A 72,089-nucleotide genomic window follows, 5' to 3' on the forward strand; every position below is an offset into this window, starting at 1 on the left:
TTCACTTCAATATGTTTAGTCCTAGAGTGCAAAACTGGGTTTTTAGAAATATTAATGGCACTCATATTATCACACAACAAAGGAATATTTTTAGCATTTAACTTGTAATCAGCAAGCTGTGTTTTTAACCACATAAGTTGAGAACAACAAGAAGAAGCAGCTATATACTCAGCCTCTGCAGTGGATAAAGCCACTGTTGGCTGCTTCTTACTTGACCAAACATTCAAGGACTTTCTAAGGAAGCAACATAAGCCTGAAGTGCTCCTTCTATCAACTCTATCACAGGCAAAATCTACATCACAATAACCAACTGCAGAAAAATCATCAATCTTAAGATACCAAAGACCAAAATTGGATGTGTCATGGACATATCTAATGATCCTCTTAACTACAGAAAGATGAGACTCTTTCGGATATGATTGGAATCTAGAACACATTCCAATACTTTGCATAATATCGGGTCTAGAGAAAGTTAAGTACATAAGAGAGCCAATCATTCCTCTATACATAGTCTCATCCACATCTTTCTCAGTTTCTCCCTTGTCTAATTTTGAATTAGGGTGCATGGGAGTTTCCATAGGTTTGGCATTTTCCATACCAAATTTCTTAACTAATTCCTTGGCATACTTCTCTTGATGAATGAAAATACCTTTTTCAGTTTGTTTAATTTGTAGCCCAAGGAAGAAATTAAGTTCACCCATCATACTCATGTCAAATTCACTTGTCATGAGTTTTCCAAATTCAGTACAAAGGGATTCATTGGCTGATCCAAAAATAATGTCATCAACATATATTTGGACTAGAATGAAAGAATCATCAGAATTTTTGATAAAGAGGGTAGTGTCTGTGGTGCCTCTTTGAAAACTATTTTTTTAAAAAAAGTGCTAAGTCTCTCATACCAAGCTCTAGGAGCTTGTCTCAAACCATAGAGAGCTTTAGATAATTTGAAAATATGGTTGGAAAACTCTTTATTTTCAAACCCTGGTGGCTGTTCCACATACACTTCCCTATCTATCACACCATTTAAAAATGCACATTTCACATCCATTTGATATAATTTAAAACCACAAAATGTAACATAAGCTAAAAGAAGTCTTATGGCTTCCATTTGGGCAACATGGGTAAAGGATTCATCAAAGTCTATTCCTTCTTCTTGGTCATATCCTTGTGCCACTAGCCTTGCCTTGTTTCTTGCAATACTACATCCTCTCCTAGCTTGTTCTGAAAAATCCACTTGGTTCCGGTCACTTTCTTTCCATTTGGCCTAGGAACCAATGTCCAAACTTGGTTCTTCTCAAACTCTTGGAGCTCATCTTCCATTGCCTTTACCCAAGAAGGGTCACCAAAGGGCTTCCTTGACATTTTGAGGCTCCATTTGAGAGAGAAGGGCGATGTTTGTTCCTTCATTTGCCTTTCTAGTTGAAGACTGAGTTCTAACCACATGAGAGACATCCCCAATGACAAATTCCTCAGGATAATTCTTCAAGAATCTCCATTCACGGGGTCTGTTGGACTTGGAGGCAGATTCAGATACCAAGGGATTCTGGGTGCTGCTGGCTTCAGGATTTCCTTCAGATTTATGAGACAAAATGGAATTGTCTCTTGAATTTTCAGCAATTGCAGTTTCTGGTTCAGCTTGAACAGAATTTCCATTTTCATATTTTGCACAGTTTCATAATCCTTTTAAGCTTGATTTCCTGCATCACACTCTTCTAAAACACTTTGCACCAAGTTAGTATCACAAAATGTAATATTTATGGATTCCTCAATAATCCTAGCATCTTGATGATAAACTCTATATGCTTTACTAGTTGTGGAATATCCTACAAACAAGCACTCATATGCCTTTGGATCAAATTTACCCAAATTATCTTTGTTATTAAGAACAAAACATTTACATCCAAAGATGTACAAGTAGTCCAAGTTTGGTGGGTAACCTTTCCAAAGTTCATAAGGGGTTTTCTTCAAAAATTTTCTTATGATAGTTCTATTCAAAATGTGGCAAGCTGTGTTAACCGCTTCAGCTCAAAGAAATTTTGGAACATTGCTCTCACAAAGCATTGCTCTTGTCATTTCTTGTATGCTTCTATTTCTTCTTTCCACCGCACCATTTTGTTGTAGTGTCCTTGGACAAGAGAAGTTGTGAGATATTCCAAATTCCTCACAAAAGGATTCAAATAAATTATTTTCAAATTCAGTTCCATGATCACTTCTTATAAAAGAGATCTTCAAATTCTTTTCATTTTGAATTTTCTTGCAAAAAGGTTCAAAGACCGAAAAGGCTTCATTTTTGTGAGCAAGAAATAAAATCCAACCAAACCTAGTGTAGTCATCCACAATCACTAAACCATAGTGTTTACCACCTAGGCTTTGAGTTCTTGTTGGACTAAATAAATCAATGTGTAGCAACTCAAGTGGCCTTTTAGTAGAGATGTCTTCCTTTGGTTTAAAAGAACTTTTTGTTTATTTTCCCATTTGGCAAGCATCACAAGTGATGTCTTTGTCAAACTTTATCAAAGGAAGACCTCTTACTAACTCTTTCTTTACAAGTTTGTTTATTTGAAACATACTTGCATGGCCCAATCTCTTGTGCCATAGCCACTTTTCAGATTCTTTAGAATGAAAGCAGGCTACATTTTGATCTTTTAGTTCATCAAGGGTAAGTCCATACACATTATTACAACGGTTGGCAACAAAAAGCACTTCATTAGTCTTTTCATTTACAACACAGCATTCAAGTCTTTTGAAAATCACCAAATATCCTAAGTCACACAGCTGACTTATACTCAAAAGATTGTGCTTCAATCCACATACCAAAAATACATCTTCAATGAAAGTAGATTGTTTATTACCTACTTTTCCAACAGCAGTTATTTTACCTTTACCATCATCTCCAAAGGTCACAAAACCTCCATCATACTTGTTTAGTTTGATGAAGTAAGTTGACATTTCAGTCATGTGCCTAGAGCATCCACTATCCAAGTACCACATATCCTTTTTGTTCTTAGATGCTAGGCAAATCTGCATGAAAAACTTCAAGTAACCTTAGGTATCCAAATTAATTTGGATCCTTTGAAGTTAATCCATCTTGGTTGCCCAAGTGCATTGAAATCACAAACAATATTGTAAATTTGGTTTTCCACAACTTTCTTTTCAATGAAACATTGTGCATACGAGTGACCAAATTTTTTGCAATTTAAACAATGATTTTCTGATGCATATCGCTGAGTTTGAGGTGAGTTATTTTGCTGGATATGATTAAAGGATTGAAATTTTCTAGTTTTTGGAAGAGGTACATTTCTTTTGACAAACAGATTTTTGTTATAATTGTTCCTCTTTGCAAATGCATTTTCACCAGAATTTTTGAAAACTTTTGGGCTTTTCGAATATGAGGTTTTGTTGTAAACTGATGGTTTCTTGAAAGCAACCTCATTTTTCGAAATATACCCTAGACCTGACCTGTTTGAAGTAGGTTCGGTTCTTAGTGAAGGTTCATTTTCACTTGTGTAAACTTCATCAAAATTTTCTTCCAATGTGGGAACATATCCAATACCAAATTTGTTGGTTGTGGATTTAGTATTTGATGAAGAAGTCACAAATTTCATAGAGGAATCATTACAAACTGCACTTTCCTTGGTTATATAACCTAAACCAGATTTTTCAAACAATGGTCTTTGGCTTGCAAGTAATTTGTCCAAGCTACTAGAGCTTTAAGCAAATTTTGCTAAGTTACCATTCAGCCTTTTAATCATATCATTTAGTCTTTCATTTTCAGCAATTAACTCATGAGAAGGATCCACAATATACTTTTCTTTTAATTTTTCAAGTTCAGATTTTAGAAATTTGTTTTCTTCAATAATATCCAAAGCACATTCAGTTTCCTTCACTTTTTCTTTTAAAAAAATCATTTTCAGCTTTTAACACATCTCTTTCAGATCTGTATTCATTGTACTTATCTAGCAGTTTTGAGGTGTTTAGAGTAAGATCATCAATAATAGCATGTAAATCATCTATGGACAGATCATAGAAATTTACCTCATCAAGATTATTATTTCCAGCCATGAAACAGTCTTTATCTTCACCTTCAGAGTCTTTTTCCTCATTGGAGTCGTTCTCAAGATCCTCCCAAGCTGCCATGAGCACTCTCTTCTTTTCCTTCTTTCCTTTGTCCTCTTTCTTGAGCTTTGGACAGTTTAGCTTGAAGTGTCCAGCCTCCTTGCAATGATGACACGTCACCTTGCTCAAGTCCATCTTGTGTTCCTTTGAGCTTGAACCCTTGTATTTGTCCTTATTCTTCATCATCCTTCTAAATCTCCTAGCAAAAAACATAAGCTCATCATCTGAAATACCATCACTAGACTCACTCTCTTTTGATTCTATTTTTGACTTGAGGGCTATTCCCTTTTTCTTTGAGTCCGGGTTTGTGTGTGTGATTTCATAGGCAAGGAGTTTTCCTCTCAGCTCATCATAGGTTATAGGGCTTACGTTATTACTCTCGGTTAGGATAGTGGCAGTGGTTTCCCATTCTTTTGTGAGGCTTCTAAGGAGTTTTCTCATTAGAGTTTGTTCTGAGTAGTTTGTACCCATAGCATCAAGGTTGTTGATTATGATTGAGAATCTCTCAAACGCTTCATCAATGCTTTCTCCATCCTTCATGTTGAACATCTCGTATTCTTTTCGCAGCATATCAATCCTCGTTTCTTTGACCTGTTTAGTACCTTCATGTGTAACCTGGAGTTTTTCCCAGATTTCTTTGGCTGTCTTGCATCTAGATACCTTTCGGTACTCTTCAAAGCTGATAGCACAGTGAAGAAGGTTGATGGCTTTAGCATTCAGCTCCATCTTCTTCTTGTCATCCTCATTCCATTCAGCTTCTTCTTTTGGAGTCACCACTCCATCAGCAATTGTTTTTGTTGGAATCTTGGGACCGCTCATAACAATCTTCCATATGTTGTAGTCAATGGATTGGATGAAGATCCTCATCCTCTCTTTCCAGTAGGCATAGCTCTTCCCGTTGAAGAAAGGAGGCATGTTGTTTGACTGGCCTTCAGTGAGGGTGTAGGCAACTGTGGTTGTGCCCAAGTTGTTCATCATTGGATCTTTGCTCCAAGCGGTTAAACTTGATTCTTGAGACCTTATCTCTTAATACCAATTGAAGGTTGTAGAAGGCTTAGAGTAGGGGGATTGAATATATGCCTTTCTTTAAGTTACTGAAATGACTCCTTTTTAAATCAACTTGCAACTATGATTCTATTTGAACTCAGTAGCGAAAATTTATGAGACAATTTCGTTATGTCTCATGAATATCAGAAAACAGAACAGAGCAGAGAAGAGAAAAGCTAACACCATCATGTATCCTGGTTCGATTGCCTTGTGCTATGCAACCTACGTCCAGTCTCCACCACAACAGTGGTGGAATTTCCACTATAGTTTAAGTATTACATACACCAATTCCACATGACTGACACAATCCTTTCACACTCAAGTTCTAACCTAACTTGACGTTGACTATGCTAATACCTAACTCTTCACTCTTAGTGCTCACCCAACTAAGAAAGTGGTACCTCACTAGTACAAGATATAAGACACAGACTTACCTAAAGAAATCTGAAAATAACTCTAGGCTTTTCTCTCAAATGTATCACTCATCCTCATTCACTCATTGGCTTCTACTTGAACTCACTCAATATGCCTTTTCACTAAAGAAATTACAGAAAAATAAATATTGAAAAGTAAAATACAATCTGCAATAACATGAAGGAGATTCACTTCATCAATAGCCTATTTACTATGTGATAAACCAGATTTGCATGTCTTTGATTCAGTTATTCATTTTTGGCGGAATGCTTCTTTGAAAGAAAGCACTGTCCAAGTAGAGGAACTTCTTCAGAGAACTTTTTCACAGGACAAAACCTCAATACACTAAGTTATCTCTACTTACTTCTGAATGATGAGAAATCTTCTTTTTGTATCTCCTTGCATGTTGCTGAGTTTCTCTCTCCGAGGTCAACTCCTTGAGCTGTGTGCTTCCAGCTTACCACATCACTTTTCCAGTTAATCCCCAAATTAGAAATTTGAGTCTGACTTTTTTCTTGCTTGACCGAAAGCCTCAGGGAAGCAAAGAAAATTATTTTCAATGGTGAACCCAAATCTGATTCCTTGAGATACTTCTTGGTTCCCAAAAAATAATCTTGACCATTGATGTACAGCAGTGGTGAACAGAGATTACTTTCTTCATTTATCCCAAATTAGGGATTTCCAAGCTGTCTCCTTTTTGCTTGACCGAAGACATTTGAGTAGCAAAGAGAAAGTTGTTCAATGGTAAACTCAAATCCGAACCAATAATAATGTGCTTTGGCTCCAAGAAACTTTGTGAACCATTGATTTACAGCAGCAGAGATCAAATACTTATATCTTCATTTAACCAAAAATGGTATCACAGAAAGTTTGAGGAGTGAAGAAATTATCATGCATGCAAATGAAAATAAATCATCTTTAATTTTTGACTCAACTTGATGGGTTTGATTTTGGTGATTTGACCTTTACTTTCTTTGATTAAGCTTACTCTTTCTTTCTTCTTTGATGAAATGGGCAAGAAGAAGAACGAAGCTTTCTCTTTCTTTCTCTCTGAGATTCTGACCTAAGCAAACTAGTGAGTTGCATTGGAAGGCTTCAACTTGAATGGAGTAATTTTAGGCTTGTGTTGGATTTCATTCATTTAACCCAGTTGTTTTCTTTGCATTGTTTTTTATGGGTTTTGTTGATTAGAAAGGCCCATTAGCAATATTTTTGTTTCCTTGCATTTGGGCTGCTCTTTCTTTATATTTTGGCCTGCATCATTTTATCGAACATAATTAAAAACTAATTAGTTGATTAACCCAATAAAATAATATTTGTTATCATCAAATTAATCTATTCTATTATATAAAAATCGGATGTCTGCACTTAATGATGGAGCTGACGTGGCATGCTTCTGAGAGTGTTTCCCGATTTATTTCTTTTAACTCATTAAATACAAGTTATTACGATAAACTAACTATATCAACTAATTGATTTGATTTGGTAATATTTCCTAATTCATTTATTTTAATATTCTATTAGTATTTTTTAATTTAATTCTTTTAATTTATTAAACCAAATTTATTGTGTGTACTAATTAATTAATTTGATTAATTTATTAGTCGTTAAATAATAAATTTATGAATAAAATAGATAACTGAGATATTTTCAACTAATAATTAAATCAAATAATATATATTAAGATAAATTTAAATAATGTGAATTAAAAATTAAATTAAAATAAGATAATTTCTTACTTATTCAAGTTGAGTGTAATAAATACAAATTAATTTTGTTAGATAACCATAGTTGTCTGGTCTACTATATATAGATGGCCACACAAAATTATAAGAATCATAATTTTTATTACTCTTACTATTTCAACTCTTCTTTTCTTCTTTTTTTTTTTATGTATAATTTCTTTTATGTATAAATGTATCCATAATGAGAAAGTACAGATGAGTGTTTTATTGATTATTTATTTGGTGAATATATCTCAATTTAGGCATTCTACTAATGTAGATAGAAGTTGACATGTAGCAATTCAAAGTGGCAAATGTATTTTTTTATAGTATTAGATAAAAGAATATTTGTTAAAATGAATATACCCATTGTAATGAATTTTTTTTTCAATTGTTATATTTTTATGTTAGTCGTGTAAATTCTTTGAAGGCACAAGATAATAAAATAGGTTGACTTTAATATCATTAGAAGATAAATTTAATGGTTCAAACAAGCACCACTAATTATGTTCAAAAAGTAATTTGTAGTAATAATGTGATTTACATATTAATTTTTTTTTAGTAAATTCATTTCAAAATGTAGAAATTAGACTCAATTACGCTAAAATTTTAAAGGTAATATAAAATTTAACACTCATTAAGGAAATAAATTTATTTATAGTTATTTCCTAATTATAAATAATAACAAGACTTATGAAAAAATATTAATGTCATCATTCTTATTAATTAAATCATAATATTAGGTAGTTAATAGTTTCATAGGCGAAAATTATTAAGTAATTACGTAAAAATTGGCAATGAACAAGCAATAAAAATTTAGAAAAAATCTATTATATAATACCAATTTCATAATTAAAATATGTCTCATATCATATTCTCATATATTCTATTTATTATCTATTCTATTATATAAAAATCAGGTTTCTGCATTTAATGATGGAGTTGACGTGATATGCATGCTTATGAGAGTGTTTAGCGATTTGTTTTTTTTAACTCATTAAATATAATTTATTATGATAAATCAACTATATCAACTAATTGATTTGATTAGATATTTAAATATCACATAATTTATTATAATTTATATCAAATTGATTTGATAATATTTTTTAATTTATTTCTTTTAATATTTTATTAATATTTTTTAATTTATTTTTTTAATTTATTAAATTAAATTAATTATACTAATTATCTGTATTATTTAATTAATTAGATTAATTAATTAATCATTAAAATAACAAATCTATGCATAAAATAGGTTCTCAATATATTTTTCACTAATAATTAAATCAAATCAAATCATATATATTGAGATAATTTTAAATCATGTGAATTACTGACTAAAATAAAATAAGATCATTTTTACTTATTCAAATTGAATGCAATAAATAAAATTAATTTTGTTAGATAATCATAGTTTTTTGATCTTCTATATATAGATAGCCATACAAAATTATAAAAATCATCATTTTTATCACTTTTGCTATTTTAACTCTTTTTTTTTATGTATAAATATACTCAAAATGAGAAGGTATGGATAAGTGTTTCATTAATTATTTGTTTGACAAATATTATAGTCTGAAAATGTCTCAATTTAGACATTTTACCGCTATCGATGGAGATAACTAGGTAACGTTTTTGAGTTTGGGGATTTAGGTAATTTTGTAGTGGCTTTAGTTTATCAACATAAATTAACCTAATATGTAATATTAGTTATTGTTATATATATATATATATATATATATATATATATATATATATATATATATATATATATGAAAAATATGACTTATTTATGAATTGTTTGGATTAAAAGAATTTGTAGGGAAATAAAATGCTAGAGAAGAAAATAGATGAAACAATCAATTTTTTATTGTTTGAATCAACAAAAAAATTGAATGAAAAACATAAAAATGTATGTGACATGTAAATTTTTTCTCTTCAAAGAATCAAAGTTGCGAAAAAAAACTTATGCGGAAGTACAAACATGGGTTAAAATACAGAGTTACCATTTGAATTATAATTTATATATAATATATAAAAACATTAATATAATTTTACTATATTATAATTTTTTCTCTTCTTACTTTTCCTTCCATCCAAGAAAAAGAAATTTTTTCCTCTATTTTCTTTCCATTCATTTTTTCATCTAAACACACACACACAAATATACTTTTCTTTCCATTTTGTTTCCTCTCATTTTTCTTTTTTTCTATTTTCTTTTCTCTTATTTTTTATCTTATATTCAAATAATAGCTTAGCATTTATCTATTTATCTTCTGTTAATATTGTTATAACAAGGATACATGTGACTGTATAAAAATGATATAACCTAAACTTTGATTATCTGAAAATTTATTGAGTGGCTAGAATAGCTCCACATCACAAACCAATGAATGCTAGCAATAGGGATGATCACAAAAACAGCCAAAAAAGGTATTTGCAGGGATTACTCGCATTTTGGGGTTAGATGGGAACTCGTGAAATCCTCACGACCTGCCATCCAAAAATGAATGGGAACTTGGGGTGGCAAACGGGGCAAAATTCGTCGAGCTGACCCGCATAACCCAACAAAAAAAAGGAGGATTTGGCTGAAAATTTGAGACTGTCAAACTTAAAAAGCCCGCCTACCCTGCACCGCTTAATCCATGAGCTTTGGCGGGCTTTGGTGGGACGTTGTAGGTTTTTTCGCTGGGTCAAGCTTTTATTTTGTCAAGACAATTTTTTTACAAATTTTTATAATGTTATTAATCTACAAGAGGATGAAGATGATAATTAAAGATGTTTTAAATTATATTTTGGATTATGTTTTTATGTTTGGTTGATTATAAACTTAAAGATGTTTAATTATATATTTTGGACAATATTTGTTTTGCTTTAGACAATATTGATTTTATTATTTTGTTTCAAAAAATTTGGTTTATAATTATGTTTATTATATATTTATAATTATAATTTTTTTATATTTTTAGAAATTATAAATTTATTGAAACTATTGTGAAATTATATATATTGTTTAACATTTAATGATTTATAATAAAAATGAGAGCCCGCCAACCTGCCAGCCTACCATTAAGCGGGGAGGGGAGAAATTTAAGACCGCCTTTACTAGGCGGTGCGGGGCAGGCTAGCCCACTAAATCGCGGGCTTTTGGCGAGACAGGGCAGACTTTTCTATTTGCCACCCCTAATGGGGACATAGACATAAGTACCTGCCTCATGAAATAAAATTATTAATTTATCCTAATTTATATATACATAAATTCATTTCTTGAATTTAGTAACCCTAATTTCTGCTTCCAATTCGAATTCTTCCTTTTTCTTTCAGACTCATTCTTAGTCTCGATCCTCTTTCTCTCTAACTCACTTTCTCTGCCTCTCAAGTCCGTCACTACGTCGCTCAGTATCGTCCAAAAAAATTATGCTATGTTATTATGTTGGAATATATTTTTATGTTTTCTCCTTTTGAAATGTTATTTTTCATAACAAATATGTTATAAATTGTGTTGAATTATATTGAACTGATTATTTTTTGATTATTATATTATATCTTTTTGTGTTAATTTTTTTCAAAAGTTTACTGAGGAGATCTGCATTCCCTAAAGGGTAATTAACCAATAACTTGCAATGACGGACAAGGAAGGGGCATTTTTTTTAAAATAGGAGTGAGGGATGGGAAGGGGCTTCTCACGCTCCTCTGAGTACTCATTACCATATCTAACTAGCAACGGAGATCCAATTTGAGTCGATTTAAGAGAGGATGCATGGACTTCATCTGCATTGGGCCTTTAAGGTAATGAACCTAAGTCGAATTTGGGACCCTAACAATGGATTTTAGTTGATCTTGCTTGCATTGAAGTCTTACTAGCCCCAAATATATCTTGAATTAATATTTTGAGTCATTGTTATAGCAAATACTATATTATTTAATATTATAACACTTAGTATATGTAAAATTTGAATATATTTACAAGACATTTTTTTAATTCAAATTAAAAAAATTAATTATCTCTTTTTTAGTTTTAAGTATTATTTTTTAATATAACAAAAAAGTAAAAATAACAATAATAACTTTCATAATTAAAATAGATAATTTTAATATATACATGACACTATATATATCAAGGATTATTATATATGATATATATTTGTTTTTGTAATGACTATTTATATAATTTATTAAACAATTTTTTTATCTTAATATTTAATAAATTAACATGCAAAATATTAGTTAACATACAAAATAATTAACTTAAGTCATCATCTAGGACAATAAATATAATTGTGTAAATATTATTTATTTATTTATTTATTTATTAGTAGTAAAAAATATGTAAATAGTATAAATTGATATTTATTTAGTATAAAAGCAATAATAAAGGTTATTAATTAAGTTAATTATTTAATTAAAAAATTATGAAAAATTGTTTAAATAATAATAACAAATAAGATTACTATTTTTACATATTAGAAAGTTTATGAAAAAAAATTTGAATCAATCCTCAATAAATTATACATTAATTTTGTCAAAAAATAAATAATTAATACATTAGATATTATTATTTATGTACTAATTAATATATATATATATATATATATATATATATATATTATCGATTATTAAGCTTATAATTAATTTTTAATTTAATTTTTGGTAATTAAAATTTAAATAATTAAAATTATTAAATGTTAAATATTTTATATCTAACTAATTTATTTTTTATTGAAATTAAAAAAAAATGAGCCATTAATCAATTTTAAATTTAAATTTAAATTTGAGTAAGAAAATAAAAAAGATTTTAAATTTTATCTCACTAACCGGAATTAATTTCAAGACAAAAAATTATTTTGCACATCATATATAGGGCAATTTACTTATTTAAATAAAATGACAGAATTCTTTACCCAAATGTGCAAAACGGATTGTTGTTACGCGCATTTCAAAAATCCTATTCTATGTAATCCGTGGCAACCCACCACGGTTTTTGAATTGTGCATAAACCGTGGCAGACTGGGACGGTTTATGGGAAAACTTAGTTGCTTGTAAACCGTGGGAGGTTCCAGCGGTTTATGTAGGTTCAATTATGGCCAAAAAACACACCGTTTATAGATCTACAAATAGTATATAGGAGTACATAAAAAATACACAGACAGCAAGCATGATTTCTTCAAAGATTTTTTTAATTATGAATTAAAAAAAAGTCATATTTAATAATGGCAACCATTATTATCGTCTCCAAAAATACATAGGTACATCGAAATAAGTCATATTTAACAAGAATTTTTTTAATTATAAATTAAAAAAATAACTATTTTCTAAAAATAATCCACTTCAAATATGTCAGATTGAAAAGTTAACAATAGTAACTATTATTATCGTCTCCAGAATACATAAGAGTACACAGGAATAAGTTGTATTTTATTTTTGGGAAATAGTTATTTTTTTAATTTATAATTAAAAAAATCCTTGTTAAATATTTATTTCGGTGTACCTGTATATTTTTTTGAGACTATAATAATGGTTGCCATTGTTAAATATGGCTTGTTTTTTTTAATTTATAATTAAAAAAATACTTGAAGAAAAATTAAAATTATAGAAAAAAAACTGGTGAGGTGCTTATGTGATTTTTGTCATCATTACTAGAAGCCACCTTTAATTCTCTACTGTTGTAAAATTAAAATAAGTGCATATAAAATTAAAATAAGACACTTATTAACCCATGATGCGTTCTTTTCTTCACAAAAGGATTATTGTCATTTTCTGGGTGGAATTTTATTAGAATCATTGTCACATAATCCATTGTTAGAAATAGTGAGGCACTTTTGGTTTTAAAATTAAAATTGTTATATTTTTTTTTTGTATTTTTTATATACCTTTTTTATTTTAAAAACAATTGGTAAAAATATTTGTTTTTTCTTTCCTAATACTCCATTGTAACACAGTCATGCCGCGACTGTTGTAACCCACAAGGGTTTATGACCAGTTCACCTTCTTCATAAACCGCTGGAACCTCCCACGGTTTATGCACAATTCAGAAACCGTGGTGGGTTGCCACGGATTACATAGAATAGGGTTTTTGCACATGCACGTAACAACAATCCGTTTTGCACATTTAGGTAAAGGTTTCGACCATTTTATTTAAATAAGTAAATTGCCCTCATATATATATTGTGGAATAGTATGGTCATTTGTTATTTTTTAATGGTAAATATTATTAAATAAAACGGTATAAGAAATTAGAAGAAAATGTATTTATAAATTTGAGAAATGTTAATTTATTTTTCAATAGAATAAATTATATATTGAATAACAAAAGTTATTATTGATTTCTCTTCACACTAACTAATACTCAACAATGGTATTTCGGTACATCATGTTATCAAGAGATATTAATCGATCTAATAACTTTTGTAATGACATAAGTTTATGAATTTAAAAATTTAAAAATTATTTCATAAAATGTGAAGTTTTAACAAATAACAATGTTGATCATATTGTTTTGACTTTAAAAATGAATACGATACCAACAATTAAAATTGTCCTAAGTAAATTTCAACAAAGACAAAAGTCCATAAGTATTGCTATTAATGAAAAATTAATCTATTTTAAAGACAAATACAATTTTTTCTATGAATTTCCTAACTCGACAAGTCGAGGATTAATCCACTACATATTGATGTTTTATTTATTAAGGGTGAGATTCGAACACCAAATACTTGCTTAAGCAAACAAATGAGATAACTATTCAACTAATTCAAATTGATTAAAATAAATATTAATTATTTTTAATACGGGCCTGCTACACATACAAGTTTACAAGCATCCAAGTTGGCCCAGCCCAAATCGAAGACACGCGCATAAAGAAGCATAACATGGCGCGTCAAAATCACGCGCTCAACACAAACGGTTACGTATGGCAGACTCTTCCACTTCCTCTACTTCTTCCACTTCTCAAAACGCTTCGAAAACAAGGAAACACTCCCATTTTCGAGCAAAAATCAAAGTTCAAAATATACAAATCGTTGTTCGAAACCTCCATCAAAACAACATCAAACTCTCCGTGAAGAATCTGAAGAGAAAACAAAGCAACAACACTCGACGTAAGTTCATTAAGATTACTGTGTATTCTACTTTTCTTCTACGTCGTTCTTCTAGGGTTTACTTCTTGCTTCTTTGTTACACTGTTCTAAGTTCTACGTCGTTCTTCTAAGTTCTACGTCGTTCTACGTTCTTGTTCTAAGTTCTCCTGCTACTATTGTTGATTTTTGGGGGTTTATTCCGTAGATTGGGGGGTGTATACTGCTTGAACTTGTAATGTGGCTTGATATTGAAGCATGTTTGACTGATATCTGACTGATATATATGAATGTATCTGAATAATATCTATCTCACTATTATCAATGGGTGTATCTGATTCTTACATATGGGTGTATCTCACTGTTATCAATGGGTGTATCTGACTCATATATGCGTGTATCTTACTGATATCTCAATTAATTTGATATTGAAGCATGTTTGAGTGATACCTGACTGATATATATGGATTTATCTGAATCATATCTATGGGTGTATCTCATTGTTATCAATGAGTGTATCTGAATCATATCTGTGGGTGTATCTTACTGTTATTAATGGGTGTATCTGACTCTTATATATGGGTGTATCTTACTGATATCTTTGGGTGTATTTTTCGTTTCAGATAAAATGGCAGCAAGAAACCAAACGAAAGACCTTAAGTGTGCCACACATCTCCTGAGTGATAAGTTCAGAAACATGACTGAGGAGAAGAAGGCAATTGTCAGGGATCTCGGATTTGGTGGGTTGATGCACGTCCCACCTCTAAGGGTGGATCACCAACTCTTAAGGGAACTGGCAAACAACTTCAAACTTGGGGAGAACAGACTGAAGACAGGATATGGTTCTTTCCAAATAACACCAAAGACAATAGGTGATGCGCTTGGCATCAATGCAACAGGTAACTAGCTCAAAATTATAGGTGTATATTAAGTTCATGCTTGGGTGTATTTAAGGTTGATGCTTGGGTGTTTTTGAACCGATTTTGATACTTTGTTGTTTTCTTTTTTGTAGGAAATCTGTTTCCTGAGAAAGTTGAGTATAAGCAACTTTCTGATGATGACAAAATAATTTATAGAAGATTCCAGGGTAAGACCCTCAAAAGTCTTACCGATGAAATGATGGAAATAGGCGTTGGCAGCGAAGAGGAACGCCTGATGTTCAAGAGGATATTCATCCTCTACATACAGATGGCGTTCCTTTTGCCAACGACGATAAACAAAATATCGCTCGTGCACCTCGCCCCAATTTTTAAGATGGACGGCATATCGGAGAGAAACTGGGGGGGGGGCATGTTTTGACCTTCTTGATCAAGGGCATCACAGACTACCAGGAGAAGAAGAAGAAGGCAATTGATGGCTGCCTCTTTGCCCTCATGATAATATACTTTCATCTTTCTGAAAACAAAGGCAAGAAGAGGGCTGAAAGACCACCAAAGCCTTGGATTGCCAACTGGACTAAGGAGCAGTTGGTGGAAAGAATGACTGCAGAAAAAGAAGAAATTTTGGTAAGTAAACATAATATGTTGCTTGTGTAAATCATGTTGCTTGTATGCGAAGTTTGTATTCGTAGGTTTTGATGAATGACAAACCAACAAAAGACATGAATGACAAACCAACAAAAGACATGAAAGACAAACCAACAAACAACTTGAATGAACAAGCATGTTGAAAGATCAACCAACATTCAACGTTGAGGAATGAAGAGTTGAAATCAACACAACAACAACAAGAAACTCAAGTCCACAACATTTGAAGACAAGTATAGTGTCTTAGGACTTAGGTAACTTCTTGTTAAGAACCAATTGCTAAATCTCTCAACATACACTCACAAAATGTTTTGATGCACATCTTGCAATTCGATGCTAGCCAAATGGTTTAAAAACTTGTTTTCAAAGGTACAAAAGCATAGGAATTGACTCCAACAAGTTTGAGATCAATCCTAAGCATTTTGAAGTGATTTTAAGCCATTCTTTAAGGTTTGCATCGATGCACACTCATCTTGCATCGATGCAAAACATGCAACGACTTGTTGCATCGATGCAAAGATGTTTGCATCGATGCAACCTAGCTGAAAATTCAAATTTCAGCTTCAAAGACACATTTGCATCGATGCAAAGTGTTATGCATCGATGCAAATGATTCAAAAACATAAAAAAATGGCTAGTTTTAACAAAACGGCTCCATCCCATTAACTCCCCAACGTTTCTAAGGTTTGGGGAGTCTATAAATAGATGGATTGAAGCCTTATTTCATACATGTGAGTATTTGCAAACTATCTTGTTCATATTCTTTCATTCTACACATTTTTAAGGTGTTATAATACACAATTTGAGAGAGCAATATCAATTGGTTCAATAGTGCTAAAATTGTAATCATACACTCTTCTAGAGAGTACTCATTTCATCTCAACAATTCTTTGAGAATTGTTTTCTTGTAACACTTTGTAAATTGGAGTGTGATCTCCAAAGTTGAGTCAAGAGTTATAAACACTATAGTCGGTGAGGATACCAAAGAAGTATACTAAGTACTCAAGGCAAATCTTAGAGAAGGTATCTCTAAGTGGAGTGGGTTAGTATACGAGTGGTGATCATATACCGTGAGGTGTTAGAAACTAAGGACTCGGACTGTAAAAGGTTTTGCGCAAGCACCTTGAAGCTTGGCAATAGTGGAACTTCTCAATAGCGATTGAGAAAGAAAGTGGACGTAGGACAAGGATTGTGCCGAACCACTCTAAATAGCGTTTGCATCTCTCCAAACTCATCTCTTCAATATTATTGTCTTTTACCTTTGAGCAAATAAATTGTGATCGAAAAGTAGCTTCGTAAGTACTTAAGGAATAGCTTAAGTCCGATTGGTGAAAAGCTTGATCAATTTATTTGAGTTGGTGTCTATTGGAAAGTAAAAGCTCCTTATAAATGCTTAGCAATTGAGTTAAGCTCTTGGAAAAATACTAGTACAATAACACTTTTGTATATTATCTTTAACTTTTGCAAAAAGATTCATTGTTGTTGCAATACTCAATTCACCCCCCCCCCTCTTGAGTAATTGTCCATAGGTTCTACAAGTGGTATCAGAGCTTAACCCTTTGAAAGACTTAACCGTTTAAGGGAAAAGATCATGGCAAGCACAAGCTTTAACAACAACAACACTAGTGAAGGTAACTCAACCGCTAGACCTCCTCTTTTTAGCGGAACAAATTACTCTTATTGGAAAAATAAGATGAGAATTTGGATCCGTTCTCAAGATGTGAGAATTTGGAAAGTGATTGAGAATGGAAATCACATTCCAACAAAGACAACAAGCGCTAAAGAAGGAGAAGTCTCCGTCTTAAAGCAAGTACCGAAAGGAGAAAATGAATATAGTGACGATGATTGGAAGAAAGTGGCAATGAATGATAAAGCCATCAACTTCATTCATTGTGAACTTAACGAGCATGATTATATGAAGATCTCTACATGTGAAACCGCTAAAGAGATTTGGGATAAACTCCAAATCACTTACGAAGGAACCGACCACGTTAAAGAATCAAAGGTATTTATGTTGGTTCATGAATGGGAAAATTTTAAAATGAAAGATGAAGAGAGCATTGAAGAAGCTCTTGAAAGACTCTCCAAGATCTTCAACAACCTAAGCATGCTTGGCACAAAATACACTGATAAACAAATTGTGACCAAGGTGCTTACAAGCCTTACACCAAAATGGAACTCCAAAGTGAACGCCATTGTGGAAGGAAGGCTCTATGATCAACTTACATTTGATCAACTACGAGGAAATCTTCTCACCTATGAAATGACTATGCTAAATAGACAAAAAGGTGAAGAAAGCAAGAAGAAAAGTCTCGCCCTTAAAACAACATCACTACAAGAAGAGAGTGATGATAATGAAGAAGAAGGAGATGAAGAATTTGCACTCTTATTAAAAAGATTCAATAAGTTTGCAATGAAGAAAAACTTCAAGAGCAAAACAAAGGTACCAAAATGCTATGAGTGTGGAGAAGTTGGACACATTAAACCCAATTGTCCAAAACTTCAAAAGGAGGACAAAAACAAGAAATTTAAGAAGAAGGAGAAAGCATACATATCATGGGAGAACGAGGATGAATCCGACTCCGATGACGATGAGGTTGCAAATCTTTGCTTAATGGCAAGCGAAGAAAAGGTTAGTAATGACAACTCCACTTCTTTTAATTTACAAGATGAATATGATGCCTTACTTGAGGTGTACACAAAACTTACCCAAGATTATTCTCTCCTAAAGAAAAAGAATATGGATCTTTTAAAACAAAATGAGATGTTGAAAAACGAGAATATCAATCTTGGAAAAGATAAGTGTAGCACAAGTAGTGATCCATACAAATCTTGTAAAATGCATGAAAATGAAATTACAAATCTTAAGAACACTTTAGCTAAGTTCAATGAATCTTCAAAGAACTTAGATAAAATGTTGAAAAACCAAAAGCATGTTCATAATAAGGAAGGTTTAGGTTTTGAAAAAGGAAAATTTAAAATTACTAAAACTCCTATTAGGCAACCGCAAGCCCAAAAGGCAAGCATGCCTAAAAGGAATGAAGCCTTTAAACATCCTCCTCAACATGCTTCATTTAGAAATTATAATCACAATACATATAGATCAAAAGATGTTGCATTTAGAAAACAACCTAGGCAACCATTTAGAAACATGCATAGGATGCATAATCCAAATGTCATATGTCATTATTGTAATAAAGTAGGTCATATAGCACCCGTATGCTTTACTAGAATTAAACATATAAACTTTCGTAGTCAAGATACGAGATGGGCACCTTATGGGCATTATGCTCATACTAACCATCAAGGACCCAAATTCACTTGGGTACCTAAATCCCAATTTTAATTGTTTTTGTAGGTACGTGTTGGAGCTAAGGATACAAATTGGTATGTTGATAGTGGATGCTCCAAACACATGACCGGCGATGAATCAAAGTTCACCGCAATAGAGCCTACAAACGGAGGAAACGTGATCTATGGAGACAACAACACCGGCAAAGTAATCGGCGTTGGAAAAGTTGGTAAAAATTCTTCTACCTCCATAAATAATGTTATACTTGTCAAAGGTCTCAAACATAATCTCATTAGTGTTAGCCAACTTTGTGACAAAGGAAACTTAGTCACCTTTGATTCAAAATGTTGTTTGATAAAAAGGCAAGACACTAATGAAATTGTGCTAATTGGACACCATGTTGACAATGTATACATGATTAATCTAGATGAAGTTTCCTCAAATGATGTGAAATGCCTTGTTAGTAAAAATGATGAAACTTGGTATCTTGGATTCTAATCTAATATGATTTGTTTGAATTCATTGTATTTATATTGCTATTTTTGTATCTCTTACTAACTTAAGCATTGGAGATATCCAATTAAGCCATTGTTTTGTAGGTTTATGAGTTGATGAATGAGTGATTAATCTTGAGGTAGATTGAAGAATTTGAAGATTATAAACAATGGAGGATCAACAAATTGAAGTTTATAATGGTTTAAATGAGTATATACATGATGGAACTCAAAGGATTGAAGAAAGAACCACCAAAGGATGAAAATTTGGTGATTTTGGGCAAAATGATGCATGTTGCATCGATGCAACCAAGCTTTGCATCGATGCAACCAAGCTTTGCATCGATGCAAAGCACACAACGTGCTATGTGCATCGATGCAAAGCCTATTGCATCGATGCAAACACGACCAAATTGCACAAAAACACGTGAATTTGGCATTTTTGAGCAACAAAACCCCACTTTCTCATCATCTTCAACCTCACAACTCATATCCCCACCTTCAAACCTCCATAACCTCCAAAACAAGCTCACATATAGCTTCATACAACTCACAAAACTTAGATACCCACTACAAATAAATTACATATTTGAAGTCCCCACATTCTCCTCTACAAAACCCATAAAACAAAATCATCCACAATGCCTAGAATCAAGAGAACCGTCAAGAAGTCAAAAGGCTCTTCAAGTGTGGTTCCACCTCCAAATAATCATCCTTTGGCAAGGTACTTTGCTTCTAATGAAGATCTTCAATTCTATGAGGCAAGGCTCGCCGGAAGAAAGGAAATTCCTCCGAGGTATTTGGATCCGACCCTTCTTGTCATTCATAACTTTGATACTCTTAAGGCCATTCTAGTTCATCAAGGCCTCATGGATTTTGTTCAAATTAAGAGTAAATTTTATCCGGATTTAGTTGCCATAGCCTATAGTACACTCATGATTGAGATTGATGAGGAAGATGAATCAAATTTCACATTATTCTTCAAGATAGGAAGAAAGGATTATAGGCTAGATGGTGATGAGTTAGCCACCATTTGGGAGTTGCCTAATCAAGGTGACTTGTTTCAAGGTGGTAAAACCCCAATTGATGAATGGGGTTATTCAAAGGACAATGCCATGCATTTGTTCAATCTTGTACAAGGAGCTCATTCCAAAATTAGTTGCAATTCAATGAGTGCGGAACATAGAACTTTGTTATATCTAGTCACCTATATATTGCAACCTAGAATATCCGGGCATGCGAATGTAAATGATGAAGATTTGATTGTCATGTGGGCTATGATGAATGGGATTAAGATTAATTGGCCATACTTTATAGTACAACATATGATTAGGCTCAAGATGAAGGATAGGAATGGTGGATTAGGATTCCTTTGCCTATGGTCTAAAGTCTTTGATTATGTTGGTATTCATGTATCAAATGAGATTGCCAAGGAAGTACCACCTCAATCTTGTATCAACACTCATATTCTCAACAAAATGGGAAGAAGAAATGTTGATGAACAAGGTCCTCAAGAGCAAGCTCCTCAACAAGCACCTCAAGCTCAAGAACCACCCTCCTTGGTTGATGTAATGAGAGAATTACAATCCATCAACCAAAACATCCAAAGGATTGACGTAGAGCATGGTAGGCAACTTGAAGCACTTAATCGTCGTGTGTCTCGTGTAGATCATCGCACGGGTCGCTTGGATCGTCGTATTGATGACTTATATGAGCATTTCGGGATCCACCTACCATATGAAGAGGACACTGATGATGATGAAGACCAAGATTGATTGTCTCCTCTTCATCAAGTCACTTTTTATTGCTTTATGTTTATTTGATTATATGAACTGTTAAACTAACTCCTAGTAAGCTAAGGATTTCTATTATGGTTTAAATACTTTGATATTTCCTTCATAAATTTGTTTAATGATTAATGCTTGTATGCTTATTTGGTGAATAACTCAAAATAGGATTGGTACCCCTATTTTAAGTTAATGTGCATGCTTTAATATATTTCACTTATTTAGGGGGAATTATGCATGCTTGTTATATATATAAAAAGAGGAAATCAAATTCTTTTTGAAAGGGGGAATATCTCATCCTTGAGATTAATAGAGAAATTGAACTTAAAAAAAAAAAAATTCATTGTTTTATGCATGCTTCTATGACACATTTCAAACTCCTTTCTTTTTGATAATGTCAAAAGGGGGAAGAAAAGTTTGAGGATATTTGAAGTTTTGAACTTTTGAAAAAGAAGAAGTTTGAGGATTTGAAAAAATAAGTTTGCGAAACAATAATTTCAAAAAGACTTCCGCTAAGCAAAAAACTTTTGATATCTAAATCGTTTTCTTTGAAAAACGCCCTTTAAGGGAACAAATGCACATATTTAGGGGGAACTCCTGCAAAATTTTTGAAAGAAGTCTTCTCCAAAGTTTTCTATAAAACAAAGTGCATTATTGTTGCTTTCAAAATCATTTATAAATGCATATCATCAAAATTGGTTTGTCATTATCAAAAAGGGAGAAATTGTAAATCATGTTGCTTGTATGCGAAGTTTGTATTCGTAGGTTTTGATGAATGACAAACCAACAAAAGACATGAATGACAAACCAACAAAAGACATGAAAGACAAACCAACAAACAACTTGAATGAACAAGCATGTTGAAAGATCAACCAACATTCAACGTTGAGGAATGAAGAGTTGAAAGCAACACAACAACAACAAGAAACTCAAGTCCACAACATTTGAAGACAAGTATAGTGTCTTAGGACTTAGGTAACTTCTTGTTAAGAACCAATTGCTAAATCTCTCAACACACACTCACAAAATGTTTTGATGCACATCTTGCAATTCGATGCTAGCCAAATGGTTTAAAAACTTGTTTTCAAAGGTACAAAAGCATAGGAATTGACTCCAACAAGTTTGAGATCAATCCTAAGCATTTTGAAGTGATTTTAAGCCATTCTTTAAGGTTTGCATCGATGCACACTCATCTTGCATCGATGCAAAACATGCAACGACTTGTTGCATCGATGCAAAGATGTTTGCATCGATGCAACCTAGCTGAAAATTCAAATTTCAGCTTCAAAGACACATTTGCATCGATGCAAATGATTCAAAAACATAAAAAAACGGCTAGTTTTAACAAAACGGCTCCATCCCATTAACTCCCCAACGTTTCTAAGGTTTGGGGAGTCTATAAATAGATGGATTGAAGCCTTATTTCATACATGTGAGTATTTGCAAACTATCTTGTTCATATTCTTTCATTCTACACATTTTTAAGGTGTTATAATACACAATTTGAGAGAGCAATATCAATTGGTTCAATAGTGCTAAAATTGTAATCATACACTCTTCTAGAGAGTACTCATTTCATCTCAACAATTCTTTGAGAATTGTTTTCTTGTAACACTTTGTAAATTGGAGTGTGATCTCCAAAGTTGAGTCAAGAGTTATAAACACTATAGTCGGTGAGGATACCAAAGAAGTATACTAAGTACTCAAGGCAAATCTTAGAGAAGGTATCTCTAAGTGGAGTGGGTTAGTATACGAGTGGTGATCATATACCGTGAGGTGTTAGAAACTAAGGACTCGGACTGTAAAAGGTTTTGCGCAAGCACCTTGAAGCTTGGCAATAGTGGAACTTCTCAATAGCGATTGAGAAAGAAAGTGGACGTAGGACAAGGATTGTGCCGAACCACTCTAAATAGCGTTTGCATCTCTCCAAACTCATCTCTTCAATATTATTGTCTTTTACCTTTGAGCAAATAAATTGTGATCGAAAAGTAGCTTCGTAAGTACTTAAGGAATAGCTTAAGTCCGATTGGTGAAAAGCTTGATCAATTTATTTGAGTTGGTGTCTATTGGAAAGTAAAAGCTCCTTATAAATGCTTAGCAATTGAGTTAAGCTCTTGGAAAAATACTAGTACAATAACACTTTTGTATATTATCTTTAACTTTTGCAAAAAGATTCATTGTTGTTGCAATACTCAATTCACCCCCCCTCTTGAGTAATTGTGCATAGGTTCTACAGCTTGTATTTTATTTACCTGAATGCTGCTAGCTAAAATATCTCATGTTTCAGGGGATTGTGAAGATGGCGGAGACAAGAGCAAGAGAAAAAATGAAAAAAAAAGAAAAAAAACAAGAAATAAAAAAAAAACAAAAAAAAGGAAGGCGAGTCCAACATCGTCTTCGGAGACAGAAACATCTACTGACAGTGACACTTCTACCTCTGAGTCTGAGACTCAACAAGACTCAGAGGATTCAGCAAGAAAACACCCCATCAAAAAGGGGAAAAAGTAAGTACCATACTTGGGTGTAATTTCTTTTTCGAGTTGGGTGTATTTTGTTGATCACGTTGGGTGTATTTTTAGTATGTTCTAAATAATCATTGTTTGCCTTCCAGAATGGACTCCAGAAAAAGAAAGCAGAGACAAGAGGAGTCAGATTCTGATTCAGAATCTGAATCTGAACCAAGTGATGAGTAATGTCCTGAAATTATTACTCCTTTCTTTTGGCTTCATTATAAAGATTTCGTGTATTAACTAAAGTGTCTATTATTATATTAACTTATAGGAGCGAAGAATCATCACCTGCAGAGAAGGAGAAGGAGAAGAAAAAAACAAAAACAACACCAAAAAAGTAAGCACTTCTTTGCATAATATTCTGTGATAAAATTAATTTTTTATTTCTGATTGGTACTCTTTTTTTTCCACCCAGAACACAACCAAAAAAGAAAAAAGTTGTCGTGGAGGATTCACCTCCTAAAGAAGACCAATACTTTGACGGGTACAGTACCTCGTAAGCTATATTACCGTCTATCGTCGTAATTATTTTTGTTAACATCTTCTTTTATGAATGTAGTGAGACATATGAAATATCAAGTGACGAACTGGATGAATGGCTAGGGCAAAACGTTGATAAATCTGCTGCAGAGGGGTATGTCTTGCTGGGCTGTCTATTTCATATTTTGTTGTGTTTTGTATGCTAATAATTGTTTCTTGTTCCGCAGGGAGAACCAACCTGACCTGCGATCGACAGAAGGTCGCTATGTGTCGTCTGAAACGTAAGAAGCTTTATTATTTAATAAAATCTTGTTATCATGATTTGGGTGTGTCTTGTGGAACCATTTGGGTGTATTGTGTGGATCAAGTTGGGTGTATGTTGTTTAATAAGTTGGAATATTAACTTTGTTGTGTTGGGTGTATATTGTCCATTCGGTTGGTTGTATCTTGTGCATTCATTTGGGTGTATTTTATACCTGTATCTTATTTTGTCTGAATAACATGAAATCAGTTTTAGAATACCGGCTGTGAACTTGGGAAGTGATGGTCCTTCCTCTCAAGGACACACAGAACAGAGTAGTGTAAACCAGCCGTCACAGAGCATGTAATTTCTCTTTCAAATAACCATTACTTTTGTTCTTCTATTACCCTTCTACTTCTAATTCTGTATATATTTTTTTTAGAAAAAAAAGCCCTTTATTATTTTATTCAAGAAAAAAAAGGCAGGAAAAAAAAGCAAAAACTGCAAGTATGTAAGTTCTCAAAAAAACAAAGCCTGTCTTCTTTTTGAATTGTTTGGGTGTATTTCTTGAATTTCTTTGGGTGTATTTTAGGTTGAGTCCGTCTGATTCGAATATGATGGTTGTGAGGGAACAGACACCGTCGGAAGCGCTTGCAATGTGAGTTTTCCAATAATATTTCAACCTTATAACCTTATTATTTTCAAAGGCGTTGTTAACCTTTCATTTTTCTTCTTGTTTAGAGTCCCGATTCAGGTTTTTGTGCCGGCATCCCAAACAACCACTGAGACAGATTTTGAACCAACCCCTATGCTACAGATTGAAGGGACTACAGAAACGTAAGAAATAGTATTGAGTGTATATTTGTTTAGAGTTTGGGTGTATATTAGCTAGCAGTTTGGGTGTATATTGTTCCTGATTAGTTTCTTTTACGCCGTGATTAATTTTTTGTAACTGTGCAGCACTCCTGAAACCCCCAAACAACTTCAAGAGACCACACCCACGGTTCCCCCAGCTCCAACTAAAATGTAAGTTCATCAGACTAAAATCAATCTTTGCTTATCATCCGTATATTCTTATTCTTATTCTTATTCTTATACATGATGACGCAGTCATCCAGACGCAGAAGACGCTGCTGCCCTGTTGATGATGGCACGGACAGCGTCCTATGTTCCTAAAACAGATCCAGGGGTGCCATCATTCAGCCTTGGATTTACTGATTCAAGCCAGGAGGGGGCGTCAACGCAGGAGACAGAAAGGGAAAAATCTCCAGAAGCTGCGAATTTGATAGAACAATTGGACAGTTTGGTCCAAAGAATAGCAAGCAGCGCGGCGAAGGGAAAAAACACAAGTCCACAAATTCAGAGGGAGACTGGGGGAGAAAGTTCTGCAAAGTTTGAAACTCTTGGGGGAATGAATCAAATTCCAGATGATATGAAACAAAAGTGCTACATCTGGGGGACGAGACTGAAGGAAGATGCAGATGGCAATACTAACGAGTATGAGGAAATGTGCACTCTGATTGGCCAAGGAGAATACATTTTGATGAGAATGCACCTTGCCTCCCTCCAGGCAAAAAGTGATATAGAATCTCAGGTAATATTAGAATAACATTAATCTTTTTACACCAAAGTCAATTACAATGCTTATTAATGTAAAATTGATTTTGGCATATATTTCTAGATTGTATCTGCCATCTGCCTCATTCTCAACAACAAAAATGAAAAGAGGTTTAAAGAACAAATATACTGTCTCCCCCCCGATATTGTGGTAAGTGTTACTTCTCCGAACCTTGGGTGTATTTTCTGTATTGATTTGGGTGTCTTTATTACGTTCCATTGGGTGTAAGTTTAGTATTTCATTTCTTGTTTCGCAATACTTGCAGTGCATGGCACTTTCGGATCACCCAAACGGGGAATTCGTATCACCGAAAACGAAAAAGGAATTCAGGGTGGAAGCCTACCCGAGTTTCATTCCCTTCATAGATAGAAAAAAATTGACTTCGCACCCATATGTAAGTTTTCGTTTGCTAAATTTGTTAGTACGCTTATTTACTTATTTGCAAAATAAAATAACACACTGTTCACGTGTGGCAATCCTTCAGATTTTTGCCCCTGTCTGCTACTCGGGACATTGGTGGTTATGGCTGATAAATACAAGAAAGCGGAAATGTCAAATACTTGACCCGCTACACAAAAAAGCTCCCACCGATGAGAGAAAGGCCATTAATAAATTCACTGTAAGTTGCCTCTGTCTTCTTTAAATCTATTTCTTTAGTTCTGATGGGTGTATATTGTCCATTCAGTTGGGTGTATCTTGTCCATTCATTCGGGTGTATTACTGATTTGTTTTTGTATTTAAGGGATACGTATTTTCAAGATTGATAACATATGCCGGCGGGGAACCTCTGCAGAAAGGGGAGAGGGAGAAGGAAATTAAATCACCATATGTTAAAATATCAGGCCAAAAAACAAGGTATAAATTTGTGACTCTGAACATTAAACTTTTGTAAATGAGATTTGTAATTTATTTTCTTCGTTTTCAGCTATGACTGCGCTGTGTACGTTATGAAGTGGATGGAGTTAATTGAGCCGGAAAACATCAAAAAGGGGAAGTATCAATGGGATAATTGGCCACAGGTAACTGTCTTTAGAACCATATAACTCTGTATTACTTTACTGAATTAATATTGTTGTTTAAACAGAATATACTTTTTAATTGTAGGAGGAGGTGGACCACTATAGAGTGGAGTACGCTTCCCGGATACTATTCAGTGAGATGAATAAACAGAGAGATCGGGCAATTAGGGAGAGTAGTGCTATAAGGCTGTCGAAGCCATCCTCTGTATTATTGAGTCCGTTTTGTCAGATTAATTCTGCTGATATAGAAACTGGGTAATCCAACTGCTTGGTAGTTTGTAAATTGAACAAATGATGTAAATATTTGCCATTTATCAACAACTTCTATTCCATGTATATTTTTTCCCATAGTTAAACTATTTGTGCTGGTAAACTGTCTGTGATGTATTTAAAAGCTGTATTACAGGTGGTAAAATATGAAGGAAAAATCAAGGCATATATAAACGCAAATTATAAACTGTTACACCCAACGCAAGTCTAATAATACACCCAAACTGTCTGTGCTGTATTCAAAATGTATCAATTACATATACTAAAATATGAAGAAAAACATCAAATCAAATATAAACCCATAACCTGAGAATTTTTACAGCTTTTGTTCTATATGTATCTATATATGTGTCTATATGTAAATTGTGAATTAACGAAAATACACCCAAAATAACGGTGCTTTTACACCCATATTCTGTAAAACTATACACCCAACGAGTTATCCCCTGCTGCTGGTACCCTGAACTGATAACTCATAACGTGTCCTTGATATTGGCTGCAATTTGAATGCGCCGCTGATGCAGCATCAAACAGGTTTATCTGAAATATAACACACACACATTACCTAAACTATTAACGAGAAAAATAAACTCAATCGCCACAAATTTAAAGAACAGTACTTTTACCTCGCTTAAAACTTTCGTCTTCTTCTTCTTTGTGGCATTTGCGATCTGTTTCTCCAGCTTTGAACCTAGCCTGTTTTTTGGACGTCCTCTTGTTCGAATCCTTGGCGGGCTTTGAAGCTCGTTAACGGATTCCAAGTTGGCGTCTTCGTGGGATAAAGAAGATGTCCCCTTCCTTTTGGCTTTTAATGATTCCATCTCGGCCATGACGTTATCGTACGCACGGTGCAGAATTGCAGTCAGCTCCTTCGATTCGGAGGCAAATTCGCAGATATTTTGCGAACGAAAAACCAATTGGTCGAACCTCTTGCTTCTTGGCTCCATTAGTGGCTCGTCGTGGCTGCTCTTGATGTGTGTGTGTCGCCTCTTTACCTTCTTGCTCCATCGTTCCAGTATGTATCTCGGTGACACTTGGCTTATTTGTTCGAAGCTTAACACGCTTAGTGCGTGACGGCACAGTATCCCTCTCGACTCGAATAATAAGCATTGGCATTTTACCTCGGCTGCCACTGAGTCGTAAGTAACCACGAACTTGTTGAATATTGAGCTGGAAACTTGTTCTCCGACGTCGTATACTGAATAGCCTAGAGCGGAATTCTTTAATCTGGTGATGCAATTCGCCTTTCCTCTGAATTGCGCTTGGACTTCCCTAAACTTTGCGTGAGTGTACGCATCTTGAAACTGAGCTTCAATGCAGGATTTGGTTGCACACGGTATGAGCGTATGAAAATCTGCAGCATCTGATTCTCTCTCTGCTTGCTCCCTGCTTCCGAGGCAATTATCGTATTGTTTGACGAACTGAATAAGCGAGCTGTTCCGGGTGATATACTTGTTAAAAAATGAATGCATGCTCTCGCTCCTTTGTGTGCTTCTCATCCCTGCCCAGAAGTGGTGATCCAGATAGATAGGAACCCATATGTGACGGTCTTCGTACAGATCTGCATAATACACCCAAACACAGGCTGTAAATACACCTGAGGGAACATGCAATATACACCTCTGCTGCAGATTTTAAAAAGACATTACCTGAAAGCCACTTGTTGTCCGCAAGACCAAAATTCAGCAGAAAATCATTCCAATTCCTATCGAATGAGTCTTTGCTGTGAGAGTTCCAAACAACTTGGCTCATTTCTTGTTCGATATCGGCATGTCCCTTGTACCCGTTTAATTTGCTTGGAATCTTCTTCATGATGTGCCAAATACATCAGCGGTGAACTGTTGTTGGCATACAGGCCTCTAAAGCCCTTTTCATGGATGCGCACTGATCGGTGAGAAACCCTTTCGGAGCGTTTCCTCCCATGCAACGAAGCCAGCTTTGAAATAACCATTTGAATGATTCAATTTCTTCGTTCTTCATCAAAGAGCATCCGAGAAGTGTTGACTGACCGTGGTGATTCACCCCGACAAAAGAACCACAGACCAAATTATACCTGAAACAAATTACCATGGTCCAGAATGCAAAATCATTAGTTACACCTTAACAAATGCTTCGCATACACCCAATGAAACAGCCAATATACACCTCTGATGCGGATTAGTAAAAATAAATTAATTTCGCATCATAAACAGGGGCAGTTTGTTACCTGTTTGTATTGTAGGTGGTGTCGAATGAAATGACGTCTCCGAAATACTCAAAGGCGGCTCTGCTTCTTGCATCGGCCCAAAAAGCCAGCTTAATCGATTGATCCTCTTCAAGTTGGAGCTCAAAAAAGAAATTCGGATTCTTCTCTTTCATTCTTAACAAATATTTCCCGAATTCCTTTGCATCTTCTTGTTCGGAAACATTCCGCACTTCCCTGGTAATGTAATTCCTCACGTCCTTTTCGATAAAATTTAACTCGCGGTGACCCCCGGCAGCAGCAACAAATGATTGGTAGGTTTTGCTTGGTCTGATACCGGCCTCCTCGTTGTTCTCTATCATACGACGAATGGACATGCTTAGTTCCCTGTGCTGTTTGAGCATCTCTGCTTTGCTTGGACAGCAGGGGTGTGAATGATCCAGCACAACCTTTGAAATGATCCAAGCACCGACATCCTTCAATGTGTGTATCTAAATTCTTGCAGGACAGTTTAGACCGGCTGTCGGATTGGTCTTCTCGGTCGGAGATATTTTAGATTTCCATTTTCCCTCTCTGCTACATGTAATCAGTTGGTTCTTAATCTCGTTTCCCTTCCTATTTGTGCACCGAACTCTTGTAAAGAAACCTGCAGCCTTGGCATAGTTCCTGTAAAATTTTCCAGCATCTTCAAGGGTGGTAAAGGTCATTCCGATCTTTGGAACAAGCTCGTCATCAACAACCGAGAGAGGCTGCAAAATACAGTGTCAGAACTGTGAATACACCCATAGATATGATTCAAATACACCCAATCATGTCTAATACGATACACCCGAACCGCAACAACTCAACTACAGAATGATTTTTAAAGCCATAAACTGTAAATACGCAGGCTGCAGAATACACCATCTCAAAAACTAAAAACACACCCAATCATGTCTGATATAATACACCTGAACAACAACAAGTCAATTAAAATAACAAAAAACCAGTAAAGTGTAGATACACCCACACTTCTAGCTAAAATACACCCAAACAAGAATTGATCTACACCCGAGCGTCTGCTACAAATTCCAGGTAATTAATCACAACTAATACATTGAATTGACAGATTCAGGTAAACGTGTTACTTTCATAGTCAATGTTCAGCAATTTTTCAACTACACAATGCTATACAAATTACTGAAAAAAATTCATACTAATCCTATGTAAATCAAACCTCAGGAACTTCATTAGATTCTGACTCATAATCCACTTCGCCTGCATTCAGCTGAGAATCTGAGGTTGAATGATCCATTATCTTCAAAACGAGATTAAACTTTGATTTCAGAAAACAACAAATCAAAAATAGAAAACGAAGGTCGAGTTGCAGAGAGAGAAAAAGGTAACCTAAACGAAGAAGATGCTAGTGAGAAAAAGAGAGGAAAAGAACGATGGAGAAGAAGGAGGGAAGACGCGCGAGAAGAAGAACAACGAAATCTCAAAATAACGAAAACGAAAAAGGAAAGAAATATTTTAAATCTGGTAGTTAGATATACGCGCGATGTTATATAGCGCGTGTAATCAACGTACCTGAAGCAGCGCATATTTTGATTTTATTGTTTAATGAACTTGTAAAGCATACAAGTCATTAGGGCTTGTATGCAGAGCTTTTTCGTTTTTAATATTTTTAAATTATAAAATATTTATAATAATAATTACTATATATATTTTTTATTTAAATTTTAATAAAAAAAATTTTATATAATTTTACGTATTACCCCGTGCAGAACACGAGAACATACACTAATTTAATTAATTTATTAACTTAACACATTTATTATATATGAATCCCACTATCTTGATTAATAATATATTTTTTTTTCTAAAATCCCAATATAATTTTAGAGGATTCTGATGCTTTTACTTTTATTATTAAAACTTTACCCAACGGATAAAATCGCCCAAATAAGCTTACACTCAAAAATTGAAGCTGGAAGCAGAGTTTTTTTTTTTATTCTTATTATAAAAAAAATAGCTGCAGTGTCTCAGATCAGATCAGAGAACAAGACGAAGAAACAAGGAAACAACGCAATTCAATTTCCCCCTTTCCAATCTAAAATCCTCTTTCTCAAACCCACCTAGTCCCAAAGTTGAGTGGTAAAAGGTGCAACAATGCTAAAAGGCAGATTCTCGTTATTCGGGGCTTCTTCTAACTCAATCAACACCAACACCAAGAATTATTCATCATTATCGAAGGGTGAAGAACTGCGTCCAAAACTGAATCTCGAAACGGATAGGCAAGTATATAGGCCTGGTGATCCAGTCGTTGTGACCATTCAGATCTCAAACCCGTCCAATGAGTACTCTTTTCTCATGGAAAGGCTCGGTTTTGAGATCAAAGGGATTGAGAAATTGGACACTCAGTGGTTCGCTACACCGAAGCCTCTTCCTGGTTCTAAGCAAAGGAGAGGTTCGTTCTTTCCCTCATTCGTTCATTCCTTTGCAACATTGAATTTCAGAGTTTTTCTTGTTTCAGTCTTAACTGCAAATTAGTGATTATTGTTATTATTGGTGTTTTTGATTCATGTAGTAAGCTACACCTTAGTGGGATAAGGCATAGTTGTTGTTCGAGGGTTAGAATTTAGAAGTTCAATAGATTCTTAACTAATCTGGCTAGAGCCATTTGTGTTGCCGAATTGGATGTGTATTACTTGCTCAATTATAGCTTTTTCTTTTTTCTTTTTTTATCTTTTTGGGTCTGGGAATGTTTTCTACTACTTACACTGTTAATTGAATTTTTGCCTTTTTGTTTCAGGTGAAAATGTGTTTTTGGATGCCTCAACACCAGTCTTAGTGGCAAATCAGATTGTTAATTTTGGAAGAAGCAAATCATGTACGTGGCGTTCTAGATTTAAATATATATATGCTCTTCAATTTATTTTCTTCTTTGCTTCTTTAATCCTTCTTCATTCTAGCAGAATAAATCCAAAATTGTTATTGATGATTTTCGGTACCTAGCTCCTGTAGTTAGACAACTTAGAAGAATGGCACAACAAAGATGAACTCTTTGTTCCTATCTAAAAGCATGTCATAAACCATCTCTTTTAAATGCTTAAGCTTTTTTATGAAGGCAAATGAATGCATCTATATATCTATAACACAATTCTTATTAAAGGCTTTTCAATGTAAAATGTGCTTGAATTTGGAAGCTTGTGGACCATTTGTTTGTAATAGCAGTTAGGATTGGAAGTTTAGAAAACTTCATTTCATTCCAAATTCCAACATTACCGAGGAAACTCGAACCTTTATCCATAAATTCAAATAATAGATTATGATGATTCTTAACACTTGGGGCACTATCCATGAGAAAGAGGGGTGGGAGAACACAAGGTCAGCACGTAGGAGAGTGTTATAAAAGGATATATACAAGAGTTGAAATTTGATAAGTGATAATACACGATTCTGAATTGTTGACTATTCATGTGAATAATTGGTCCTCTCTATGATGTATTTGACTAGTGCAAAAATTTCATTCCTTTCTTCAATGCATCATTTATTTGGAATAAGATACGGTGGCTCACATCTATTTGTGCAGAGCTAGTGGCCTTTTTCTTTTTCAAGATTTTCTCTAGATTTAGCTAGTATACCTGCACAGTGATCACATACCTGATTACTTGAAGATGCCATCAGGAATGGATCCAGAAAAGTTGGAAAAAAAAGAAAAAGGGGGGGGGGGTGGTAAAAATATATATCAATAGCTTTGGTGGTGGAAATGGTGGTAGCAAGGGAAGGGGAAATAGAGAATAAGATTTTTTTATAATAACATTTTTTACCCCTTAACTTTTCTGAACTGCTTCAATTTAATTCTCATGTTTCTGGATGGAAAATGGTAAAACTTGAAATGAAAAAGTTGACCAATCTTTGATGGGGAGGTAAAACTGAAACTATTTAGAAACATTGGGGACAAAATCATTGAACTGTTTTCTTTAAGCTTGAACTCTGGAATTTTCTTGAATGTATCCCTTTGCATGTTGCCTACTTATAAGACTACCTTTGTAAACGTCATGATTTAATGGTTGTCTTATTTTAATTGGTGAAGGTTGATTGTATGGGGCATTGTTGATTGCAGATGTTGTACGAATGCTGCTGCCTGACACTATTCCTCCGTCGTACAAGGGTTCAAATATTCGTTATTTGTACTATGTTAGAACTGCATTAATGGGAGGGTGGCTAGTGCTTGAAAACGGGCAGTCTCGTCCAGAGACCACAAATGATGTTAATGATTTGGTTGGTTTTCGAATGAATTCCTGACATATGCTGAAATGCTTGTGCATCACTTTATTTTCATGCTGAGTTATGGTTCTGATGTTGGCATATCTTTTTTGGTTTTTGCATTGTCAGGAAAATGTTTGCCTTTCCCCCATGTTTTATTTTTATTTTATATAATTCAAGCTTTATTAGAGAGCTAATAATAGCAGGAGAGGGAAAGCTCTAGCATGCCATGATGATTTGCACTCATTTTAAGCAATTCCATGGGAGTAGTATGTCATTCTTATTGGGGGATGATTATCAGTCTTATTTATAGATTAGGTGGAAAGTAGCCCAATTGATAGAGGTAGATAGACATGGAGAGAACCTATATATGAAAACCACTAAGGAGATTTTAATTTTAATTGTTGGTCTACCATTACAAGTTTGTTAGTTTCAATGCGAAACCATTGAGGTGCAATCTTGTTTTGTAATCATGAGCCATATGCCAAATTAATGTATAGGCAGGTGGCTTTTGGCCTCAGGTTATGAATTTGAAAAAATGTTGCTAGACTCTTTGCTCAACAATACTATGAAGTTTTCTCATGATATCTGCAGTGCATAAAAATCATGTAGTGGGGGTGCATGAAAATATTAAATTGCAAAAATGTTTTTTATCTTTTAGAGCAATATACAAATCAGCTCCTAAGGAATTTTAATTACCAAATCAGTCTCCAAATTTTTATTTCATAGCTAGTTGGTTCCCATATCAACTTGTTCGTCTATATGGAGGGACTGACTTGAGAATTTTAAAAAATTCTTAGGGACTTTCATATGTTTATTAAATAACAATGGAAACTAATTTGTCTAAACTTTCATATGTTAAGCAGAATATGACATGGGGCTGATTTGCCTAACAAAATAAAATGTTGGGGGATTGATTTGGTTAATTAAATTCATTGGAGCTAAATATCCAACTAAAATTTCTTCTGACTGATATGAAATATTACTCTATTTTTCATTTTATAACATTGTAACATATTTTGATATTGTTGCTTTTACATATTTTTTAAGTTGTTTACTTTCACTTTTGCAGGAAGTACGTGTTCCATTACAAATATGGATAAACCAGAAAATCAATGGCTTTCAATCTGATGAAGGTTACCTGAATAACTAACTTGTTTTTCTATTTCCTATGCATTGTAAACCTGCTAATAGTTTCTGACTTCCATTAACATTTTATTTTCTCAAATTATTGAAGTTAAAAATCAATAGTGATTGATCATTTTACTGCTATCTGTTAGCATATGAGAATGTTATTCATTTGACAAGTTTATTACTTGATTTTGATTTTTGAATGTTAGTGTGGTATTTTCTCATACTTCTTTCAGTTTTTTATTGCTTCTGCTCCTTGCTCTAGATTTTGATTATTATGAATTTTTTTTTTTTACTTTGATTCCGTTTCATTGCTTTTGGTGTGTTGTGGAAACACCTGCATACTAATACTTATATATAGATATATCTTGTTTTTTCAGATATTGTTCCTCCAACTATTATCCAACCGGATTTATTTTGGAAAGAGGTGGATGCAGATGCTGATTGGGTATGCTATTGGTGATATTTTTTAATTGGGTAATTTAAACTTATCTGTGGTGTAGCCTAAACTCATTTGTCACCCTTTCTTTAAATAATCTGGTTTATTTGTTTTTGTAATTGTCAAATATTTTGTGTGCAATATGTGAAATGACTTGATAAATTATGCTCTAAACTGGTTATCTATGGACTATGGGATTTTGGTTAGAAAACAAAGTGGTCCAATGTACAGTTGTTACTATGGGGAGTTTAGATGTACACAACTTTTATCTTCGCAAGCAGTGTCTTTTCAGGAATTGAATCCAGTTGCTATTACACCAAGGTTCAGCTGATTTTGGTTATAAAGAAAGAAAAAACAATGCTCTTTGTTTGGGAAAGTGGGATATAAAGAATGTGAGTAGTGACTAGCTAGGGAAAAAAATTGGGTCATAAATTTATGATTCTCTTGCTTCTATATTTGTTATTTTACAATGCTATTGCATCTCTAAGTTTGTTTTCCTTAAATGTATTATTTTGCTTTTGATAGAAAGAAAAACATTAATGAGAAAGAAATAGTACCAAGGGAGAGGATAAAATATTGTTCAAAGAGTGAAGCAAAATAGAATGTGCAAAATAAATTTAGCTACTTGACCAGGCTGGCAGCATGCAAATCTCTCAGCACACAAGAGTTAGGTTGGTTTATATTTCTTGTTTCCAAAATTAATTAGAAAAATAAAACATTATTTCCAATTTTCCCTGTTTCCAGCATTTTGTAAAGGGTACACTGAAACAAAATTTTGCAACTTCCATTGTTTTCTTCACAAAATCTTGAAACAGGCAGGTTTGAAAATAGAATTTTTATAATGAGTTTTGAAAATAGAAAATGAACATATCTAACAGAGCGAGACCACTGCAGAAATACTCTATCTCAAATGTGGCAAAAGTTTTCTTACAGTAGCAACCGTTGTATCCTGATATTGTTCTATTTTTTCCCTTTTATTTAATGGGCTCTTGTCCTTTGTTGTATCCCTTCATTCATGTTGGAAGTTTGAATGTAAACTTTTTCTATAGTCATCCTTCTTCCTATAAGGATTCAGTGCTTGTTAAACTGTATTATATATTTCAAATCCTCCTCTGAGAACTATTTATTCTTCTTGTTTCTGGTTTTATGCAAATCCCTCACTTGGCATACACTTCTGTAATGCATTCACGTTAACTTAACCCCATGCTATCTTTTTTTCAACACAATAGATATAACATAGAATCATTTCTGTCCAGGTTAGAGCAAATGATTATTATGATGCTGCTGAGGAGGACTATGACAGCTCAAGGGATGATGTGTCCTCTGTTTCTTCTTTTAATTATAACCCCACTAAAGAAAATCTTTACAGAGGGTTTGGAAGTTCATTATCATTACGATCTTCTTCTGCAAGATCATTGAACAGAGAATCTTTTGCTCTAGAAGGTCATCGAACAAGTTTATCTTCAAATATAGCACTTCCTCGACTTTCTGTTGCTGAGGTGTTATCTGATCCTGGTGCCGGTGAGTTAGTTACCCTATACCTGTACTCAGATAGGACAGTTTGTTTGAAACTGCTTATTGTTCTGTTGACAAAGCAATCAGTTACAAGAAGTTTCAAATTATGCTGGTTTATTAGTGTCTCATAGATACGTGTCATCTTTTGCTATTGCTTTCTCCAAGGACCTGCTTTGCCAAATAATATTTCGTTTAACAGATGTCTTATCAAACCAGAAATCACTTGCTATTGCCTCACCAAGTGAGCAACAGAAGTACAGGAAACCATTTTCTGCAGATGATGATGCTGGAGTATCCACGTCACCAGAAGCGGGAGCGAATGAGTCTTTAGCATGTAAATTGATAAATTTTCTTCACTTCGAGTTGATTTTGATATCCAAGGATACATTTTGGATATTAACATTCAATATAGATTCTGCTTAAGCTAATCTGTTTCATACATTTTCCACAGCAGAAGGCTTCACTAGAGGAAGGTCTTATAACATCAAACTGGATGATCAAGTTTTGCTTAAATTTTCACCAAAAAATTCTGATGCAACTTATTACTTCAGTGATATGGTAATGATAGCCTTAATAGAGTTTGATACATCCTGTGCACTTGTTGGAATCTCTAATCACAAACAACTTGTTGCAGATAGGTGGGACTCTTACTTTCTTTCATGAAGAAGGAGCTAGGAGATGCCTTGAGGTGATTGGCCTGTTGTGAGCTTTATTTAAACTAATAACCAACCAATTATTCAGCACGATTGATGCAATGGAAGGAATTTATTATTATAATGATCATTTTGTAGATCTCAGTAACATTGGAAACTTCAGAAACTATAAGTAGGCGATTTATTCACCCTTCTAGGAGGAATTCCCCGACAATAACCAAGGTATGTACTTACTGCTCAAGCTTTTTTGAATCCATGTTAACTTTTGTATGTGTCACTGTTAAATGTCATCAAAAAATAAAATTTCCTTCTTTGATTGAACTCGCTCTTGTTTATTTAATTGTCTCCCTTTAGCCTCTCTTGGTATAAACCTCCTCAAGAGATGCTACTATTGCTTTCTCCCAAGTGAACTTTTGTAAATATGTAGTTACATGTACTTGTGATTATAGGCTTAATGGCTTATACACTTAACATTCTATGCGGATGCGGTGCTTTTTTGGGTCTTGTTGGCACTTTTACTTCTCAATATTCACAACTGTAAAGCATTCCTCATCATGTAGCAGTTTTATAGGGACTCTGATCGCAAATTGCAGATGAAGCAATTCTTTATTTTGTTCTACTTACATATTAACAGTATCTGTCTGCATTATGTTATGTCCTCCGTCTTGACTTTTGGCTTGTGTTCTGATTTTTCATGGAATATCCAGAAAGAAAAAGCAATGAGATCTTGATTTAACTAGTGGAAAACTGAATCTATGAGCATTTAATATTTCAAAATGATACCGAAATCTGATTCTGACAATTATGTTCTCAACTTTGCTTTTAGATTCAGAGCGACCATCATGAGGTTGTTGCAGATTTGGTGCAGACAAGCTTCTTGTTTTCTATTCCAATGGATGGTCCAATGTCCTTCTCCACTTCCCATGTATCTGTGCAATGGGTTCTTCGTTTTGAGTTCTTCACAACTCCAAAGAACGTGGATTGGAGAAGGTATGTGTTTCCCATCTATGAAGGCTTAGCATATACTTTAATATTTTTAATGTATTTTTTAAAATAATTAATTGGAATCAATATGTTCTGTAACATAATTTTCTAGGAATTAAAATATAAAAGTAAAATATTATGAACCATCCCCGGACCCTGCGTTAACGCAAGATGCTTGTACACCGGGCTGTCCTCTCCTGCCCTCCCCCCCAAAAAAATGAACCAAGGGTTTTGGAAGGTTAATAAAAAACTCCTGAAACCCTTACCCCTCGAAAAATAAAATTCATCAACAATGTCAAACCCTCCAATGCCCTTCTCTTTCCTTTAGAACCTCTCCTAAACCAAATTCGTGAACACATCTTAAATGTCCAGTCCTGGGCACGAGGAGTGCCTTTTACATTCTCCATTACTCAAGGATATGACCAACATAACTTCTATGAATATTTTGGCAGCCGACTTGTTTCAGAGATAGATTCTCATCTTGATCTACATTCTTAAGAAAACCTACTAGTCATTTTCATTTCTGTTTATCCTTCATGTATTGTTATAGAGACAATTTGTTTCAAAATGCAGCTTGGGGATGGTTTATGTAGCCTGCATGGAGTAAATTTGCATAAATACGGACAATGAACTAATAATATCCTTATTGATTCTATTATATCCTAATTGCAGATACTAAAATAATATTTGCTGAATCTAACATTGTATCGGTTAAACTTGTATTGTTTCTGAGCCACAGATATGAGCATCCACTTCTGATTGAGGGAAGGGATAAAACTGAATGGATTCTTCCAATTACTGTGCATGCTCCACCGAGTAGAGCTCTTCATTCCGGCACAAGAAATGATAAGCATTTTTCATTGGATCCTTCATGGGGGCACAATTGACAAAAGGTATTAATGAATCCTTATCCAATCTTGTTTTCCGTTTCGTTAGCTGATGAATCTAAGTTAAAGGTCCACATTTCTGCAATTACTTTAATAAAAAGGTTTAGTTGTGTTAGAGTTTCCATAGTTTTTACCCAATTTTCAATTTAGTTCTATAGTTTAGAAGTTTCTAATAAAGCCTTTATGGATCCCAATTCTGTAGTGTAGATCATCCAATAAGATGTTTTTAGTTTGGTTGTCATTCAATAATTGATTTTGGTATTAATTTGTTTTATGCAGCAACAAAGAAGGAAGCTGAAACGTGTGCAGCCTTACCATCTTTGTCTTTAAGTATCATTCCAAGCTTTATCTTTTTCTTGTACAAAATTTTTACAGGAGCCAAAGTTGGCACAATTTGGCATCATTGGTTAACTCTGAAATTGCCAGATTCTTTCAGCATAGTATTTCTGCTTTCTTTGACCTCCTCCTTTCTTTCTTTCTTTCTTTCTTTCTTTCTTTATGGGTTTGGTGTTGACTTGATTACGTCCCATACTCAATTAGATGTTGATTCTCCACCCCCCCCCCCCCTTTCCCCCACCACCACCATTTTTTTAGCTTTATCTTACTGGTAAAGGATGATAAATTCCAGTTGTGATAAAAATAACGATTTGTTGCTTAGCGTGGTAAATTGTATTGATGATCAATTCCAGATGTGATAAAAATAATTGATTTGTTGCTTAGCTTATTTAATGTTTTTTTTCCCCAAAGTTACAAATATTTTACGAACAATCCAACCTCCTTTTCTTTCCTGTTATTTTCTTTGTTGGATACCTCAACGAAGATTCTATAATTATCTTAATGTGATTTTGGTACTTGGTATGTTATAAAAGTGATATTTTTATTTAAAATATAGAAAAGTCAAGGGGGTTAGCAATTTTTTTAAATTATAACCAGCATGTAACCAGTAAAAAAAAGTGAGCCATTGGATGAAATCTCATACCAATCTCACACCATTAAAATTATTATTGATGGTTATTTGATGGCTACAAATCACAAAAGTTGCTGGTCCCTAGTATTCTTCCTAAAATATATCTAAATAAATAAATCATACTTTTAACATAAGTATCTTTGTGAGAAGATATTTTTGGCATTTTTATTGAAGTAGGTTTTTTTTTTTTTCAGTTTTTGGTTGGAACCCACCTACTTATTAAAAACTGAACATATTCATCTTGGTTAGGAAATGTTGGAATGTGCTAAATTTTCCTTCATTAATCTATCATTATTTTAATATCATTTAAATATGTCATGATTTGTTTACTTTTACTTTCACGTGAATAATTTAATTTAAAATTGATTAATTTTCCACTCCTAATACTTGGTGAAAATAAATTATGAAATGTCAGTATAAAATTATCCCAATGGTGCATATACTTGTCAAGTAGATAATTAATTTGACTCTATTTTGGGGCTTAATCCGTTGTTAATGAAAGAGATGTATTGTTTTCATTATTTTTATTAATAAAACTTAAGAGATTGAGATGGAAAATGCTGAGATAGGTTTACTTAATACAAGTTGAAGGAAAAAAAATGGACATTGAATCGTATGTTAAATTTATTTGTCACCTTAGTGTTATTTTTATATAACCTGCACAGTAAAAAATTTGTATGACATAAGGGGAAAGACAATATCAATCCCCCATAAGAAAGGTTTAAATGTAATTTAGTATGTAAATTAGATAAACAAATTTTAAATTCTTATAATATATTAAATATTTAAAATTAAATTATCTATATCTACTAACATTTATAAAAAAAAAAAAAACTATTAATTGTTTATACATATATGTAAGTTTAGAAAATCTGTTTAATTTCTTCAAGCTATTTTTTAGTAGACCCAATCTTAGAGGTGGAGATACTAAACTTTTTCCCAAAACAAACTTATAATGAGCAATAGACCTAAGTTGGAAGTAGAGATTTTTTAGTTGACAAATTTCCTTCCTTACTTCACAAGTTATGTTGTCTAATAAAATTGTTTAATGGGGACATTAAATTAAAAAGGCAATATTTTTGTTTGAGTTATGCTAAAAAATTTTAGCAAATAATTATTATACATATTCATCCAATCATTTTATGAAGTTTACTTTGTAATAATGACTTCATAGTATAGTACTTTATATTTATTTATAGGTTTAATTACTCTACTGGTCCTTATAGTTTCACAAAATTTTCAATTAGGTCCCTATATTTTTTTTTCTTTTAATTGAGTCCTTGCATCAAATTTTTTTTTAAATTGAGTCCCTACACTTTTTTTTTCTTTTTATTTAGGTCCCTGTACCAATTTTTTTTTAGTTGGGTCCCTATAAAATTAAGCCAATTACTACTAAGAGGGACTTAATTGAAAAAAAAAATTTGGTGCATGGACTCAATTAAAAAGAAAAAAAGTATAGGGACCTAATTGAAAATTTCACGAAACTATAGGGACCAACAAAGTAATTAAACATTTTTTATAATAATAGTTTCATATTTTCTATATATAAATTAACACAATGAATACTCAATTAGAATTAATTTTTTATGTTCTCATTAATTCATAGAATTTATTACATTACATAAATTGTAAGATATAACTACTAACACAAATAACTTATGATAATTTAGATATAATGTATAATTAATACAATTTTTATAATATTAATTTTATATCTTTAAATATCATAAACAAATAAACTTAATAGCTGAAATAATATTTAATTTAGTCACATAAAAAAGACTAATTATTAATTATTTAAATTTTAATAAGAGGATTTATTTTTAATGGCCTAAACCCATGATGAATACTTGCTTGCCATATTTTCTCAATGCTAAACATAGCATCTCCACACTCATTAACATCCCATTTTTCTAAGGCATGCAATATCCCTGCAATACGCCATGCACTCATCACCCTTCTTGGCAGCCAATTCTGCAATTGAATTTTGAAATTTAGTTACCGATAAATAATATATTCTAACTTGATTCATATTTATAATCAAATTTAAAAAATAATATAATCAAAATAAATTTATATTTATATTTAAAATATAATAAAAGTTTAAAAATATAACATTGGCTGATTAATAATAACTTTATTCATTATTAAAAAATATGTGAAACACATACACATACATAATATCTAGTGATAGATTTTTTGTTTTTGTAGAGCGTTTTTGATAGTCAAAATATAAATAAAAAATAATTATATTATATACACACAAAAATTAGCCGTTAAATTAGCTAATTATATAAAATACATGTTAAAATATAAAATATACATTGAAAATAGATTAAATCACATATATTTATATACAAATATACGATAATTAATTTGGTAGCTGATTTTTAAGTATGAATTATACCATTTCTGAATATCAAAATAACGGATTCGATATAACTAGCATATTATGTCATAACTCATAAGAACAAATAAATGTTAGCTAAACCTTAAAAGTTATTACAAGACTTACCTCACAGGAATGTACGTTAACTAAAGAAGAGGGAGCTAGCATGGATGGTGTGGTATGATAGAAACAATCTTTGCGAAGTTTCTTTGGAGGAAATTGGGTAAAAGGTATGAACAATGTTCCTTTTGGTGCCTTTTTCTGTTCAGCCTCGTTAATTTGATCTCCTACTAACCATATCTGCAAATTAAATTTGAAACCAGATACATGATTTTCATAATACATTTTAATTTAATTTCCGTTTCTCATGGAATTAACTGATTTTTGTTTTAATTACTCTACTGGTTCTTATGATTTCATCGAATTTTCAATTAGGTTCTTATATTTTTTTCTTTTCAATTAGTCCTATATCATATCAGATTTTGTAATTAGGTCATTGCTGTCACAAAAACATTGAAATCAACTGAATATTCTGTTAATCAAAATAGAATATTCAGTCAATTGTTAGACATGCTCATTTTATTTAACGAAATATTCCGTTAATTCCAATGTTTTTGTCACGACAAGGAATTAATTGCAAAATCTGATATGATATAGGAACCTAATTGAAAAGAAAAAAGTATAAGAATTTAATTAAAAATTCATAAAATTATGAGGATTGACGGAATAATTAAATCTTGATTTCTTTTTTCTTCATGTACCTTTGCAGTGTAGGATCCTGGGAAAACCAAATTCTTTTTGGACTCAGAGCAGAGCTTTGATTGAAGATTATCATAATCATCCTTGTACATTGTTGTAACCTGAAAAGAATTGCATGGAATAGCAATGAAGGAATCCAACTTGTTTTTTCTTGTTTTTTAAATGCACGTTGAATATGAATATATATTGATTATAATAACAAGATTATTGCAAAGATCAAAGTAATAATGTAACGTACCTTGGTACCCCTTTCACATAAAGCACTGACAATAGCATATGAAATCTTGGTAAGTTTACCAGAAAGAAGCACTTGAGTTGTTTCTTTGGGAATGTTATTAAGAACAATAGCCACAACTAAGCTACTTCCATCAACAATCTTTATCTTAAGCTGCGGATAGCTCTTTATGTAAATCTCACCAAGTTTATTAAGCTTATCTCCCTGCATCATCCAATACATTCAAATTATATAACACAATATTAAATTTTTTTTTTGGTCACATACATCAGGAGAGGTTCGAAGAATCAGTTAATAGTCAAATTAGTCCTTAAAAGATAACTCATTTTTTAAATTCATCATAAAAAAATTTATCAATCAAATTAGTCTTTCAAAGATTATAAATTAATCATTTTCGTCTTTCAGTCACTCAATTAATAGTTTTAGTAAATAATTAATGACATAAAATGTTAACTTACATCACACATGATACCTAGTATATCTAATTAGACGTTGAACAAATATATTTATGAAAATTTATCAATTTAGTGTCGTTAAGTTATATTAGGATTAGGGTTTATATAATTGAAAAAATGAACTAAATTGATATATTTTTATAAACATATTTATTCAACATCCAATTAGACATGTTAGGTGTCATATATACTATCCGTTAATGTTTTATATCATCAATTGTTGACGGAAACTATTAGTTAAGTGATAGAAAGATAAAAAAGATTAATTTATAATTTTTAAAGCACTAATTTGATTAATAAATTTTTTCAAAAAGACGAATTTAAAGAATAACATATCCTTCGAAGGCTAATTTCATCATTAGACTCAAATTCAAAACCTCTCTCTATATGGGAAGGGGGAACAAATGCCATCTGAGAAAATGTTGAGAAGTGATGATATACCAAAGAAGCAGGCTTTTGTTAATCATGTAAAAATGATCCTTTTACAAATATGTTCAGTTAGCATTTGATTTAACCATCTCATTAGACTGACAATAATATATCTTAATATATATATACACAAAATAATATATACACATACACACACAAAATAAAAGGTATATATACTTGCCTGGTTCAAAAGACCAAGAGTTAAAACCTTAACTCCTCTCAACTCTGCCTCAAGTATTGCTTCCTCTATCAGTTTGTTTAATGCTTCTCTTTGCCATTTGAAGAAATACTGACAAAATAAAAGAAAAAAAATATATATATTCTTCATTATTTGGTAACTAGAGGTAAAAATAGATGTTAATATTTCTGAATAAATTTTAAGAGTAATGTTTTTCCAATTTTCACACAAAGCTCGTCAACAAAGATTTTCACCGAATTTTACCTTTCAACCAAATACTTACCAGCCTTAAGTTGACTTTCCCCTTTATTAAAAACAAAATAATTAAAAAAAAAATCCTTGTAATTTTTTTTTTTTTGAGTTAGTTCCTATAAATTTTTTATATTTTTATTCATGTCGCTATAATTAATAGATGCTAAATAAGACAAGTTTTGACTGTTTTTTTTTTTTTTTCCGAGCATTACCGAAACCAAAATTTACCAAATTTACAAGGATTTAAAACTTATTTTGCAATAAAAAACCAAAACTATATATAACTAAAGAAATCTTACTTGAACATGGAATCTTGGTATAACCCAAGATTGCAAATTGAGCATTTTGAAATTGTTCCTCTCCAAAACAAATGTTTTGCCATAAAACCAAGTCATCAAAGAAGTCCAAAGTGTCAGTGGCCACAGCAAATAGAGGTACCATTTTGAAGATTGTGGTGTGGATGCTAATGAAGAAAACCCCAACCTAAGATAATATATTGATTCTGGGGTTGTAAGGTGTGTTAGGTGCACCACATCTACTGAACCTTCTTCTCTCTTCAGTGACATTTCATATGTTTTGTCTGAACTCTTGTCCATTGTTCCATACACGTAATCATAAATTGGCATGAAAAGTGAGTAATTAGTTCTGAATTGTGTGTGGTGCAATGAGTGGAACCTGCCATATATATTGCAAATTATATTAGTTAGCGCATGTACAAAATTAAAAACTAAATGTAAGTATTCTTCAAAGATAATACGAGGTTCTTAATTAGATTTGATCTAAAAAACCAAAATTGGCTGCAAAGGTTAAGGGGAAATTTTTTTCAATTATTATTAATGAAATACTTTTAATTATTATTTCACTAATGAGAGCAGAGTTTTTTTCCTAGATCAAACCCTCAAAAAGATTCAAAATGAGAGTGAGGGGACTCAAATACAAAATCACAAAATGTACAACATAAAATATTAGAGTAAAGTATTATTTTGTCTCTAACATAGTTGTTCATAACGTTTAACTCATTCTATTTAAATTTTAAATATTTTAAAATTGTCTCAATGTTATTATGTCGTTAGTGATTTGTTAACAGAGTTGTGACTTAAATAGGATGAAAATATTAAGGACAAAAATGATACATTATTCTTAAAAAAATTATTAAATTAAGTAAAATAAAAATGAATTCTAATAGAATGAATTGCATTATAAATTTAAAATCTTTATTTATTATAGAATGCTTGTAGAATGACTAGTAGATAAATTTTAAAAAAATAAAAAAAATGATACATATACAATAAAATATAAATTATATTTTTTGCCTTTAATATACCGAACTTCTTTAATATTTAATTTAAATAAACTTTGTTTTGAATTTTGAAAAAAAATTTAATTTTATCCTTTAATAATATCAATTTTTTACTTTATATAATTATTCTATTATTTTTAATCATCTCTAAATAAATTATTCTTAACCACATTACTTTTATTTTAAATAAATTTATTTTTTTTAATTTTACTTTTAAAAATTATTACTCATTATAGAATACTTGTAGAATGGCTAATAGATAAATTAAAAAAAAATATAGTATATATACAATAAAATATAAATTATTTTTTTTATCTTTAATATATTAAATTTTTTTAATTAATTAATTAAATTTTATTAACTTTAAAATAAATTTTAATTTTATTCTTTAATAATTTAATTTTTTATGATAGATAATTATTTAATTATTTTTTAATCATATCTAAATAAATTATTCTTAGTTGTATTATTTTTATTCTAAATAAATTTATTTTTGACTAAGAGTGAGATTAAAAAAATAAATTGATTTTTTTTTTCTCAATTTGTTTTTTAGTAGGGTTAGATCTTATCCTCTGTAACTTTTCTCTTTCCTTATCTTATATATATATATATATATACACTGTATAGTTTAATTTCTTGGCTTATTCAATGGATGTTAAAATTCTTATTCAAAGTATACTTAAAAGTTTGACCGGGTCCAGGGAGGAGTAGACAACTGGAGAAATAAGGATACATCGTACATGTCATTATTATTAATATATATACACTGTATAATTAATGTGTATGTGTAAATGTTTATTTGAGTTCAAAAGCACCTTTTTCCATTATTTAAAAGATCGTTATCAGATATATTAAGACAACTTGCAGAGAACTTAGTAGGGTTACGTTATATAAATGGGAAAGTATGAGAAGCCAATAAAATATTTGTATAATGTGTATAATAGAAGTTTAGGAAGTATTAGAGATATAACCATTAGTGTTATTTCTTCTTATCAGTTGAAATTTTTGGGATAAATAGTATCATGACATGATATTAGAGCGCTAGATCCGAAAGGTCAAGAGTTCGATACTTAGTGAACCCCAAAATCTAATCCATTATCTCTATAGCGGGATCCTATCTAAATTATTCAATCACATATGTCTTCCCAGTTCATCAGGTGGTTTCAGTATATATGGAACTATCAATAGAATGATAAGTATTTAATGCAATAATGCATGCAAAGTTATACATAATTATTATTATAAAAAAAATATATCTAACACTTATATAATTAAAAATAATACTATACATTTAAATTTATTTATTAATTATCTAGTGATATGCACTGATTTACAGCCACCTCACGGTAAATAATACACATCATTTTTATTTAATTATTATTAATAATATATTTTTATAGATATTAGTACGCAGTTTGGCTGTGCCATATATTATATGTTTAGATAATTTTTAGTTAGAGAAAATATTATTAATATTTATACTCTTTTTATTTTAAAATAAGTGTTTTTTTTTTAACTTTTAGATTTACTAAAAGAATAAAAGATAGTTATTTTAAAACAAATAAAATAAATTAATATTATAAAATATGATTTTAATCTTCTATAATTTATTTATTTAATATTTTCTTTTCTAGTCTCTTAATGTATAATTTATTATTTTTAGTCATTAATTAATTATTAATATTTAAAAATATAAAATAAAATATGTTGTTAAATTAATAGACTAAAAAAATTAAATTAATAATTAAATAATAAATTATAATAATCTCTTAATATTTCTAATATATATATATATATATATATATATATATATATATATATATATAAAGTAAAATTTTATATTTAATTATTTTTAATTATCAACTGTGCATATGAGTTTTCGCTATTTAATAATAAAATTTTCACTCAGAATTGACCATTGGTCTTAGTTGACAGCATAATATGATAATACATCTCTTTTCATTTTATCTCTCTTTTTTTTTTAATTTACCCTAAAAGGAAAGTGCAATTAATAACACTCATCCGCAACACCAAAATTCATTAATTGAGTTACAACGCTCTTTGATGATAGTAACAGAAACCCATAAAAGAGGAAAAGTCATCCAAATTGGTCACATAATTTATTGGAATGTTGGGCTTGATGCAGTTTAATGTGTCCTTATTATATAAACAATACTAGTGATGACCACTGCCCACTAGCTACGTACCAAGATGGAATCCCCATATTGCATGGATGCATCTCTATCTATATAACTGGTCCCTCATGGCTCATATATATCTTATCCCCAAAAAAAGGTTATAATAGTAATGATTAGTTTTACTCAACTACTTATTATTTAAAATTATTATAAAGAAATACTCGTATATATAAATCCTTCAAAAAATGTAAATGTCACCAAAAGTTTAATTTTTCTATTTAATATTAGTTACTGTTTACATATTATTTAATTTTAGTTATCAAATATAAATTTGAACTTCAATTTGATTTTTAAATTAAATATTATTTCATGTAAATATGCTTGCATTTTACCGACGAATCTTTTAACATTGAACAAAACCCGTTAGTAAAAAAAAATCTATCAATAATATTAGAGATATAATTATTTACGTATCTTTTTTATTGATTTAAACTTAAAAAAAAGTGATTTTATGGTATAATATTAGATTTTTATTACTTAAAAATGTAAAGTTTAATCCTTAATAATCCAAAAAAATCCAACAAAAAGACAAATAAGAAGAAAAATAAAGTCTATACAAAAAATTCAAAAAAAAAAAACTCTAACATAAAAAAAATATATTAGAGATATAACTATTTATGTGTCTTTTCATATCAATTTAAATTTTTGAAAAAAAATAATTTTATAACAAGTAAAAACTAAAATTCGTAAATAATTTGCTGTTTTCTAATAGTGACATGATCATGATGAATACATTTATTAGAGTTAATTCTTTTATTATGATTAATTTTTCTATTTTTTTCGTTCAAAAACAGAAAGTATAATATAAATCGCTTTCAATGATCTAAATTCCATACAAGATAAGATGTAATCGTCGAATGAAAGCTACATAATGAACTAAATACAACTATTATTATTATTATTGTCGGTCCTTTAAGAATTAATTAGTAAGAAGAGAAGAGAGAACTTACGAAGGAGTATAGATGAGAAATTTGAGGAAGGGAAAGAAGGAGAAAAGGGTGGTTGGAATGAACTCAAAGTTGCAATGACCCATATTATTCATAAAGTCAATGTAGGCCAAATAGCCAGCGAAGGATGCAATGGAAGCTGTCCTTGTAATCACTGTTGTGTAAAGTGGAATTGCAAATAACACAAAATATGCTATGTGCTCTGCAAATGGATGGATCACAGCTGCAACAACAACCATTTAATCAACCACTATAACTGCATGCATCTCTCACAAATATTACTAATCTTATGATTTGTTAATCGGTTGTTAATCATATCATATTATTATGTGAAAATGATATTATAAATTGTTAGATGATTGGATATGTTTAACTAATTTTTTTTAATAGTTTGTAATATCATTTTAATATAAAGATATCTTTATGAAAATAGCTATATTGTTAATTTATGAATTTAGAGATCTTTTTTGGAATTAACTGTTATTTTTATATTTTAGATTTATTAAAAATTGATATATTTAGTTATTTAAATATTTTTTATTTAAATATATTAATTTTTTAATGAATTAAAAAAACTAAAATAGACAATTAATTTGAAATTAAAAAATCTATTTTTGAGAAAGAGAAAAATATAAAAATTTGGTAAGGTGTAAATTAAAGATCAAAGTTGGAATTTTTTTCCTGTTATTTTGTAAATATAAAAATCTTATCCTATCTATATTTCTTAAATTATAATTATTTTTAGATATGCGTAAACAAGGTAGCTTTCTGATAATAAATTGTTGGGTAGAGAAATATTATAGGATTATTAAAATTTATTGTTTTTAAAATTTAGTTAGCTATTAATATTTAAAAATATAAGATAAAGTATGTTGTTAGATTATTATTAGACTAAAAAAATTAAACTAAAAAATTAAATTAATGACAAAATAATAAATTTTAATAATCCCTAATATTTTTCAGTTCTAATGGGCCCTAATATTTTTCCTTGTTAGGTGTATACAATTCAAGTGGCAGAAGCTTAATTAGTATTTCACTTGGTTAAGCACTAACTTGATTGATGTGGCCTGTTTTATTTAGTAAACATTGATTGATGGACTTACTTTCAATTTAATTAAAAATCAAGGCTTCTAGTTTAATTTTTTTATTCCATAAATTAAACTTCTCTTTCAACTAAAATATAGCAAAATTTCAAAACTAATTCAATAGAACTAAGAGAACTATATATAACTAACTTGAGTTAAGGGAGCTGCTAGATGAGACCTAAGAGAGTTATTTTCATATAAAAAATATTATGAAACATAAAAAAATAATTATCAGATAAGTCATTACATATTTATATATCCGTGTAATTTTATTTATTTTTAAATATATATTTAATATGAGTAGTTAATTTGGTGATGAATATTTTTGTATATGTAGCAATACCTGAGTTTTAAATTGTGGTTGTTATAATATTAGTGAAAATGAATAATTATAAAAATAAGTGAAAGTGTAATAATAATAATAATAATAATAATAATAATAATAATAATAATAATAATAATAATAATAAAAAGAGCATACAAGTGATGGGTTCAGTGACAATGGAGGAATGGTGATGAGAATGGTATCTGGAATAGAGAAAATGGTGATGGAGTGCCCTATGCAACCAATAATAGAGAAACTCAACAGGTCCAGCATGCAACAGAGTTGTAATAATAACACCATCTGTTTTCCATATTGGTAGGTGAGAACCTTCTGGAACCAACATGTAACCTATGTAGAATAATAACCCATTCAACAATATCTGGTCATCCCTGCAACCATTACAATTACATTTTCATCATACCATTTATCAATTAAATTATACCACCACTCATATCAAAACTGTTTTTTTTTAGCTATTATTTGTATAATTTCTAACATTAAAAAATTCAATTATTATTTTTGGATATTTTTTTCGAACAAAAAAAACATAACAAAACTCTGGTTAGATAAGGTATGGTGGAAAACTGAAAACCTGAAAGTCATGGCAGTAAAGAGAATATTGATAACAGTTCTTTATAGTTAACATTATTGCTCCTATTGAATGGTCATTTTTTTTTACTAAAAAGTTTTCTCATATATTAAATAGGGTATGATAAAAGTATATGCTCAAATATGTCTTTTTTTTTATAAGTATATATATAACATTTTTCTAACTTATTTCTTATAATTTTATGTAGGCAAATTATACTGATTTTTCCTTGGGCTTGGTGAAGTTAATTATAATATTTTCTATTTGTTTGTATTAAAGTAATCTAAATTTTTAGAAAGAAGCTAATGTTAAGTATCTTTATAGATAGAGATGTTTAGTTTAATTTAGTATCTCATTTTATAAAAGAAAAAAGTTTACATACTAGTAACTTTAGTTAGCATAGACACATTCTATTAGTATATTTAGGGGTTTTTTTAAACATTAACTTATAAAAATACATTGATAGTTAAGTACTTATAATATTGGTAAAAAAAATAAATTATATTAGTCTTATAATATTATATTTTATATTTTAGTAATATTTTTTTTAACAATACTTTTTAAAAAATATTGTTTAATAATAAAAAATATTATTTTAATTTTAACAATATTTTTTAAAATACTATAATCACCGTAATTATCATAACATAATCATATTAGAATCATTGTTATGTATTATATATAAATAGTACTTGCACTAACCAATTGCTTTCTCGATCAACTTGTTCAAACTCAATTCCTTTGTCAAGGATTCTGCTTTTGCCTTTGGAGGTTCTGTGGCGAGAAAGAGTGATCCAAGCTTGATCATGGAGCATTCTCAACATCATATATGGAAATATTAGAAAGTATCCAATGTCTCTTTCATTTTGATCCTTCGTTATGAAAGAGTAGGTGCTGTGTGCTATCCATGGTGTCAAAATCACCCACTTTCATCCATTCATACACATCATCACAAAACAAACAAACAAAAATTATGCTTTTTTTTAATAAAAATTAATAAAAAATATTGTAATGCATGATCTTTACATGATAATAGTAAAATACAATATGAAGATGATATTATAAATCGTTAACTGAATATATTTGACTGAACTGTTTAATTTATTAATATAAAGATGTCTTTATAAGAATATTTCGACCACACCATAAAATTTGTATGTTAAGATTTCTCACGAAAAAAATTCAAAGATGAAAAAGAATTCAAATACTTATTATGGGGTTTATATATGATTTGTGAGGCTTAAATAATACTATGATATGATAAACATAAGAGAGGTATAATTTAGATTACTAGACAGAATTGTAATAATAAGTGATGAAACCTTAAAACTTCCAAGAGGCTTCCATGGCCAATCAGTGAGAAAGCCAGGTTTGGAGGCCATATCTTTGTTGATGCAAATGCTTGAGCTGTGTATGTGTGATGTGAAGCTTTGTTCATAAGATCTTGGAATCACTCGGGTATATTGGTAGCTCTATTTATAGCGGCCGAAAAAATATAAACATAAATTTATGAGAGTTAAAGATATTTTCAATATTCAAAACCTCCCTGTGGCCCATGCATGGCGTCCTTGTTCGCATTCTTAAATATGGAAGAAAAGCAAAGAATTTAAATATGTGGTGAAACAATAATGCATGAGATGGGAGATGATAAAAATCAGTTCAAATAGTGTAAAAATTATTTTATTTAATATTTATTAATTATTGTTAGAATCATTATATAATTTTAAATATAATAAATATCTAATTACTGATATTATGTATATGAAATTATAAATGTTATATATATTATATAAAATAATTTTAGATAATATATCTCTAATATTATCCATAGTAAAATTGGTAAAGAGATTAAGCAAAGGATTAGTCACTATTAAATTTATATTTTATATGAGACTCATTATTTTTATTTAAGAATAATTAATCTTTTATTTTATTATTTTATTAATTCTCATCTTAGAGAAGCTTCGTCCAAAAATAAAATTACTATGCTACTAAAAATTATAATGAATGGATGTAATGATAATAATTAAAAAATTAATTTCATCGATTATTCGAATGTTAGTAAAATTAATTATTTTCATGAATTAAAAATTGCTTTTAATTATTACCAACGGAAATACAAATTATTTTTAAATAAAAAAATTTATTTATTACCAGCAATGACTATTCTATTTATAAATATAAATTGTTTTTTAATTATTTTTTGATAATTTTTTTTATTATTGACAGTCAAGTCATAATTATAATTATTTTAATATTACCGACGGTTTAAGCCGTTAGTGAATTGAGACCAAATTTTTTGAATGGGTCACTTATCCATATAATTTTACTTGCGGTTGAGTCGTTGATAAAAATAACTACCAACATCGACGTTATTGCTGTTGACAAAACTAAATTCTCTTATAGTGTTTGAATGTTTTTCTGGTATTAAATTTTAGACGTTCAATAATTAGATTATCATAAATCTTCATTTCTATAAATATAATCTTCGTAATTTTCAATTTGGAATTTGCATCCCTAGATTTTCGTACGTGTATATGGATTGAATTTTGGATTTGCATGATTGGAGGTTTAGGGATTTTCAAGAGGGAAGGAGAGAAGTAGTAAAGAGAGAGAACATGAATATAAATATATAATTTATTATGAGAAGGTAGTTCCAATTGTTTAAATTCGACTTGACCAAAAATTTATTGGACACAATACCAAAGAAGTATTACATTTGCAGTCATACTGTGTTATTTCAATTACATATTTTTTTTATTTTTTTATTTTCGTTATTTTTTTAAGTAGTTATTTATATAAAGATGACTACGGGATGAGCACGGATCGCGAGTACCCGATTATATACCTGTCCGAAACCGAACCGAACCAATTAAATTGGTTCTGGAATTAATGAATAATTGGTCCGATCCGAACCAAACCAATAACTCCTTTAATAATTAGTTCGAGTAACGGTTCTGGGAGTGCGAAACCCGAACCAACCCGTAGACCCGATCATATATTAATTAAATAAAAAATAAAAATTTTAAAAATATATATGCCTTTTAATATGTTTGGATTTTAATATCTTTAGTGTTTAATATGTTTGGATTTTAATATGTTTAGTTTTTAATGTATTTAGTGTTTAACATGTTTAAATTATTTCTATTAATGTTACATGTTTATTGTACTTACAAAATTTTTAAGATAAAAATTTCATTTTTTATATTTTTTTATGAATTTCTGTTTCATCGAGTACTCAATTATCCGAATCGAATCAATCTGTTTTTAATCGGTTTGATTTGGTTCGAATACAGACAAAAAAATACAAATCTAAATTAAATCGAATCAATTACAATTCAGTTAGTTCGGTTCTAATTTTATCTTAAATCTGAACTAACCTCTAAACTAACCTGACCCATGCTCATCCCTAATTATAATTCACTTTTCGTAAAGATACAGACTCAATGATTTTATTTTTTTGACACGTATCATATTGTAGTTCAACAAAAAACATTAACTTGTATTTAATGAGTGATTCCGTTGCAAAATAAAAAAAAAAATCAATTGGTTGGATTAGATTAAAAAAAACCACTTTTTTTTTTTTGGGTCAAGACCCAAACCGCCAAGCCGGTTCAGATGTAAAGAGAAACGGAGCTCCAATTCCAATCCGACCCGAATTCAAATTACACGGATTTGTCTATGAAGCATGCAATTCAAGTTGCGATCTTCATCACCAATGGTGAAGCGCTACTCTTCATCTGCCCGTCACGCCGCCGTCATCTACTTCATTGCCTTCGCCTACCACGTTGATGTCGCCTGCGTCACTATCGTCGGCCGCAACCTTGCCCACGCCTGTGTCGTGGTACTTGCCTTCCATGCCGCCGTCGTCTGCGTCTCTGTTTCCACCCGCAGCGCGCCATCGTAGCCTGCATCACCGTTGTTGCTTGATGTTCGAACTTGCGGACATTGACGAAGTCTTCGCTGGTTGGTATCTGTCGCCATCAGTTCTTCTGAAATGTTTGCTACGATGCCCACAACATCTTCTTCCATTATCGCCCCTATTGAAGATATCTTGCTGTCGAGTTTCAATAAAGCTTCGCGTTTATCGCCCGGCCTGAACGAAGTGATTTGTTCCCTCTCTTCCTGCGCCGCTGGACCTTGCATTGCGTGAGGTCTTCTTCCGTTTTCAAAATTCATCTGTTCTGTCAAATCCGGACCAGTCCGCTGCCTTCCTCTTCTATCTCCGACGGCCAGATTTTTTGTCTCTTGCTGTATTTCTTGGCCCTCGGTTCGATCCCAACGGATACAACTATTCAAGCCCCGAGCCTCTAAAAATGCAATTTGTTTTAGATCTCCCTTCAAATTTCATGTCCAATTTGCCGTTAGTTCATCCTTCAAGCACTTCTTCGCTACTTGATGTGCCAAAAAATTTCCTTCTCTTGGAATCCATGTGAAACCACTTTTTGGGATTTCTGAAGCGAAGCATTGAATATCTCTAAGAATTGGTTCTATCTCTCCAATTCTGGCCTTCATTTCACAGCTTGGACTAAGGTGAGACTATCAGATTATATTATTATTTGCTCTATTTGAAGATTTTTTGCCAAAATTAGTGCTCCTCTAACTGCATGTGCCTCTGCTGCTAGACTAGACGAGACCTTGATCTTCTCTGTTGTTCCGGTGATGATTCTTCCTGTCTGATCTCTGACTACTACCGCTAAGGCACCCTCCCCTGTTTGCTTTTTGGTATGCTGCATCAACATTTGCTTTCATCCCCTTCGTCTTGATTGAGTTGTTGTTATGGCTTGAGTTGTTTCTTCTGTTTTGTTGGCTGCTATGAATTCTGATTCCATCATATTTGCTTTTATAATTGTTACTTGTGGATTGATTTTTGCCTGTTGAAAAGTTGCATTATTTCTTACTTTCCATATCTCCCAGCACATGAATCCAATCCTGGCCATCCTGATTTCATTGTCCTCTCCCCTGTGTTTTTATTTTTCTAAACATCTCCATTAGCCATGCACCAAAGTTTGTCACTGATTCTTTGGTTGGAAAACAATGAGATTGTCTCCCGAAGCATACTGTTCTTGTCCATGGACAAAGCAACAGAACATGTTTGGTCGTTTCCACTTCTTCCATGCAAATTTGACATTTAGGATCCTTAGCAATTCTTTTTTTACACAAATTGTAATTGACAGGAATAATATTATGTACTACTCTCCATAGGAATAATTTAATTTTTTATGGGATCTGAAGACTCTATATATCTTTCCATAATTCTCTAAAATCTGTACTGGTTGATGGAATATCCCCCTCTTGCATTGTTAGCTCTTTTTTTGTCGAATTATAACATGGCACGCGTTAGTTGTCAATTTTCTTTTATGAGAAAACAAATTTAGCCGTTGTAAATTTCTCTTTCTTTTCAAAAAAATTTCTTTGGTCAAGAATAATTATTATAACTAAATTTTTTAAAGAAGTATGCATTATATATAAGGTCTTTATTTTTTAATATAAATTACTATTTATAAAAATACTATTCACCAGGCCATGATATCATTTTTTCAATTCTCTAACACATTCCCCTCATGAATGAACGGTTTAGTATGAAACGGTTAGCCACATTAGTGCCTATGTTCTGTCCATAACATAAATAAATAAGTGGTCCACTAATTTTTATTATTCATATAATAATTTGTTCATAGATAATTTAGATATACTCGATCATTATTTTTCAATTATTTACATTAGGCTTTTTACTTAAATAATAAATTAAATTCAACAATTTAATAATTAAATTAGAATATATTTTAGATAAAATCAAGATACGTATGCTAAATTTTACATGAAAGCTACTTCCATTATTTTTCTTCAACAACTAATAAATAAGGGTTATTTTTTTTGTGAACATAAATAAGGGTTTTTAGACTATTTATATAAATAAAGCAACACGACTTTTTTTTCACTAAATCATTTGTCACTAATAAATTGGTTATTAATTTAACATATTGATTACTAAATCAACCATTATTTGTCATATTTAAAGATCAATCTAGTGACCATATCTAATAGATGAATAACAGAGCAATATTTAAATGCAATAGTAGACACTATTAAATTGGTTCCTCATTTTTGAAATTAATAATCCGTTTAGTTCTTTAGTTTGATGTAAAACTATATTATTTCATATATCTAACATTAGAGTTAGTCACCAAAAAAAACATTAGAGTTAAACTCCAAAATAGTCTCTGAGATTAGTGTCATGCACTAAAATTGTTCCTGAGATTCCTTACGTTCCTAAGATTGGCAAAAATACACCATGTTAGTCCCTGCCTCATTTTTCATTAACGACGTGATGATATGGCTTGATGATTTGGCCTGCTAATGACACGTATCACTCTATGATTTGGCCACATGTAATGGTATGATGATGTGTTGACCAGTGACACATGGCATACTGATATGGATGATTGTGCCACGTGTCGCAATGTTATTTGTCCACGTATCTGTTTGTGCCACGTGTCGCAACCGTATTCGTCCACGTGTCATCTATTATGTCATCATTATAGATGCACCAAATTAGTCCCTCACTTTGCATTAAGTGACTCATTCTAGTCCCTAAAATTGAATGTCGTGTACTAAACTAGTCCCTTCACTAGTTTTTTCTCCTTTTTTCTATAAATTCAAAATTCTCAATATCTTTGAATCCATTAATTCCAATTCTATTTTTTTCACATATTATTTAAATACAAGTGCTTTTATAAAATATATTTTTCTCTTGCGAGTATCCCTAACCGTCGTCTTAGAGTTAACGTGAAGACATTTTAAACACCCCCACTACCATCTCCGACCTCTTTTGAAGATGGTAGTGGGGGTGCTTGAAGTGCCTTTAGTCTAGCCCATTTACACACAAAGGGAAACGCGTTTATTTCATAAGAATCGAAAAAAATGTGTATTTTAATTCTGAATTTCTTGTTAAAAACACGTTTTTTGATAAAAAAAAATGTGTCTAATCAATCGTATAATTCTTTTTTATAATAATATATTTATATATTACAAAATTTATCAATGTTAAATTATTATAGAAAAAAATTATATAATTAAAACTAACATCTTAAAATTTTTTATAAAAACACTTGTATTTAAACGATATGTGAAAAAATAGAATTGAAATTAGTGCATCCAAGATATTAAAAATTTTAAATTTTTTAAAAAAGGAGAAAAACTGGTGAATGGGACTAGTCTGGTGCATGACATTCAATTTTAGGGCCTAAATTAAGTCACTTAATGCAAAGTGAGGGATTAATTTGGTGCATCTACAATGATGGCATAATGGATGACACGTGGATGAATACGATTGCGACACGTGGCCAGATAGCATTGTGACACGTGGCACAACCATCCACATCAGCATGCCACGTGTCACTGGTCAACACATCATCATACCATTACACGTGACCAAATCATGGAGTGACACGTGTCACTAATGGACCACGTCATCAAGTCATGTCATCAAGTCATTAATGGAAAATGGGTGAGGGACTAATATGGTGCATTTTTGTCAATCTCAGGGACGTAATTGGTGCAATTGGAATATCATAAATGTTTTTAGTGCACGACGCCAATCTTAGAGACCATTTTGAAGTTTAACTCGTCAACATTATTTTGATTTAAACCTTTAAAATATAATTTATATGTTTATTATAATTTGTTATATATATGTAATTATTCATGTTTGTTTACCTAATAAAAACTTAAATTAAAAAAAAATAATTTCATAATATAATATTAGAATTTATATGACCAAAAAGTCACAATATTTGATTTTCTTGTATCCAAAAGAAAAAATTTAAATATAAGATAGAGAAAAAAACACGTGTACACAATTCATGTTTTAAATAAAAAAAAAAGAAATTCTTGTGTGAAAAGTATATATATATATATATATATATATATATATATATATATATATATATATATCATTTATGTATATATTTAAATAACTTTATTTTTTTTTTTAGAAAAATAAATTTGTGACACAATTTTTTTTTTAAATAAATAGTGATATATTTTTTTTGCTTTTTGCTAACAATATTATTTAGTAATGTTTTTCTATTAATATTTAGAAATATATATAAAAATAAAAAGTAAAAATAGAAATAATAAAAAAAGAACATGAAATGAGATTAGGTTAGAGAAGCCAAATTCTTAAATATTGGAGGGAGGAGGTGTTATTTGAATATATAGGAGTTTTAAACTCCAACAAAACTAATTTGAGGGACTATGCAATCGTCCTTGATTCAATTTCTGTAGTTTCCCTTTCAACTAATTATTAAGTGTCGTGTTCTTCGTGAAAAGCTTGTTTGTTACTATTTATTTGATGCATGTGATCTTCCTCACAATCATTTGCATAAAATACATATATTTTTAATTGGTGAACACCCATGCTCATAGCCTAAATTCAACACACGGTATTTTCTTAATCATAGGTATGCAAATTAAATTATTTTCCCATCTAATCTAAGCAATATAATTAATTAATCCTGGTCCGGGTACCAGCAAAATTGATTGATCTTTGAGTTACGTGGCAGGTTTGTGAGTAAGCCCTGTGTACATCTTATCTTCTTATCTATGTAATATAATGGACCATGAAACTAATTTGGGTTGGTCAAATGGTCAGCTCACTCGTCCGCTTAAGTAAGTGTTGGAAATTCGAATTCAGTCTTGTGCATGCAGTAATTCATCGACTAACGACAAATCATAAATAGAGTTCAGATCCGCGAATTGAAAGATATCGTGATAAATAAAAAAAAATGGACCATGAGAACCAGAACATAGAATGCAGTTTATTGAGCTTTGACTTTTTTTTTCTTGTGATATTTTTTAATTTGGTAGAAAAAATGACTAATTCATGACAAATTTAAATTTTATTTAAAATTAATAAATTATTAATTACAAAAGATGAGACTCAAATAATATCGTTATTTGCTTGGACAAGTGAATTCAATAACCACTCGACTTATAACCTAATTTAATTGTGGATTGAGCATTGATTGTGCTAGCAAATTATAGGTGAACCACACTGATCCTATTGCATGGAAAGTCTCCTGCGGATCGATTCATTGATGGTAATTGCTATGGTCGAATACAAAATTTGTTGGGTGGCTACTAGCTAGGTATTGGTCACTTGCTCGTCCATTTAAGTAAACAAGTTATTTTTGTAACTAATTAAATTTAATTAAGTCTTTTTTTTCTTTATGTATCTTCTCTGATCTTTCTTCTTTAATTAAATTTTCTAGTTATCCAAAAAGTTATTAAACTTGCTTGATTGAAATTAATTATCAATATAATTTAATTGATTATATAATATTATCGTTCTATTATATATCTCATTTTAAAATATAAAAGATTTTTTTCATACAATATGTTATTATTTTAATATCGGGTAGAATAATGAAATTTTTTAAAATTAGATAGAATTTTAAATAGATTAAATAATCAAATAGATAGTAATATCTTTTTAATAGAAATAGTAATATCTAATATATATATATTAGATTGTAATATTTGTGATTATGTATATATACTAATTTAAATTTTATTGCTATGTTGTTATTATTTTAATTTTTTTTTATTAAATTCAAATTCAAATATTACCATGCTTATTTAAGACAAAATGTTACGGTCATATCACAGATTCTATAACAACTACAGTAGTATGTAGTACGTTAAGTTTCTTTTTGAAAATTAAATCGGTCGAATGCATGGTTAAAGTTAAAGGTTAAAAGATTTAAAAGATTAAATATAGTTCAACTTGAGTTAAACTTAATATAATAAAATAATATATTTATATATAAAATATATAATTTTTTAGAAAAAAAATTATAATTTATTATTTTAAATAAGTTAATCATAAAAAATTTGCATCTAACTAATTTTTCAGTTTTTGATGATCGATTATTGTCTAGCGATTATTATCTTAAATCAGACCAATTTAGTGGCGGTTCTTAACCGCATCGAACCGGTCGATTTAATCTGGTCTTGAGAGGCTGATCTTGTGAGAAAGAAAGTTGTTATAAATTGCTAAGCCCCTCTTGTTAGTGGTTAAATTATGATTGTCACATCTCACACGTGAACAACTATATGCAATGTCTTATGTATAAGAAACATTATATTATGGGGTCCGGGGATTATTATTGTATGGTCAATGTCATCGTGTCTAGTGGTGTGAAAGGATTATTCTTTGAAAAGAGGGTTAAGAGGAAAAAGGAGAGATTATTATAATAATTTTTTTTTATTAGATTCAATTTGGATAAATAATTCAATTAATTTATTTAAAAAAATAATTTAAATAATAAATAATTATATTAAAAATAACTTATAAAAAATTATTTTATGTTTAAATTTTTTGTTTTAAAAATATTTATTTATAAAATGTGATAAAAAATAATAATATTATAATAGAAATCATTTTTTTTAATTTTTTTTATAAATTCATAAATAGTTTTTTAAAAAGATATAATTTAATTTTAAAAATTACACCAGATATTAACACTACTATTTTTTATAAATTAAAAACTCAAAAAAATTACTTTTAAAACTTTTCAAACGAACTTTTAATTGTTAAATAACAGATTCTGTTTTTTTTTTTTTCAAATTAACAAAATCTGTTTTTCGTTTTGTCTGCTCATCCTCCAATCCCACAAATTCAACGAGACTTTTGGAGCCATAATGTTATATGGTTAAATTATTTTAATAATTAAATTTAATTAAATTGATTTAATAATTTAAAGATTAATAATAAAAAAATAAAAAAAATTTGAAGATTAACAATTTTTAATATTTTTTATTATTATTTAGTCAATATAAATATTAAATTATTTTTAATAAATAAATTTTATTAATTTATGTATATAAATTTTAAAAAATATATGTACAAATTATATTAATTTATATGTATAAAATTTTAATAAATATAAGTATAAATTATATCTTTTGTGTGTGTAAAATTTATTTATATATGAATTTGGATTCTCTAATTTTAAATTTTCACTTTAGAGGATAAAGTGTGATCTTTCACCCTTAAATAATTTTTTTCGTATTTTTTTTTAGTCCCACCTATAAAATAAATAGTGAGATATCACATTTTACCTTCTAAAGTGAAATTCAAAATTTAAAAGATTTAAATCTTTTATATATAATACAAATTATTACTGGATAAAAATAATAATATTTATTGACTATATAGTATTATTTTAAAAAAATTTAATAAAAATATAAAAATAAAAAAATTGATCGAACTTATTACAAAATCAATTTATTTATCTAGTATTTTTCTTTTTCCAATTTAGTATGTGTCAATGTTTATAAGAGAAAATCATTTGTGGAAAATGCGAATCTGATTCGTCCACTTTCTCCAACAATCAGAATCTATCTACCAAAATGATAAAGTGAGTGTTCTTAATTATCCAACAACTTTTCGTTCCAGTGTGTGTCTCATCTTCCACGCACGTATCACTATAAGATATTTTTCCAACAAAATTAGTCAAATTAAATGATTAGTTCGATCAGACATGATTATCACTCTTTAATTAAGTGCCACGTGTCTTAGTGTTTTTGAATTTTGATGGAGTGACACTAACTCCAAGTCTCCAACTACCCAAGTTTAAAAAAAAATTAGGAGTTTACAATCATTCATATTTTTTTTGGATTTATTTAAAATTTGAGACTAATAATTTTATGACAAAAAAAATAGAATATAATTTCTGTTAGAAACAAGAGACTGTCTGAAAAGTGTATTATTGAGTTGTGTCAAGAGGTACAATATACAAGGGGTATTTATAGGTGCTAAATGAATCAAAGTAATAAAGACATAGAATCATACAATTAATGTACAGATATACTATATAAATATAGGCGATACTAATTGATCTAAATTGATTCTAATGATTCTCTAACATCCCCCCTCAAACTCAAGTGGGAGTTAAGGATACCAACTTGAGTTTGGATAACAAAGTCCGAAAACGAGTCGGGTGATGAGGTTTCGTGAAGATATCCGCAGTCTGATCTAGTGTTCCAACAGCAATGAGACGAACAACATCAATAAGGATACGTTGCCGAACAAAGTGACAATCAATCTCAATGTGTTTGGTGCGTTCATGAAACACATCATTATGGGCGATCTGAATAGCACTGCGGTTATCACAAAAAACATCAGTAGGGGACGACTGAGGAGCACCCAAATCTTCGAGAAGCCAACGAACCGAGATAACTTCAGCAATGGTGTCAGCGAGGGAACGGTACTCAGCTTCTGTGCTTGAGCGAGCAGTGAACATTTGCTTCTTAGCACGCCAAGAAATGAGAGCGTCGCCAAGAAATAAACAGTAACCAGTAGTAGAACGACGATCAGTGGGATCACCAGCCCAATCAGCATCGGAGTAAGCCTAAATAGACAAAGAGGAATGGGCAGAAAAATAAAGGCCATGAAATAGAGTGCCTTTGATGTAGCGAAGAATGCGAAGAACTGCCGCATAGTGAGTAGTACGAGGAGCTGACAAGAACTGGCTAAGTACATGAACCGGATAGGCGATGTCTGGTCGGGTGACAGTCAAGTAGACGAGACCGCCAACTAACTGTCGATAGAGAATCGGATTATCCAAAACAGTGCCATCCATATAAATCGAACATTAGGCTCAAGAGGAGTAGACTCAGTGCGACTATCTGTAATCCCAGCGCGAGCAAGAAGATCTGAAGCATACTTAGCCTGAGAAAGATAGATACCATCATCGGTGGAGATGACCTCGAGACCAAGAAAATAGATGAGAGAACCAAGATCTTTCATCTCAAAGGTACGGTGAAGTGAGGCCTTGAGATCAGAGATACCATCAATATCATCACCAGTAATGATCATGTCATCAACATACAAAAGTAGAAGAACAACTCCACGTTCGCTTTTACGAATGAAGAGCGCATTCTCATGAGGGCTAGAAGTAAAACCAAGACTGCATATGGTAGTGCTGAACTTGTCAAACCATTCACGAGGACCTTGCTTAAGTCCATAAAGTGCCTTGCGAAGGAGATAAACCTTATTAGAAGGACAAGGATATCCCGGAGGTGGTTTCATATAGACTTTCTTTTTCAAATCCCCATTAAGAAATGCATTCTTCACATCCATCTGACTGAGAGACCATTTTTTAACCGCGGTAATGGCAAGAAGAGCTCTAACAGACGTAAGACGAGCGACAGGGGCAAAAGTCTCTTCATAATCAATACCATACTCTTGCGTACAACCTTGGGCAACCAAGCGGGCCTTATAACGGTCAATAGAGCCATCAGAGCGAGTCTTGATCTTGTATACCCATCTACTACCCACAACTTCCTGATTAGAAGGAGGATCAACCAGATCCCAAGTGTGTGCTTTTTCAAGTCCCTGTAATTCTTCTTGCATTACTTGTTGCCAATTTGGGTTTGAGGAGGCTTCTCTGAATGTCTTAGGTTCATGTTGATGAAGAATAGTATAAAAGCAATGGTAATCAAGAAGATGAGGAGGTGGATTCCTTACCCTAGAAGAACGAGCGGGAGGAGAAGGCATGACGGTAGGAGCAGGATCATCGTCCGGTCTGGAATCATCAGGAGATGGAGAAGGCGGAAGAACAGGAGACTGTGGAGGGTCACTCGAGATAGAATCTGTAGAATCATCACTAGAAAAAAGATCAACATTGGGGTTAGTAAACAAAGGTGACTGAGTAGTAGGAATGGACTCAAAAGATGATAATCGAGAAAACATGTGGTGCTCCCAGAAGACAACATGACGAGATATACGAATACGTTTAGAGAGAGGATCCCAACAACGATAACCCTTGTGTTCAGTGCCATAACCAAGAAAACAACACATACGAGCTCGAGGTTCAAGTTTACTATGTTCATGAGGCTGAAGAAGAACAAAACATACAAAACCGAAAACTCGAAGAGAACTATAATCTAGGGAGGTATGATAAAGATGATCAAAGGGAGTAACATTACCAAGAACAGAAGAAGGGAGTCTATTGATAACATGAACAGCAGTAAGAACAGCTTCACCCCAAGTACGCTCAGGACACGAAGAAGAAAGGAGCATTGCACGGACAGAGTCAAGAATGTGACGGTGTTTGCGTTCAGCTCTACCATTTTGTTGAGATGTACCGGGACAAGAAAACTCAGACAAAGTACCCTATTCTGCAAGAAAGGCTAAGAGTTTAGAATCACGGTATTCCATAGCATTATCACGTCAGAAAACCTTAATGACCTTGGAAAACTGAGTTTTAATCATAGTGGCAAAGTTGATATAGATCTGAGGTAACTCATGGCGATTAGTCATCAAATAAACCCAAGTAAAACGGGAATAATCATTAATGAAAACGACAAAGTATCGAGCTCCGCCCATAGAGGCAGTGGGAGCGGGGCCCCAAACATCAGAGTGAATGAGATCAAAAGGAGAGCAAGCAAGAGATGAATTATTGTGAAAGGATAAAGCAGGTTGTTTGGCAGTTTGGCAAGAAATGCAATCAAAAGATTCATTTGGAACCTGACCTAAAACACCCTGAGAGACAAGAGGACGCAGTTTTCCTAAGGAGGTGTGGGCAAGACGCTGATGCCATAAGTGGAGGGTAGAGGGAGAAGAAGCAGCACAGAGATTTGGCACAGGAGGAATATGAAGATTCTCGAGTTCAAACAAGCTTCCGACCTTACGTCCAGTCCCAATGATTTGTCCCGTCCGAGGATCCTGTACACTACAACCAGAAACAGAAAAAGTGACTTCAAAACCCAAATCAACAAGTTGACGAACAGAAATAAGATTGAAGTTTAATTTGGGAATATAATAAGTATCAAGAAGATTAAGATTTGACTGGGATATAGAACCCTTGTGTGTTGCGTGCAAGAGGGAGCCATTTGCAGTATTGACAGAAGGTCCATTTGTAGTGGTAGACATGGACGAGAAAATATTACGCAATGGAGACATGTGATTAAAGTAACCCGAGTCAAAATACCATTTAGAATTACCTGGAGGGGTGAAAAAAGCAGCAGGAGTATTACCAGAAATAGAGAGAAGACGTTGAAGAAGAGATGCAATATTAGAAAGAGAGACAGGAGACGAGTTGAGTGGACTAGGACGTGGTGGGTGAGTAGGACAGACAGTAATTAAATGTCCCGAGAGCTTGCAGTAACGGTAGAACAGTTGTGAACAATGGTAGCTAATATGACCTTTCTGGTGGCATGTGCGACATTCAACAGAAGGACAGTCGGGAAAGAGGTGCCCAGAACGGTTACAGTTTCGACAGAATTTACCCTTTCTGTTGGTGGCAGCAAAAACATCTGGCTTTTCTATGATAGCAGTCACAAAGATCAAAGAGAGAAGAGAAAACGGCAATTTCGGAGCAGAAAATGAGAAATCGGAGTGCAGAATCGGAAAGAGCTCACCAAAAAACCTTAGGGAGGGTCCACTTGTCTGCCACGTCAGCGGTGACGTCAGCGGTGACGTCAGTGCCACGTCAGCGATGTGACAACACGTGGCAGCGCCTGATAAGCGGAAGGAGACACGCTAGCGACTGGGTGGCACGTGGATCAAAGTGAGGGTCGGGTCGGGTCGTCGCAGGTCAGGGTTACCCAGACAGCTTGCGTTGCGATACGTGGACGCTCCAGGGACGTTCGATCTGCACCAAGATCCAACGGCTGCTAAAACTTCTGGATGAGAAAAGAATGGTGGTGGACAGCAACGTTCCGGCGGCGCGTGAAGGCGCGTTCGGTGGCCTCTGGCGGCGTTGGAAAGCTGACGGAGAGAAGAACACGATGATGCCAGAGGTGACGAACCAAAGCGTCGTTAACAGATCGAAAAACGAGAGCAAAGAGGCACGGGTGGAATCTGGAAGGAAGATCAACCTGGTCGTGGCAGTGTCTTTCGGTGGCGCGTGGAGGCGTGTTTGGCGGCGGTTTTGGTTGCGTTGGAATCACGGCGACAAGACGAACAAGATGGTTACGGGGGTGACGAACCAAAGCGTCGAAAAGGGAACGAAAAAAGAGGCCAAAGAACACTGGCGGAAAGGAAAAAAAATGGGCTATGAACTAATATTCATCGAAAAAAAAAAGACTTAAGCTCTTGATACCATGTTAGAAACAAGAGACTGAGAAAATAATCTGAAAAGTGTATTATTGAGTTGTGTCAAGAGGTACAATATACAAGGGGTATTTATAGGTGCTAAATGAATCAAGGTAATAAAGACATAGAATCCTACAATTAATGTACAGATATACTATATAAATATAGGCGATACTAATTGATCTGAATTGATTCTAATGATTCTCTAACAATTTCAATCATCAATACGATTGACATTTTTTTGTTTTTCTCTTAATTCTAACCTCTCTAAATACTAAAGGCATGACACATATATGAAAGAAGGATTAACCATAAAAAATATTTTTGAATTATTCAAACGTTGAAAATAATAACTCTCACTTTAATTATTAACAAAAATAACCTTGAATAATTTAAAAACGTGCATGAAATGTCCAGTCATCAAATGATGTGTTCTCCATTAATAAAAGTATCTGATATGATGACAAACAAAAAAACATATGTGACAAACAAAAATATCTGGCTGAACCTATTTTTAAATTTTCCAATTCATTAATCCTAATTCCCAATTAATAACCTAATTCCCATAATATACAGAAGTTAAAACATTCTAACAGACTAACACTATAAAAAAGGGTCAAAGAGAGTAAAAGGATTAACGCTGAAGTTATTGTCGTCTCTCCATCTTCTCTTTCAGATCGAGTCACCATCATCCATCCATCGTGCTGCGTCGTTGGTTTGGAGAGACATTGTCGCATCTTGGTGGTTGTTCATCTGACAAAGTACACATATTATCTTCTCTGCTAGGAATTTTATGTCGTTTATGTTGTTGTTATATGGTTTTTGATAAAAAAAAAATGACAACTAAGTATGTGACCGTGTTGATTTTTGGGCGTTAAAATTTTGTTTTCAGGTATATAAGTTGTTTGTTGTATTGCATTGGTTACGGTTTCGTTAGTTTCTTTTTTTTTTTATGTTTCGGAAGAATAATTTTAGTAGTTGATTGGAGTTCTATTAGTATTAAAATGTGTCACTTATTTTCTTGGAGTTTCAGATGTCATCACTCATAACATTCATAATGCACCACATGGGTAGGTTAGAGAGCAATCAAAAGGGTGGAAGGCAATATTCTAAAAATATTGTTACTCTCTTAGCAACATTGACAGGGTATGTGTGGATATTTGTAATTTATTTCTGGTAGAAGGTTATTTCTCGATTTAGATTACACTGGAATTAAGAAAGTTTATTGGTTGGAACCTAGTTTTGGCTTATCAAATAGCTTAAGGCCGCTTAAGAGGGATGATGATGTTAGTATGTATGAGACAGCTATAAAAAATGGTAATAGGGTTCACTTATATTTTTTAGTATCCTGTTGTAGAAAATTCTGAGTACGTAGATCAAGTTAAGGTATCTAATGATGATGTAGAAGTTATACAGGTAGATGATGAGGATGTTTGTGCTAATGATGAAAGACAGGGAGAATATGAGGTACTAGAGGATTAGTACAATGGTACTGAAGATGAGGATCAAGAGAAGGGTAATGTTGTTTCTGAGGTGCATGATGAAAACAACAATGGTAAAAAGACCACTAATGTACTGCTAACTGAGACACCCCAAGTTGAGGAAGATCAAACTACTGGACATGAAACCAATGTATTAGGATCTTTTAATATTGTGGAACTAATTTAGCATTTTTTTAGGTGTTAATGAGCTTTTTGGATGAATTGTTTAAGTTGTTTTGGAAGTTATTGGATTAGATTACTTGTGTTTGACTCTGTTTAGTACTTGTTATGGTACATTATTTAGCTTATGTCATCTAAATAATTTCACTTGATCATAGGTTATGTTTGAATTACAGAGAATGTTAATTTATTTTTTTAGGGATTGCTGATAAATGTTATGTAAATTGTTATGGTTAATGTAATCACATACACTATATTTGAATACTAATTATGAAGTTTGTACTACAAGTGTTCTATAAATACACTCCAATAATTGACATTTACTCTTCATATACTATTTAGCATTAGTACAAATCAATTCTTAAATAGAGCAATAAAATTAATGAAGACACCAATTACAACCCCAATACATATCATGATTAGAAAAATTTTTAATTCTCTTCAATTTCTCTTTCAATTCTTTAGTAAAAATAGGCAGCACTATGGAGACTATGTCCTCACACTTCACTGATTCAGATAGCTTTCTAATGCTCTTCTTTTTGAGTTTTTCACGTGAAAAGACCATGGGTTTGTTGTTCCAAGAATATTCTTCCTCTTCAACTATGTATTTCTCTTCCAATTCATTAATCCATTAAAAAGCGATGAAGAATAGTGATGAATCAAAAGGTGCGAAAAAAATATTAAAATAGGAACAATAACGAAAACCCATTGAAAAGAAAAAACAAATCATGGTTACTTTCCACAGTGGGAACCGAAAGAACTATCTTACCGAGTTAGCATTCGTCTTCAGTTTCAGAGCAACACCAACAAGAGAGAAAAGACACGTACTATCATACCGCTTCGAAGCATACTCTTCGCACCTATCGTTGCATTCTTCTGCCATTTGTGCAGACCTTCGCTTCATTCCAACTCCATCCATGCTTGAACCTCTATCTCTTCAAATGCATCACATTCTGATTTTGAAATTGGAAATTAGGGTTAATGAATTGTAGAATTTGGGAATGGGTCTAACTAGGCATCTCTATTTGCCACATATATTTCTCTGTTTGTTACATTAGACACTTTCGTTAACGGAGAACGCATCATTTGATGGCTGGATACTTTGTGCATATTTTTAAATTAGAGTTTCGCTAGGTAGACAATGGAGATTGTAAACAACATGAACAATGGGTTGCATTTCTTGCCCACATAAGGTTAAAAAAAAAAAAAAACAGTCCATCACAAATTACCCTCCCAAAAACTCTACTTTCACCTTCTACACTTTACCATCCACGCACCTTTTAACGCTTTTACCGCCACATACCTCTCCCCAAACCCTCATGCGCCGTCAATCCTTCCCTTACCAGCCAGCCTTAGCGTCACCAAGCTTCTTCCCCATCAAACCATGGGTTTATAATAAAAATAACCATCCACACACCTAGTAAAATGAACATCCATCAATTTTCATTATATCTACTTAAATCCAATCCAAATTAAATAAATATACAATTTAGAATGAAAAATAACTATCCACATACCTAATAGAATGAACATCCAGCAAATTTCATTATACCTAGTTAAATCCAATCCAAATTAAATAAACATCCACTTTAGAATGAAAATAACTATCCGCATACCTAGTAAAATGAACAACAATTCAAGGAGAGAAGTGGGCGTGAACAGAAATTACCTATCACCATCAACATCACCCACCATTCTCATTTCTTTGTAAGAAATAAAGAAAGAAAGAAAGAGTTTTGTTTATTATTCCCAACAGAAAAGAAATGACTTCTGTTTCAAAGCTGTCAACACTGAATCCAGCTGCGTCCTTGGCAGATGTGATCTGGTCCAGATCTTCTTCTCCCAAATGCTTTCTCGCTTTTCATGATCGCAGAAGAAACTCGTCCATAAAAGGATGAACAGCGGCTTCAGCGTGAGGCTGCAGCGGGGCAGCGGTGCGTGGTGAGGTTGCGGCGGCGTCGGCATGTGTTAAGGGCTTCTACTGCGTCTGAACGGGGTGATGAGGAATGGCAGCGTTCTACTGCGTCTGAACGGCTGTCTCCAACAACGACGGCAAGTTGTGGTGGGGTACCAGAGAGGGACTACTGTGTGGGCTATGCCGCAGACGTCGGAAATGAAGTTATAATGGGATTGGGAATAACTGTACGTAATGTGAATGTATTTGGTTGTTAATCCTAATTTTTCAAATTTAAAATCTAATATTAATTAATTAATTAAGCATCTGAATTTTAATTTTAATTTGACCTTCTTTTTTTAATCCATTATTTGTTTACAATCATCATTATTTTTTTTTATATTTTTCTTTAAATTATTTAAAGTTATTTTTGTCAATAATAAAAATGGGATTATTATTATCAGTGTTTGAATAATTCAAAAATATTTTGTGATTAACCCATGAAAAGAAGAAAAGAGCAATGAAATGCAGCAGAAAAAAATACTATGAATAAGATTAGAAGCATAAATTGAATATTAACATTGAGTGAAAATGGTAACAATACATGAGTAATCAATTCAAAGAATGAACTCAACCTCTCTCCCCCAAATTAAAGTTCAGTA

General features: G+C 31.9%; 4 protein-coding genes, 1 long non-coding RNA gene and 1 pseudogene across 5 annotated transcripts; 3 read left to right on the top strand and 3 right to left on the bottom strand.

The window, feature by feature from the left end:
* Window positions 1-1,173: 1,173 nt before the first annotated feature.
* On the bottom strand, window positions 1,174-5,094 carry LOC148543786 (uncharacterized). The gene is made up of 3 exons (XM_088498714.1): window positions 4,036-5,094; window positions 2,921-3,021; window positions 1,174-1,426 (listed from the first exon to the last, which is right to left on the bottom strand). The coding sequence occupies exons 1-3, from the start codon at window positions 5,092-5,094 to the stop codon at window positions 1,174-1,176; spliced, it is 1,413 nt and encodes a 470-aa protein (XP_088354840.1).
* Window positions 5,095-24,432: 19,338 nt separating this feature from the next.
* On the top strand, window positions 24,433-25,005 carry LOC148543787 (uncharacterized). The gene is made up of 4 exons (XR_015899347.1): window positions 24,433-24,470; window positions 24,546-24,620; window positions 24,694-24,747; window positions 24,984-25,005. It is a non-coding gene; the product is annotated as an uncharacterized LOC148543787 (long non-coding RNA).
* A 298-nt stretch (window positions 25,006-25,303) lies between these two features.
* Window positions 25,304-27,217, top strand: LOC148543788 (uncharacterized; the record flags this gene model as incomplete). The annotated part of the gene is made up of 8 exons (XM_088498715.1): window positions 25,304-25,365; window positions 25,449-25,544; window positions 25,668-25,733; window positions 25,818-26,301; window positions 26,389-26,475; window positions 26,591-26,719; window positions 26,810-26,944; window positions 27,068-27,217. Coding segments are annotated over 8 exons (1,209 nt in total), but the record flags the coding sequence as incomplete, so codon positions are not given.
* A 4,543-nt stretch (window positions 27,218-31,760) lies between these two features.
* On the top strand, window positions 31,761-40,380 carry LOC107618967 (immunoglobulin). Its single transcript, XM_016321162.3, has 13 exons — window positions 31,761-32,245; window positions 32,591-32,668; window positions 33,905-34,062; window positions 35,120-35,183; window positions 35,559-35,626; window positions 36,874-37,138; window positions 37,332-37,466; window positions 37,584-37,690; window positions 37,767-37,820; window positions 37,924-38,007; window positions 38,612-38,775; window positions 39,509-39,662; window positions 39,936-40,380. Exons 1-12 carry the CDS (start codon window positions 31,948-31,950, stop codon window positions 39,654-39,656), a joined length of 1,623 nt encoding a protein of 540 aa, XP_016176648.1. The 5' UTR covers window positions 31,761-31,947; the 3' UTR covers window positions 39,657-39,662; window positions 39,936-40,380.
* Window positions 40,381-42,193: 1,813 nt separating this feature from the next.
* On the bottom strand, window positions 42,194-53,264 carry LOC107618742 (very-long-chain aldehyde decarbonylase CER1). The gene is made up of 10 exons (XM_016320884.3): window positions 53,087-53,264; window positions 52,467-52,690; window positions 51,332-51,564; window positions 49,769-49,988; window positions 45,620-45,995; window positions 45,072-45,179; window positions 44,010-44,210; window positions 43,774-43,872; window positions 43,139-43,312; window positions 42,194-42,597 (listed from the first exon to the last, which is right to left on the bottom strand). Exons 1-10 carry the CDS (start codon window positions 53,144-53,146, stop codon window positions 42,421-42,423), a joined length of 1,872 nt encoding a protein of 623 aa, XP_016176370.1. The 5' UTR covers window positions 53,147-53,264; the 3' UTR covers window positions 42,194-42,420.
* A 16,623-nt stretch (window positions 53,265-69,887) lies between these two features.
* On the bottom strand, window positions 69,888-70,507 carry LOC148543789 (uncharacterized; annotated as a pseudogene).
* Between the last annotated feature and the right edge of the window lie 1,582 nt (window positions 70,508-72,089).

The sequence above is a fragment of the Arachis ipaensis genome, chromosome B9 (genome assembly GCF_059453495.1).
Source record: "Arachis ipaensis isolate K30076 ecotype BB chromosome B9, ASM5945349v1, whole genome shotgun sequence".
In the NCBI taxonomy this organism is placed as follows: domain Eukaryota; kingdom Viridiplantae; phylum Streptophyta; class Magnoliopsida; order Fabales; family Fabaceae; genus Arachis; species Arachis ipaensis.

Bases quoted from the DNA above. Each gene is read 5' to 3' on its own strand.
- LOC107618742 (XM_016320884.3), bottom strand. From the start codon at position 53,146: ATGGCCTCCAAACCTGGCTTTCTCACTGATTGGCCATGGAAGCCTCTT. The intron at 52,691-53,086 runs GTTTCATCACTT...AATGGATGAAAG, and splicing joins AGCCTCTTGGAAGTTTTAAG to TGGGTGATTTTGACACCATG. The intron at 45,996-49,768 runs GTAAGTTCTCTC...TATATATGGCAG, and splicing joins TTTCTCATCTATACTCCTTC to GTTCCACTCATTGCACCACA.
- LOC148543786 (XM_088498714.1), bottom strand. From the start codon at position 5,094: ATGATGAACAACTTGGGCACAACCACAGTTGCCTACACCCTCACTGAA. The intron at 3,022-4,035 runs GTAAATTTCTAT...TTTTTCATGCAG, and splicing joins GAAATAATAATCTTGATGAG to ATTTGCCTAGCATCTAAGAA. The intron at 1,427-2,920 runs GTATGATGGAGG...GTTAGAACTCAG, and splicing joins TACTTCATCAAACTAAACAA to TCTTCAACTAGAAAGGCAAA.
- LOC107618967 (XM_016321162.3), top strand. From the start codon at position 31,948: ATGCTAAAAGGCAGATTCTCGTTATTCGGGGCTTCTTCTAACTCAATC. The intron at 32,669-33,904 runs GTACGTGGCGTT...TGTTGATTGCAG, and splicing joins TTTTGGAAGAAGCAAATCAT to ATGTTGTACGAATGCTGCTG. The intron at 37,467-37,583 runs GTAAATTGATAA...CATTTTCCACAG, and splicing joins AGCGAATGAGTCTTTAGCAT to CAGAAGGCTTCACTAGAGGA.